Source organism: Monodelphis domestica, chromosome 1 (genome assembly GCF_027887165.1).
Source record: "Monodelphis domestica isolate mMonDom1 chromosome 1, mMonDom1.pri, whole genome shotgun sequence".
Lineage (NCBI taxonomy): Eukaryota > Metazoa > Chordata > Mammalia > Didelphimorphia > Didelphidae > Monodelphis > Monodelphis domestica.
The window spans coordinates 175026668-175098756 of NC_077227.1; the positions used below are offsets into that span (position 1 = coordinate 175026668).

Below are 72089 nucleotides of genomic sequence, written 5' to 3' on the forward strand. Positions count from 1 at the left end.
TTGTTACATACATGCTGATTTTTAAACAATGAAATTGACTATCTTAATAGATAAGAATTTATAGACACAAATCTTAAAAAAAGTTTTATTGCTTCCTTTTGTTTTCAAAGTATAGTCATTTCCAGATTTGAAACTTTCCTTATAAGAAAAGACAAATGGGGGGCAGGGGAGGGAGGGAAGGAATATGATTGTTGTAACCAAGGAATAATGTTCTAAATTGACTAAGTAAAATTTTCAAAAAAAGAAAAGATAAATGGAAAAAGAACAGATACATTAATTGTATATGAAAGCATTTTGCATACTCTGCTCACATAGAAACCTGCCTTTTTGTGTAAAAGGGGAAGGTCTGCTTCATCAACTATTCTACGTCTGTTAAAAAATTCTTGTCTTCAGTCTTAGAATCAATATGGTGTATTGGTTCCAAGGCAGAAGAGTGGTAAGTGTTAGGCCAAAGGGAGTTAAATGACTTGCTGGGGGTGACATAGCTAGGAAGTGTCTCTGAGGCCATATTTGAATCAAGGACCTCCCATCGCTAGAACTGATTCTTGATCCATTGAGCCACTATCAACATCTGTTCTTTTGAACCAAGGTTGGTCATGATAATTTCTCAGAACTTGATTTTCTCCCTCTTTTAAAAAAATCCTTACCTTCTATCTTACTATCAATTCCAAGACAGGAGAGCAGCAAAAGTTAGGCAATTGGGGTTAAGTGACTTGCCCAGAGTCACACAGGTAGGTAGTGTCTGAAGTTAGATTTGAACTTAGGTCTTCTAAACTTCAGGCCTGGAGTTCTATCTACTGTGTCACCCCTTTTCATGAGTTCTTAAGGCACAAGAATATTCTATTAATTAATTCATATACCTCAGTTTGTTCAGTCATTCCCTAAATGACAGAAATTCACATTCCTTACATCCTTTCCTATTACAAAAAGAACTTCTATAAAGAGTGACCTTTTCTTCTGTCTTGATTTCTTATTGAGTATTTACCTAATCATGGCAACACAATTTCAAAGGGTATGTAGAGTTTGGTGAATTTTTTAGTATAATTCCAAATTGTTTCCTAGAATAGTTGGATTTACAGTTTTTATAGTTTATACTTTGCAGTTCAATTTGTGATTCCACCAATAATACATTAGTATATCTGCCTTTTCCTAGCTCATCCAACAGAGGCAGCTTATAATACAATAGAAAGATTGCTATGTCCTGAGAAAGGAAGATCTGAGTTTAAACCTAGCTTCAGACACTGGTTTGCTACGTTTATTGCTTTATTGGCTGGGCAAATCACTTAACCTCTCTTTGCCCAAGTTTCTTCAAGCACAAAATGGCAATAATAATAGTACCTAATTTATGGGCTGAGGAACAAATTGGATAATGTTTGCAAAACTCTTAGCACAGTACCCAGCACATAGTAACTGCTACATAAATGCTTATTCTCTTTTACCTTTAAAAAATGTAAAAAACATCTTTGAGTGCCTTACATCATTTATGATGAAAACATAAAATTGTAATGCAGTTGACATTAATGAGGAGGCTAAAATGGCCCAGAAATCACCCCATATGGAAGGCATGATTCTCTAGCCAAGTGGAAGGATATATCAAAGGTAACATTGGTTTAGAATATAAACTCATTTATGAAACTCATGAAAACTTAGAGAGAAAGACAATGGGAGATCCTTAGCAAAAATCAAATGGAAGGAAAATCAAGGTTGTAAAAAAAATTCAGCATGATATATAAATAAACTAATCAGTCAAAAGTTAGAACAGTCAGTCAGGCAATAAGTATCTCATAAATATCTACTATGTATTAGGCACTCTGCTAAGTATTGGATCAGGCAAAAGTTATTTAAAAATGAAAATGAAAGGAGGACAGCAAGAGGTAAAAAATGAAGAAAAATTTTTTCTTTCCCAATATTTTTTTATTTTGTCAGTTACATGTAGAAGTCATTTTTGGCAATTGTTTTTTGACATTTAATTCAGATTTTCACCTTGTGTTTCCTCTCATTCCTCCTCAAGGTGGTGAATAGTCTGATATAATATAGGTTATATCTATACTTTCATGTAATACACATTTCCATATTGCTCATGTCACTATAGAAGTCACATATCATACATCTAATTGAAACCTCAAATAGGAAAATATAGTGGAAGATGGCATACTTTTATTTGTTCACAGACTTCAACAGTCCCTTCTTTGGCTGTAGATAACATTTTCATCATCAGTCCTTTGTGGTTATCTTGGAGACTTGCTTTGCTGATAATGGCTTAGTCCTCCATAGTTGGTCATTATATAATATTTCTGCTACTGTATACATTATGCTCCTGGTATTGTGGAGCAAATTTTTCCACAGACCTTTAATTCATGAGACATAAAGAAATAATAAAACAAAATAAAAAGAACAAAAAAAAAGAAAATGTGAAATATCTCACTGAAAAAACAACTGACTTGGAAAATGGATCCAGAAGAGACAATTTAAGAATTCTTGAACTACCTGAAAGCTATGATTTAAAAAAAACCTGGACCTCAGAATGCAAGAAATTGTCAAAGAAAGCTTTCTTGACATTCTTATACAAGAGGGTAAAATAGAAATGGAAAGAATTCATATATCACCTTTGGAAATAAATCACCACATTAGAATTCTCAGGAATATTATAGCTAAATTCAAGAGCCCCAGTGCCAATGAGAAAATATTGCAAACAGTTAGAAAGAAACAATTAAAATACCATGTAGCTTGTAAAACCCAGTGGAATTGCTCATTGGCTATAGGAGGGAGGAAGGCAGGGAAAGAACATGAATCATGTAACTAAGGAAAATCTTCTAAATTAAGTAAAGAAATAAAACATGTAGCTATAGTCAGGATTACACAGAACTTAGCAGTTTCAACCTTAAAGGATCAGAAAAGGCTTTGAATGTGATATTCCTGAAGGCAAACTATCTAGGTTTTCAACTCAGAATCACCTAACTAGCAAAACTGAATGTATTCTTTCAGAGGGGAGGGGGAATAATCATTTAATAGAAGGAAGGTTTTCAAGCATTCCTGATGAAAAGACCAGACCTAAACAGAAAATTCAATATCCAAACATAAGACCCAAGAGAAACCAAAAAAAGGTAAATAAAAAAGAGAAACTTTAAGAGATTCAATAAGCTCAAAATATATATGTACTTTCATAAAAAGGTGATATTTGTAATTCTTAAAAATTTTTTTGGGTCAGTATTAGAGCATTTAGAAGGAATATACATAGAGAGGGCATAGGAGTAAGTTGATTAGGATGATATAATATGCAAAAAAATCAAAGGGTTAAAAAGAGGATTGCACAGAGAAAAAAGGGAACAGAGAAGTGGAATGGGGTGAATTATCTGACATAAAGAGGTGTGAACATTCAGAAGAAAAACTGTGGGAGTGGAAACACTGAAGAAAAACAACTGCTTGACTATATTGGTCGAGGGGGCTATGATTGGGGATATAGACTCTAAATGAACATCACAGTGCAAACATCAACAACATGGAAATAGATTCTGATCAAGGACACATGTAATACCAAATGGAATTGCATGTGGGCTATGGGAAGGGTAGGGTTAGGGGAGGGAGGGATAGAATATGGTTCTTGTAACCAAGGAATAATGTTCTAAATTGACTAAATAAAAAAAAATAAAGATGTGTGAAAAACTATTATGGTGGAGGGGAAGATGAAGGTGGTGATGAACAATGATTAAACCTTACTCTCATCATAATTGGATCAGAGAGGGAATAACAACCATACTCATTCTAGTATAGAATCCTAGCTTATCCTATAGAGAAATAGGAGGGGAATAAGACTAGGGGTGTATTAGAAGGGAGGGGAAAGTAGGAGGTGGTAATTAAAAACAAAACACTCCTGAGGAGGGATGGAGTGAAAGGAGAAAGAGCAGGGTCAAAAGGGGAAAACAAGATAGAGGGGAATACACAGTTGGTAATCATAACTGTGAATATGAATGGAATGAATCCACACATAAAATGCAAGTAGATAACAGAGTAGATTAAAAATTAGAATGATACTATGTGCTGTTTACTAGAAACACATTTGAGGCAGGGAGACAGGAAAGTAAAGGTAAGGGGTTGGAACAGAATTTATTGTACATCATCAGAAGTAAAAAAAAGCAGGGGTAGTAATTATGGTCTCAGACAAACTAAAACAAAAATAGATATAATTAAAAGAGATAAGGAAGGAAATTCCATCTTGCTTAAAGGTATTTTAGTCAATGAAATAATATCAATACTAAACATATATGCATCAAATGGTATAGCCTCTACATTTTTAAGGAGAAATTAAATGAATGTCAGAAGGAAATAGACAGTAAAACTATACTAGTGGGGGACCTCAACTTCCCCCTTTCAGATCTAAATAAATTGAACCAAAAATAAAGAAGTAAAGGAAGTGAATTAAATTTTAGAAAAGTTAAAATTAATAGATCTCTGGACAAAATTGAATGGGAAAAGAAAGGAATGTACCTTTTTTTTTTAGCAGTACATGGCACCTATACAAAAATTGACCATGCATTAGGGCATAAAAATCTAACACCCAAATGCAGAAAAGCAGAAATAATACATTTATTCTTTTTAGATTGTAACACAATAAATTTATAATCAATAAGGGTCCATGGAAAGACAAATAAGAAATTAATTGGAAACTAAATAATCTAATGCTAAAAAAAGGGATGGGTCAAAGAACAAATTATAGAAACAACCAATAATTTCATTAAGGAGAATTACAATGGGGAGACAACATATCAAAATTTATGGGGTATGGCCAAAGCAATGCTTTGATTTTCCTAAAGTGGAGGTTATAACACTTCATCTCCCTACTCAATAAACTCAAATATGACTGTATACTGCCTCTAGGATAAAATATAAACTCTTTAGTTTGGCATCTAAATCCCCTCACACTCTGGCTTTTCAACTTTATTATATATCATTCTTCATTTCTCTCTTGGCCTTCTTACTGTTCTTTACACCTGGTACTCCATGTTAGGACTTTTAAAAAAATTGTTTTTTCTCTATGCCTAAAATATATTTCCACCTTATCTGCATCTGTGAAGACATTTTGTTTTCCTTATTATTTATTTCAAGCACCATCTTATGATTTTCTAGGATTCTTTAAGTATACCATCATATATCATCTTCAAAGAGTGATAGTTTAATTTCCTCATTCCCTACTTTAATCCCTTCAATTTCTTTTTCTTCTTTACTTGCTACTGATAGTGTTTCTAGTAAAATTTAAATAATAGAGGTGATAATGGGCATCCTTGCTTTACTCCCTTATTGGGAAGGCTTCTAATTTGTCCCCATTGCAGATGATATTTGCTGATGGTTTTAAATATATACTGCTTATTATTTTGAGGAAAGTCTCTTCTATTCTTATACTTTCTAGTGTTTTCAATAGGAATGGGTAGAGGGCAGAGTCAAGATGGCAGCTTAGAGGAAGCAAAAGTCCAGACCTCCACAAAACCCTTCCTCACCAATCAAAAACACAATGCTTCAAGGGGACTGAAAACCAAATCTAATAACAGGAAAGAGTTAGGGAACCCTCCTTTTGGACTCAACTTAAAAGGTACACTCCCCCAAAAGCCTGAATTCTTGAACATTTAGGTTTAAGGGGAAGGAAGAAAGAAAGTCCCAGGACTCCTTCCCCACCTACAGTGCTGAGCCTCCAGCATTGTCTGGAATCTCTGGGTGGGCAAGGGCACTAGTCCAGAGGGAGAACCTTGCTGGCACAGCTGTTCCAGGCTCATGGCATTGAACACAGGCGGCAGGGAGGCAGTTGGAGGATAAGCGCAAAGAAGGCAGCCTATTCCCAGCCAAGACACTCCATCTTGCCCCCCACCCAGGTTTTAGCCTCTGGGCACTTACAGCTCTGCAGATCAACTCTGTTCTGGCTTAATCTTATTAATAGGGCAGATAATAAGCCTTCAGAGGGCAGGGAAGCTCAAGCTCCAACACCCCTCCTCCTAGACTGCTCTGAGAGCCTTGCTGACTAAGCTCTAAGGGTGAAGGCTGCAACCACTACAGACTACAAACTTGATAACAGCATGGGAAGCCCACTTCCTTTTCAGTTTCTGCTGCCAGCTGGGGAAGATCTGACCTCAGGGCTCATCAGTACCATCAGCCTAACCTAGTCAATCAGCAGAGCAGAGAAGAAGCCCCTTCATGACAGAACAGTCCAAACCCACAGATCCAGCAAATAATGAGAGGAGCAAGACTACAGGCAATTACAGGGAGGAAAGAAGGGGAAAAATATGAATAAACAACATAAAAAGAAGAAAGAAATTACAATTGACAGCTTCTATCCAGGTAATGAACAAAGAGTGAATGGAACAGAGGAGGACCAAGGATCAACCAAGCAAAAACACAGAAACTCCAATGAATTGGACACAGGCTTTGGAAGAACTCAAAATATAATTTAAAAAGTAATTAAGAGAGGCTGAAGACAACTGGGAAAAGAACTTGAAAAGCAAAATAAGTCATCTGGAAACAGAAAATAGTGTCTTGAAAGTTAAAATTAACAACTTGAAAATTAGGCAAAGAAGATGAAAGATCAGAAGAAGGATGACCAAAAAGCCAGGGATGAAATTCAGTCTTTAAAAACTAGAATCCAACAATTAAAAGCAAATGACTTCACAAGGCAGCAAGAATCTATAAAACAAAATCAAAAGAATGAAAAAATTGAGGAATATATGAAAAACCTCATTCACAAAACATCAGACAAAGATCATTCACAAAACAAAACAGAGCCAGGAGAGATAACTTAAGAATTATTGGACTACTGGAAGATCATGACAAAAGGAAAAGCCTGGACATCATTCTACAGGAAATTATCCAAGAAAACTTCCCCAACCTACTCAAGCAAGAGGGAAAAGTGGAGATTGAAAGAAACCACAGATCACATCCTGTATTTAATTCTGAACTGACAACACCCAGGAATGTTATAGCCAAATTTAAGAACTACCAGACCAAAGAAAAAATATTACAAGCTGCTAAGAAGAAGTCATTCAGATACCATGTTAGGATAACACAGGATTTGGCTGCATCTATACTGAAGGATTAGAAGGCATGGAATATGATATTCCAGAAAGCAAGGGAACTGGGTCTACAACCAAGAATCACCTACCCAGCAAAACTGACTATATTCTTGCAGGGGAAAGTATGGTCATTTAATAAAATAAAAGACTTCCAAGCATTCATAAAGAAAATACCAAATTTAAACAGAAAATTTGATGCCCAAACACAGAACTCAAGAAAATCACCAAAAGGTAATTAAGAAAGGGGGAAAAAGTAGGAATGGGCATTGTATTTTGTCAAAGGCTTTTTCTGCATCTATTGAGATAATCATGTGATTTCTTTTGGTTTGATTATTGAAATGGTCAATTATGTGGATGGTTTTCCTCATATTAAACCATTCTTACATTCCTGGTATAAATCCTACCTGGTTATAGTGAATAATTCTTGTGATAACTTGCTGTAGTCTTTTAAGCACCATCTTATGCATTTTTCCTTATCTTCACAGTTGCTAGAGATCTTCCTTCCTAAATTACCTTGTACTTATTTTTGTATATTATATACATAGTTATTTATGTACCCTTTCCTTTCCCTGATATACTCTAAGGTCTTTGAAGGAAAGAACAACTTTACTTTTGTCACAATGTTTGGCAAATAGAAGGTGCTAGAACATACTTATTGATTCACTAAAAGCCTTCTCCAAAATGAGCAATTTCACAGAGGGTATCCTGGCAGAATTTAAATGGAAGAATGCAAGCCCAACTAGTAATGATTTTGGAGTATTTTTTCATATTTTGTAGACTTTTCTAAACTGATGAAGAATGAAATGAGCAAAACTAGAAAAATTTATGCAATCACAACACTGTAAAGACATCTTAGTTTTAAGAACTATGATCTATATACAATGGCTATTCATGATTCTAGTGGATTAATAATGAAATATACTAACTGCTTCCTGACAAAGAGGTGATACATTTAAGGTGCCAAATGAGACATTAATTTCTTTTTGCATGTAGCTAGTGAGTGTGTAAATATAATATAAATCGTACTTCTTATTCCATTTGAAAACCGATTTTGTTCAGTCTTAGTCCCAGCCTTTGACTGAGCACACATACTACTTTGGGAAGACACCAGAGACTTTGTGCCTTGGCTCTTGGAAGAGGCCTGTCCCTAGTTCTGCATAACATTTGGAAGGCTGGGCTCTGACCTGGACTGAGGTCAAGTTTGTCCAACCAGAGAGATGCAGGAATGACTTCAATGGCTTTATAAAAGAAAGGACTGAGGAAGGAAGAGCTCTTTTTTGGGGGGAGCTTTTAGGCTCTTAGAACTCTGTGGCTGGAGACTACTCTAGCTGGTGTGGCTGCTTTTGACTAACAAATGGAAACAAGTGTGGCAAACTCTGATTAATTAGGTGTGGCCATTCTCTCTCTCATTTTTACTAATAAATAATTATAAATTAATATACAATCTCCAAAGAATTTTAATCTTAACATGAGGGAATTCATTTTGTTTCACTTTGCATATGAGTTATAAGGAATTTCTTTTTCTCTTTTCTTCCTCCCCCCTCCCCAAGGGATAGGAGGGAGATAAAATAGATTTCTGATAGTTAGGGAAAAAAAAACTCCATAGAGATGAGGGTGCTACAAGTGTTGCAATGCTGCATGCACTTTCAAAAGAGATCACTACATTATTAGTCTTCCTTAATTGTGTTGAGAATGAAATTTGGAGAGACTAAATTCCATGTATAATTAATCAATTCATTAGTAAGGCTGGTAGTTACCAATAAATCAACATCAGTGGTCTCTCTCGGTGACTAGAGACATAGGGTAAGATTCATAGGATCTTTTAAATCCAGCTATTTTCTTTCTGGCAGCACATCATTGGAACCTCCCCATATAAGTGAAAGGCAAATTTGTTTGATGGACATTTAGAAAGGAGGTGGACTAAGAGTTTTCAACTTCTCTCCATTAATTCATGTCTTGGGAAGGAGAGTGAACTGGGAAACATGGTCTGATCATAAGATTCAACTACTTTTAGGAATCCTGGCAAGGAAAACCACTCCAATCAGGATATCCCTAGCATAGTTTCCTTTTATAGACCATGTCAACCTCTACTTTGATTAGAAAACAAGAGTCACTTCTTGGTAGTGTGAATGAGCTCATACTCGTTCCTTTGCTCACAAAGTAAACAGAGAGAGACTCAGCCCAAGTCTTCAGAGAGGTTGAAATTTGATAATATTTCTTAGTCAATACCTGGCTGTGGCTTTTCCAATTGAGCTAAATTGAAAGGTAGGAGTTTTGAGAAAAAGGAAATATTGCATATTAATATTAACAATCAAATGACATGGCATTAAAATTAATTTCCCTCAATTATTTTGCTTTGTTATAAGAGACCTCTCATGGAATGCAGATGTTTATAATACAAAACCAAGGTGCACCATTAAAACTGAAAAACAATGGTACTCTGTAAGAAGTCAGATCCATCGGTTACTCCAGTTTGCAGATGATTTTCTGTAGATGATATTAAACCTTGTGATAATACAGACTTTTCCAAAATGATGCCATAATCACTTACTAAAGTTTAGATCAATAATTCAAACAGAAAAAAACCAAATGAATGAAGATTATTTATTTTCCAGTCTATAAAATGCATTTAACTGGGAATCTCATTTAGCTGATCCATCATATATATATATGTACACACACACACACACACACACACACACACATATATATATATACACCTTAGATAAGTACTGCATATGGACAATGAAATAGACTTAAAAGCAAATAAGAAGAGTGTAGGATTATATTTGAGTTCTATAGCATTTTTATCAATTGCATGTTTCTTTTTGAAAAATCTATATTTAAAATACCAATTTTTTATGTTATATGGCTGTAAACCATGTAATACCATAGTGTCTGAAGAATAAAAAGGGGATAGAGATTACCAAAATAGGATAGATTTAAATAGACTGTAGCATATTACCAGTGATTACTTGCACATGAAAAGATAGATCACTTGGGCTAATGATTTCTCAAAAGCAAAGGATAACAAATAGATAGCTGAAGTAATATAATAATAATACTCAGTGTAGTTTGAAAAACATGTATGAAGGCTTCCTGCATGTTCTATGAATCCCCTAGGTCTATGTTGGTGAGCCTATGGCATGCATGCCAGAGAGGCTTTTCCTCTCTCCCTCTCCACTGTTCCTGAGGACATTTTTCACTTCTGACCCTCTGCCCAGCAGCCCAATGGGAGTCCTCCCTCCCTCCCCCATCTAGGGTAAGAGGGCAGCTCACAAACAGTGTGAGGGTTGCAGTTTGGGTACTTGGTCTCTCAAAGGTTTGTCATTGCTGACCTAGGATAAGAAGGAATGGCTGGATTATAATTTGTACCACTGGAGGGAATAACCAATGAATAAGGGGTTTGGGGTGCTTCCTAAATTGGTAACTTTTGTGATAAGTCAACAATCATACATTGAAAATGAAAGACAACCCATGTACTATGCTAAATTTTATTAATCAGTAATGGTATTTGTTCTGTTATTTGTTAAGGAGATCACTGCATTTCTGTTAGAATCAAGTGTGTCAGCACATTAGAATGACATTGTGGGAGTATAGTTGGTTGACTCTTGGTTTTAAGGAAAGATAAAGGATCAACTGCTAACTGCTTCAATAGGTCTTAGAAGAAAGCATTAGTCTGAGTGTGGAACATATAGCTCATTCATATATACAGAAATGGGTCTTGCTTCCTATTGTGGACTTTAAAAAAATATAATTTTTCCATTTATAAAATCTATGCCGCATAGAATGTAGGAAGTCATAAGCCAAATAAAATTTAGCTTCATAAAAATGATTTGCTTTTATAAACTTTTGACCTTGATCTATGAAGTGACATTTTATCTCTTCAAAGTCTAGGCTAGCAGGGAATAATCTTCATATTGGTTCCTTCTTTGTGAGCTCATAATTTTCATCAACAGTCAAGAATTTCCCCTTCTCCCCACCCTCAAGTCTGAGGTAAATGATGAATAAGAAATCATTTAGATTTTAACAAAAATCTATTGGTTCCAAGGCTATTTGGTACTTAATTAGAGAAAACAATCTTCAAATTTCTAAGCAAACTGTTTCTTATCCATGTAGTGACAGGGATTGAAGAGCTTCTCCTTCAAATAATCATATTAGAGGAAAGAAAAAAGGAAAAACTGAGAATTTAATATGTGAATGAGAAAAAAAAGGCTTGGAAATATTTACTCATTTCCCCAAATGTCTCAAATGTTAGGTTAATGGCAGGGAGCAATACACATAAATAAATGTCTCTGCAACATGTGCTTTTTGCTGCTGCTTTTAAGAATAGAGATGCTTATAACAGGGATACTTCCTTTATTTGCAGTTACCTGAAAAGGCACAGGACTGAGTCATTTTGGATTTTGAGATTTGGGATGTGGGATTTTAAAAGGAAGTAGTAAGATCTGTAACCCAAGGTTGGAAAAATGTCAGATGAGCTCAGAGAAAAAAGAGGGAAGTCTTTTAAAAATTATGACTTTAGATCTAACCTTGTGACATTGAATACAGGTTTTACCTTTTTTCCTACAGATCCCAAACCTTAAAATTATATAGAACAATCTACACAGGGCTTGATTTAATGCTTCATCTATCAGGTCTATCTTGCATTTATGAGATGGATCAGCAGGCAGCTATAGAGAACCAAATAAGTCTATCAACTCAAACTTATTGACGAGGTCACAAACCCATTGAAGTATGTACACATTTGCATATGTCAAGTTGTTTCCAGTAAATGCTTTACTTTCCCAACTATTTTTTAGTCCTGCACTGTCAGAGTTTTTACAAACTGTTTTTGTAAAAGTTTTATATTTGCATTTTGCATTTTTGGATTTTTTATTGCATTTTTTTATATTTTGTATTTTTAGTTGGACTTTTTTTTGCTTGTTTTGTTTTTGCAAATGTTTGCATTTTGCTTGATCTTTGTAACTGTTTATTGTAAATCCCTTTCCTTTCCTTTCCCTAGTTCAATTACTTAGCAGAAGGTAGTATTAGGAGTAGGATAAGGTGAGTGTAGGCTGTTTGTTATTTTGTGTAAGAATATTAGAATAGGAGTACGATAAGGGGAATTCTAGTTTATTGGTGCACAAATACCAAAACATTTTTTCAAAATGCACAAAACTTTTGGTTTTGTGCAAAGGGTGGATTATTAGAAGGGAAGAAGAGAAATGGGTTGCAAACAAGCAAAAGAGAGAGGTTTTGTAAAGACAGAGAGAGGTTTGCTAGACCTGACCTCATGCTGTAGAACGGATGAGGCTGTTCTGGAATGTGGGGAAGGGATAAAAGTGAACACTGGCAGGAGTTCTTAGACTTCCTGTTGCTGGGGAGAGCTGGAGCTGGAACTTCCTCTCTATTTCTGTAAACTGAGGAGGTGTTGGTTTCCTATCCCCTGAAGCTGAAGATACCAAATCTAGTGTTCCTGTCTGGAGAAACCCATTATTTGTGATTCAACAGTGTTTCCTGCATACCGAAAAGAGTTCCCAACTGCTCTGCTCTGAAGATCAGTGACTGGCTAGCCTGTACAAACTATCTGTGGTGGGAAGGCCAGAAGTCAATTTAGGCCTTTCCCTACTAGGACTGAACCCTAACATAAAGGGTTCACCCTGAAGCCACCCAGAAGACCTGTTTATCCTACTAAAGTAATCTGGGAGGATTAAGTAGTGTCAGGTAGCCAGTTAGCAGGAAGAATTTAGATAGACAGAGTAGGGATTAGGGAGTGTGGAAGTAAAGGAAGAAATCTCCATGTGGAGATTTTAGAAGGGGAGTGATTAGCTAGAACCCTTAGAGCTAGGGAATCCTAATTCCTTATTCCTCCCCTTCAATATACCTTGTTTCCTAAAATAAATCCCTGTCCTATTTTTTTTTTTTTTTAAATCTGGCCACTGGGAAGCAGGCTCACAGGCCTCCTTCACTGTGGGGTACCAAGGAACCAACTAAACCTTGGTATCTCAACAATATCAACATTATCCCATCAAGGATCTACATTATTTCAGTCTACACATCATGTTTGGTCTGAGTGGGAGGTAATGGAGAAAAGAGAACAGAGAGACAGAGATAGAGACAGATTTAGAGGAGGAGGAGGAGGAGGAAAAGAAAGAGAAGGAGGAGAAGGAGAAGAAGGAAAAGGAAGAAAAGGAGAAGAGGAAGAGAAGGAGAAGAAAGAAGAAGAAAAAGAAGAGAATTAAAATGTACATTTAATTGATTTCCACTGTCCTTTGAAATTTTAATTATCCCTGCAACTAGGTGGCACAGTGATTAGAGTACTCAATTTAAGATTCAGGAAGATCTGAATTTGCATTCAGCTTCAGACACTTAAGTAGCTGTGTAATCACAGACAAGTTATTTAACTGTGCCTTAATTTCCTCACCAAGAAAATGAGGAAAATAATAACACTTACCTCAAAGGGCTGTTGTGAGATCAAAAGAGAGAATATACATAAAACAAATTTTAAATCATAAAGCACTATATGAAGATTAGGTATTCACTATTATTCATGTAAAAAGCTTTCAATAACATATGCTTAAATATTTTTTTCTGATTAATAATTTTATATGTCCTGCAATGGATTTTTAAACATTTAAACATCTATTTCATTCATTCATATGTACTTAAAAAGTAATATTTGCATTTAGTAGTATTTGTATTTAGTATTTGTAAAAGTAAAATTTGATTTGTGGTTTAGTTGTGCTTAGTGGGGATAGCATGATTAGTGGAACAATAAAAATTTTAAGGCACAAATGGTTCAAGGACAGATGAATTTCATATTCTACAAGAAGCCTTTTCCAGTTCATCTTAATACCTTCCCTCTGTTGATTATTTCCAATTTATTCTGTATATAGCTGGTTATTATATAATTGTTAATTATGTTGTTATGTATGTTGTCTACCCATTAGATTATGAAACTTTTGAGGGCAGGGACTGTCTTTTACTTTTCTTTGTATTTCTAGCACTTAGCACAGTCCCTGGTACAAAGTAGGTGCTTAATAAATGTTTATTGACTATTACCCTTATTCTACAGATCAGTTCCACAGGCTCAGAAAGATATTCACCATGCATTATTTCACAGCTGATAATACATATCAAAGGTGGGGTTTAAACTCAGGTTTTTTCTGAATCCAAATCCAACCCATCTCTCCACTCCAACACATTGACCATCCCAAGTATAGGGAGGACATTCTCTGCTCTTAATCTATAGCCAGGCTACCTTGTAGTCTAAAGAGTTTGGGCACATTGGGGAGGCACATTGTTTTGGTGCCCAAGTGAGTCTTGGGTTGCCAATTTGGCACCTATAGAAGGGTTGTTCTTAGCAATCTTTTGAAGAGACATGAATGAGACCTCTCTCTTGAATGTCCTTGGAGACTCTGGTGGAGAGATGATGCTTGGTGGCCATGGTGATGCTATGCCAATCCTGGTACCCAAGGTTCTTGGACCTTTTCCATACAACCTCTTGATTGCAATTTGTTCTCCTGTTATTGAACAGTCAGACACGCGATTGCCATAGATTGTGAACTGTAATAATGCTTAAAAGGGAAAACTTTAATAACCACTCCAGGGATTCAAAGATAGCCAGTTCAATTATAGTGGTGTAGTTATCACTTTAAAACCTGTATATTATGCAGAGAAAAGCTTTTAAACTTAAGATTTACCTGTAGGAAGACTGGTGTCATAGAAATTATGTGTATTACTCACCTAGGCTTCTGGAACAGTTGAAAAAAGGAAGAATTTGCATCATCAGAGGGACGGTGGGGCTGGATGGTAAGTATTTGATGTTAGCCCAGCAATTATTTTAATCAGAGAAGATAAATCTTTCTTACCCCTCAAACCAAATACTCAATTAAGGAATAATGATTTTTTAAAAGAAGATAACCATGGCTTAGTAGAATTGCTAGGTTGATTGGTTTGGTGACATTGGGCACCTTTCCTACATTATTTTGCTGCCTCTAACTTTAAAATCAGATAATAATTATTGCAAGTCACTTTTAGTGGGGGTATTGAGGGGGAAAGAAAGTAATCAGCTCTAAGGGATGTTAGGCTCTTCTGAAGGAAATGCTTTTCTTCCTAGAATCTCAAACTTGGCTTTATCTTTGCGTTTTTCATTGGGGCACTTAAATTAGATAGATGAATAGGATTATTTCTTGTTCTCTAATGAAAGAAATTCAAGCTAAGCAAATTGCCTAATATTACCTGGAGATTTAAAGGGATTTTATGTTTTAGGTAGGAAAGGATAAGCTTTAAGGTCCTACCTGATGCCAAATTTTTATGAAATTTGAAAGTATTTTGGGAGAAAAATTTTTATTTATTTATTTATTTATTTTTTAAAATATATTTTATTTGATCATTTCCAAGCATTATTCGTTAAAGACATAGATAATTTTCTTTTCCTCCCCCCCCAACCCCCCATAGCCAACGCGTAAGTCCACTGGGCATTAGATGTTTTCTTGATTTGAACCCATTGCTTTGTTGATAGTATTTGCATTAGAGTGTTCATTTAGAGTCCATCCTCTGTCATGTTTGGGAGAAAAATTAAAAGAGCTTAATCCTTAGTTATAGGCTGGTTAGTTATCAGAACAAATTTTCATTGCCTAGAAGGTATTTGTTGCTGTTGTTCAGCCATTTTCAGATGTCCCTGACTCTTTTTGACCCCATTTGGGGTTTTCTTGGCAAAGCTTCTGGAGGGGTTTGTCATTTCCTTCCCTGGCTTGTTTTACAGATGTGGAAGTTTAGGCAAATAGGGTTAAGTGACTTGCTTAGGGATGCAAATAGTAATTATCTGAGACCAGTTCATTCAGTCTCCAGGCCCCCTAGTTTATCTACTGCACCACCTAACTGCCCTAGAGGATAACATGCTTATAAAAGAGAGAAAAGTAGTGTTAGCCTTTGAACATTTGAATAGTAATCTAGGTATAGACATAGAACAGATCTTGTAAACTTTTACTTATTTACATTTATCTTACCTTATTTTATTATTATTTAATATAAAAATAATATAAAGCATTTATATTATTTCTCTTGTTTGTGAATAAAAGTCATTATCACGTTTTACTACAAATATCTCCAAGTTCATTGACCATGTGCAAATCTCTTGAATTCTTTCTGTGTTTTATGTAAATATGTGCACATCAACTGGGAGAACTTGGACAAATTATATGAATTTTTCCTCTTTGATTCTTTTCAGTGACTTTGCTTCCTTTCAGTCAGTATCCCTTTGAAGAAGCCCATCCTTGTCATTTCTGAATGCCAACTAGGGGACATCCTATATAACTTAGATCTATAGCAGGATCCGTATGCCTCCCTATTCTATTCCTTCTCTTTCCCCTGCCCTGGGCCATTCCTCTAAATTGGGCTGTACCATCCAAGACACATGGGAAGGAGAGAGAATGAGTGCTCCCTCTGTGCTTAGGGAAGGGTGTGAGGTTTAACAATAGCTAACATTCATGTAGTATTTCAAAGTTTGCAAAGCACTTTATGCGTGTTATCGAGTTTATGGATGTGAGGTAAGCAGTGTTTGAAATGAGGTGAGTCACTCATTTATTTTGTTCCATAATGTGACCCTCTTTTGTCCCCCTCCTCATCAAATTGTAGCATATTAAAAAGAGTTCTTACTTTGGAGTCAGAAAACCAGAGTTTGAGTCCAGCTTCACTTCCTACCTATGGGATCCTGGGGAAATTGCTTAATGTTCTGGACTTCAGTTTCCTCATCTGTAAAATAGGAGGAAAAAATTCTTCCATTATTTACCTTACAAGGTTGCTGTGAGAAGTGTGCTTTGTAAGCTGTAAAATATTTTCTAAATATGTCTTATTATTACTATTTTTTATCACAGCTGATAATCTATAACTCATACCTACTATGATGACTCCAGTTATTTAAGCCCTTTTTCTTGCAGAAAGAAAAAATTAGAAAAACTTAAAAATTTTATTTTTAACATGAAAAACACAGTTTTATCACTGTTATGAGAACACATTCCTTTCTAACCAAACCCACAAAAAACCCCATACAAACACTGATGTGAAATATGACTCTAACAGTTTTTTTCTCTGGATGTGGATAGCATTCCCTGTCATGTCTTTCAAGATGGTCCTAGATCATTGCATTGCTGAGAGCAGCCAAATACAAAGAAAACTATAAGGAATCACAATGCATTTATGTGCATTCTTGCCTTTGTTCTTCATTGTGTAAACTCCTTCATATTTCTGGACAATCATATGATATGAACAGAATATCCCCCAAATTGAAGAATTTATAGAAGGTTGCTGAAGTGTATGGTTTAACTCACAATCTTTTGTTGTTGTTGTTGTTTAATTGTTTTTCAGGCATGTCTGACTTTTTATGACCTCATTTAGGGTTTCTTTGGCAAATCTACTAGAGGGATTGGATATTTTCTTTTCCAGTTCATTTGACAGATGAGGAAACTGAGGCAAAGAAAAAAGACTTACTCAGGGTCACACAGCTGGTAAATAACTGAGGCCAAATTTGAACTCATGAAGATGAGTCTTCCTGACTCCAGGCCTGGCACACTGTCTACTGTGCCATCTAACTGCCCCTAATCACTGTCTTTAGCTTTTCTCCTTTCATTGTAGCCAGAGGGCTCAATTCTGATGTAGTCTTGGGTTCTCACCCAAGAGGTCTATTTCTGGAAAGTGCTGAGTTCCTTTAGAAAAACAGGATAGTTAGTGGTCAAGAGAAGAGCTTTCCTTCCCAGAGGTATTGTGAAAATCAAAGCAAGGAACTTTCTAAATGACAAAATTCTAGAGAAATATAAGCTAGGAATAAAGATAAAACAATTGACTGAGTGACTTCTGGGATTAGGTGGAGTTTTTGAGCTTGTTCTATTTCCCTCCAGAGCCCAAAGCTTCGAGCCTCTGACACCCTAGTCCCTTTTTGGCTCTAACTCTCTATATCTCTGAAACCTATTTCTCTCTACCCTCGTGTTCCGATGGGTATCCTGAGCCACCAATTCTATTTTCCCTCTTTTCTAAAGCCATTGTCCAAATTTCATTTTATTTCACAAAGTTGCTTCCTTCAAATAATTTTGCATGGGTTGATCCAGTCTATTTTAAGCATAATTCTGATCTTTTCTTGGAATCTGTATTTTAAGAAGTGGATGAAACTTCAGAAGTCATCTATTTTAACTTCCTACTTGATCAATGAATTCCCCTTAATAACAAAAAATAACAATAGCTCACATTTATATAGTACTTTAAGGTTAACAAGATGCTCTCTTCACAACCACCAAGTGTTAGTGCAATTAATATTATTTCTATTTTCACAGCTGAGGAAACTGAGACCTTGAGAAGTCAAGTGACTGGAACATATTTATGTTGTTAGCAAATATTGGACTCAGGACTGGGTTCAGATGTTCTGACTCTTAATCCAGGGTGCACAAGTGGTCCTGTACCCCTTTCTTAAAAATCTCCAAGGAGAGCAAATTTAGAGAGGACTCATTGTTAAGAAAGTCTTCCTTTTTTACTGAATTGAAATTGGTATTCCATAATGTCCACCCATGGATCTAATTCTGCCCCTTGGAGTCATGCAGAATAAATGTAGTCTCTTTTTTATGTGACAACTCTTCCTGTATTTGAAGTTATAGTGCCACAGACTCATCCATCTAGACTTGGAAGGAATATCAAAGACCACCTTATCCACTACCTCATTTTACAGTTGAGGAAATTGTGGCCAAGGGGGTTAAGTGACTTTCCCATGGTCATACAGAGGGAGGCAGAAGTATGATTTGAATCCAGGTCCTCTGACTCTTGAGCTAGAGCTCTTTTCATGTTTACCAACTCACTGCAGGTCTTCTTTTATTCTCACTAAATTCTTTCAACTAATTCTTAGAGAATAGTGTCAAGTCCCTTTAACATTCTGATCACTCACTTCTGGACATACTTCATTTTGCTAATCTTCCTCTTAAAGTGTGGCTGAATCTAGAACTGAATAAAATAAAATGATAAGTGAATTAGAGAAATATGAACACTGAGTTTTTAAGCAGAAAAGGTACAATAACCTTTTTAAAAATGGAATTTCCTTTTAAATTTATTTATTTAAATATTTATTTGTTGATAATTATTTTGAGAATAAAAATAATTTTACATGAAATGGTAAATTAGATTTATAGTCTTTCAAACTATGTCTGTGCTTACTTAATAAAACAGAAAAAAGGAGCAACTAGGTGGCTCAGTAATCTGAGAGTCAAGCCTAGAGACTGGAGGTCCTGGGTTCAAATCTGGCCTCAGACACTACCTAGCTATGTGAACCTGGGCAAGTCACTTAACTCCCATTACCTAGCCCTTACTGCTCTGCTGCCTTGGAACCAATATACAGTATTGATTCTAAGGCATGAGGTAATTGGTTAAAAAAATAGTGAGAAATCATTTTGTGCTGAATGCCTACTTTTATACATTTTTTTCCAGCTTTCTTCTCCAACAGTCTATTGGATTTACCTCTCTGCCAAGAATGATTTTATATCAAGTCTTTCAAGAAACATTGTTGAAGAAATGACAACATTATCAATATACTCACTGTGAGCCCAAGGTATGGGACGTGAGGTCTGATGGAATATTAGAGAGTAATTTGGGTAAAATCAGGAGTGTGCTAGGGCAGCCTCCAACTGGCTTGCATTGGCAATTGCTACAAATAATTTTTTGATTTCTTACTTTGATAATTATCTAGACTTAGGATAATCCTAATAATGCAGATTAAATTTATGGGTGCATATGCATACATATTTTCCTGGAAGCTTAGTCATTTATATGCCTTTATTGCAAATAAATATTGCTTGAACTTAGCAAGAGTATAGGAGGAGGTTCAGGGGATGAAGTCATCATCAGGCTGGAGGCTAAAAACAATAGTAATAACTGACATTTACATACCACTTTAAGGTTTGCAAAATACTTTACATCCATTCTCTCATTTGTGTCTCACAATATCCGCAGATAAAATCTTGGTAATTCTTTTACTGAGTTACTGATACTCGGATAAAGGAAAAGTGAAAACTGATCTAATTAAAAGAGATAAGAAAGGAAATTACATCTTGTTAAAAGTCACTGATATTAGGAATAAGAGTTGAGAGAACAAGTCACCAAAGAAAAAGGACTCCTATCCTCTTTGACTTTGCCTAGAGTGGTGTGGATGAGGACATAGAAAGAAAAGGAATATTTATCATCCAAACTCACCCAAACTCTGCTGACTGACTACTTTAGCACCTATTCTCTAGTATAATAAATGCTGGCCCATTCATGTAGAGGATGACCCACCCTCAAATTGGCAGCTAGGACTTGCTTATATGTGGTGGAAAGCTTGTGTCAAAAATTTAAGTTAAAAATGCTTTAATGCATTCAAAACCAGTAAGAAACCATTAATAATGAATCTATGTAGTGTGTTTTAGGAGATGGAAATGGCAAAGCACTCCAGTGTCTGCCATGAAAACTGCCTGGACAGTACTGGTGAGATATGGTTGGTGGATCATCAAGAATTGGATTCAACTGAGTGACTAAACAGCATCAAAGTATGCTTTAAAATTGTGAGAGCCTTCCTCATGATTGCCATCAGCAGTGTAAGTATTCTTCCATTACAGAAAAAGAAATGGAAACTTAATGGGGTTAAATGAATCACCTTTGGCAAAGTAGCTAGTAAGTGTTGAAGCCAATGGTTTTAATCCATATTTCCTTTTAAAAATTATTTAAACCCTTACCTTCCATCTTGGAATCAATACTGTGTATTGGTTCTAAGGCAGAAGAATGGTAAGAGATAGGCAATGACCTGCCCAGGATCACACAGCTAGGAAGTGTCTAAGGCCAGATTTGAACCTAGGACCTCCTGTCTCTAGGTCTGGCTCTCAATCCACTGAGCCACCCCGCTATCCTTAACCCATATTTCCTAATTGTAAGTCAAGTACTTAAGAATTCTAAAACAACTTAATAAGAACATAATAATCCTTTAAATTCATTGAGTACTGTTTCATTCATTTCTCCCTCAATAGCTATGTAACCATAGTCTAGACCCATCATTTAACCTCCTTGAGTCTCAGTATCTTCCTTTGCAAAATGAGGATGACTATACTACTGCGAAGAAGTCACTAAGTGACTAGATGGCTGGCCATGGAGTCAGGAGTGCCAGGGTTCAAGCCTGTACCTCTGATACATACTAGCTTTGTGACTCTGGGTAAGTCCTCAGGCCACCCTCTAAGACTATATAAGTGGCAGAACTTTGGCTGATCTTTATGGGTGGAATCTTTTTTCCCAAAGCAACTTGTATTATTTAACCCACCACATTATTTTGAGACAAGGACTTTGTAAATCTCAAAGGGCTCTATGCCCCTCACTTAGAATATATGATTTTCTAGGGTGAGAACTGCTTATCATCTTATTGTAGGTGCTCAGTAGAGAGCTCTGCACATAGTGGGCATTTAGGAAATATGGTCAGACTAACTTAATCTTTGTCCTTCCATGGCCACTTTGGTTTCATTCTTCCCAAGAGTGACTTTACTTCTTTTGTGCTGGTACCTATTCTTTCTAGGGCAACTGGTGGCACAACATGTAGACCACCAGGCCAGGAGTCAGGAAGATTCATCTTCTTGAGTTCACCTCTAGGCTCAGACATTTACTGGCTGCGGGCAAGTCACTTCACCCTATTTGTCCCCATTTCTTCATCTGTAAATTAAACTGGAGAAGGGAATGGCAAACTACTCTAGTATCTCTGCCAAGAAAACTCCAAATGGGTTCATGAAGAACAAAACTGAAAGACAAACAACTCAAATGATTATTCTTTGCCCCTCCAGTGCTATTCCTTGGAAAGATTTCTGGTGATACTTGCTAACAGAAACCCCTCTTTTCTCAGACAAGAGGAAACAATGAAAGAGTGGCATGGTAGAATGAGTACTGGACTGGTGTTATAGAATCTGCACTCAAATCCTAGATCTTCTGGATTTATATCCTGGTTGATTAATCTCAATCGAGTCAACTCATCTCTCTGACCTTCATTTTCTTCATCTGCAAAATGGGGATAACAACCCACTACATTTGCAAATCTTAAAAGAGGTTTGAAAATGTGAACTATTATTATCATTATAAACAAGGAAAGAAGAAGGCAGGTAATGTAAGCAAAAGAGAGTTGGAAGATGACTGTCAAGATCCCTAAAGCAGAATAATTAATATCTGAAGTTTACTTACAATAAAATAGATACTTGAATTAGGGACAATGGGAAAGCACTATCAGAAGGTAGCTGGAGGGACAGCTAGGCATGTTAAGGTTAAAAATCTCTGGAGACTGTATCTTAATTTATAATTATTTATTAAATAATAAAAAGTGGGCCAGAGAAAAAAAAGGCATGAGCCATGCGAGGCCCACCATCTTGCCTTCCCAGCTGAGAGCCTAAGAACCAGGAGTTGGAGCCTACATACACCATCTCACTTTGGATTCCTGAAGGAAAAAAAAATCCATTTCCTCCCAGTATTCCAATTTATGCTTTTCATGATGTCCCTTTCCAATGCCCCTCTGATTGGAATTCTCTGACCTCACTCTGGGAAAGAGACAAGAATTTTCAGGATGCCAGAAGCTAGGGGACCTTTAGAATGGCCCATGCCCACTTTTCTCTACCCCACCATCTTTCCTCTACCCCACACTCTTTAAAGAGATTTGTTTACAGACAGACATAATACTTTGTCTTATGAGTTTTAAAATATGTTGGGGGGGGGGACTGCATCCCCCAGCATGACTCAGGGGTCCCTCCTATTTTCCTGGCATGGAATTGGTCTTGAATGGACCAATCCCATGCTGGGAGAGGAACCACGCCCCCCACTTCCTGGTGTGGGATTGGTCTTGAATTGGACTGTACTTCTAGCATGAGATTTGTCTATATAAGGACCAATCCTGCCCCTAGGACTGGGCTGGGGCTTGCTCTTTTATGAATGAGGTTGGTGAATGGGGTTAGGAGAAGTGAAAGTAGTGAGTTAATTGGGGGAGACTCGGGTTGCTTTTGTTTCAATAAAGCTTTAGAAGGATAAAAGTAGGATAGGAGTTTTCTCTTTCGCTTTTTACACAGTCTCAATTCTTATTCAGAAGCCATGTTGTATCTTCAATCTTAAGATTAAGCCTTTCCCCCCTTAAAATCCAAAGGTTGACTTGAGTACCAAAGAAAGGGATATAGGCTAGTGTTAAATTATCTTTAAAAATTATATAATGCATGATATGTGACAACATATAATATAAATTATATATATAAATTAAAGAATAAAACAAATTGTTAAAAAGTAAAATAAAACAAAACAAAACAGGCAGCACAATGGATAGAGAGCCAGGCCTGGATTTGGGAGGCCCTGGGTTCAAATGTGACCTCAGACACTTCCTAGCTTTGTGACCAGGGCAAGTCACTTAACCCTGATTACCCAATACTTGTTATTCTTCTGTCTTAGAACCGATACTAAGGCAGGAGGTAGGAATTTTTTGAGAAAAGAGGACAGCTTGGTTAGGGTGGACTGGGTGGATTGGGGGTGGAGATTGCTTTTTATTAGGTAAAGCTATAATTTGGCAGCTCTTAGAACTGAACCTTTTGATACTCTAGGAATTTTCTGGCTTGCTTCATGGAGTTCACTCAGATCCCCATGATTCTACTCTGTTCTGGGTAAGAAATCACATGCACTAGAAGTTTAATTTAAAATGATAATCAGATAGATTTTACTATTTGGGCCCCTGGAGATAGAAAAAACTACTTCCCACCCCAGAGCTTCACATCTTGCCTTCTATCCCTATAATAATAAAAAAGGATTTATATTTATACAGCATTTTATAAAACATTTCCTTCCTCTACGACATTGTCATAAGGCAGGTAGTGCAAATAGGATTACATCACTGAGGTAGCTGGAGTTTAGATAGTCTAAGTGAATTGTTCATCGTCATAGAACTATTAAAAGTTTATGCTGATATTTGAATCCAGTTCTCCTGACTCTACCTAAGTGTTATTTCTTTCACTTTGTGCTATACCAAGCTACGACTTCGTAATTAAAGGACCAGCTAGCCAGCCACTACTTGAAGCCACATATATCTTCACATATAATATCACACATAAAACAATTAGTCTCATTTCTTTTTTGTTTTTTAACTTAAAATTTTTTTAACTTAAAATTTTTTAATTTAATTTTTTAATTTTAATTTTTAACTTTTTAACTTTAATTTTTAAAATCACTCTCATTTCTATAGAAATTTAGAATAGAATGTTCATGTTGGAAGAGATGTTAAAAACAATATGGTCCAACACCTTCAGTTTTCAGATGAAGAAACTTAAGAGAGAAATCGACTTGCCCAAGGTCACATAGCAAGTTAGGAACAGAGGTCTTTTGATTTCTATGCCAGTGCTCTTTCTATTATGGTCATTGCCATAGATAGATGATGGGAACAAAATAGTCTCTAAATCCCTGAACATCCTCCCACATTGTATGCAATAGGAAAGTCTTCCAGTATCCCCCAAAGTAGGGTCTATTTGTCTTCCCATCTCTGATCACAATCTCTTCCATGACAGGGTACGAGGAAAGGAAGAATAGTGTATATAATAATGTCTCTAAGTATTTTGTAGATCTTTAATATAACAGACGTCCAGCGGCTGTTATAAAAAGAATTTTCCTCAGTGGGTTTGGGCTCAAGAAGGAGCAAGGAGTCCAAGAAAATGGGTGATAAATAAAGAGACACAGACAAGTCAATTTTAGTATGGGATGGCGTGAATCCCTGATGACATTCTCCTTAGAAAAATAATTAAAGGAAAATGTGAGGAATAATGGAACACTTGGAAGCAAGAGTCCCTAGATAGAAAAGGGGAAAAGAGTATCAAGTGTGAGAATGAAAAATCCAAGAGGAGGATCAGCAGACTGCTTCCCATATTTATTTTAGTGTGGATTGGGAGGTGCTCAAGGAATATGTAACATCGCATAGTTAATTCACATTGGATGGGATGGCAATGACGACACCTTCTGGGCGTGTTGACTTCAACCTGTGCTCTTGTAAATGAATTTGACTCCATGCTAAATGTTAATGAGTTTGCCCTGAACAAAGGCAGCATGGCTAGGTCAAGAGTCTGCCCACCAATATCAGAGTTTAACCATGTGTCTGATGACACAATATCCATACATCATTTGTATTTCTTAGATGTGAATATGCTTGGAATGCTACATTTAATATTTGAATTCCTTTTCATGGGTTTCTGAGTAATTTACTACCTCCACTGTAGCTGTGATAATGTTAAATTCTGACCATTACAAGAGTTAAAAACAAAATTTCTATTAAGAGAAATACTTTCTAGATGATCAGATCACATTTTGACATAATGATTAGAGAGCTGACTTTGGAGACAATAAGATTTAGTTTCCAGTCCTACAGGATGCTAACATGAACTTCATTCCAAGATGCTGTAAAAGCCACAAGAACTCAACCCACCCCCAAACTCTTACTTTCTGTTTTAGTTGCAACTCTCAAGACAGGAGCCAATTTGACCTGTTGGTGCGCCAGGCAATTCTCTAAGACTATAATTTATAGAACTTTTAGCAATATGTATTGATGGAAGGAATCCAGTGACATTTAACAATACCATTGAAATCCTAGGGCCAGTTTTATTTGTAAAGTTAGCCCCAGTGGGCAAATGTCATTAATTAATTCTTTTTGTCTTCCAAGGACTCTTGAAAGGCTCACTGAATGGAAGGTTTCAACCAAACCAGAGTGACTGAATTTGTTTTCAGGGGACTCACTGATAACTCGATGTTAGAGATGTTATTCTTGGTGACATTCTCCGCCACCTATATGCTGACTTTGTTTGGGAACCTTCTCATAGTGGTCACCATCATGTTTACCCCCCGTCTCCACACCCCGATGTACTTCTTCCTCAGCAACTTGTCCTTCATTGACATTTGCCTCTCATCTGTTACAGTCCCCAAGATGCTAGAGGGCTTCCTATTGGAAAGAAAGGTCACCTCTTTTGATGCATGCATTGCACAACTCTTCTTTCTACACCTCTTTGCCTGTGCAGAGATCTTTCTGCTCACCATCATGGCCTATGACCGTTATGTGGCCATCTGTACCCCTTTACACTATTCCACTGTGATGAACATGAAGGTGTGTGCACAGCTTGTTTTTGCTCTCTGGCTGGGAGGCACTATTCACTCCCTGGTGCAAACAGTTCTGACTACCCGCTTGCCCTACTGTGGTCCCAACATCATTGATAGCTACTTTTGTGATGTGCCGTCTGTCATAAAGCTGGCGTGCACAGACACATACCTCACAGGAGTGCTTATTGTTTCAAACAGTGGAACCATCTCCACCGTTTCCTTCCTGGCACTGGTGACTTCCTACACAGTCATCCTGGTCTCTCTCCGGAAGCAGTCGGCTGAAGGACGCCGGAAGGCACTCTCCACCTGCACAGCTCACTTCACTGTGGTGGTTCTCTTATTTGGACCCTGTATTTTCATCTACACCCGGCCAGATACTAGTTTCTCCATTGACAAGGTAGTGGCTGTGTTCTACACGGTCATCACCCCTTTGCTGAATCCCCTCATCTACACTTTGAGAAATGAGGAGGTGAAGAACTCCATGAAACAGCTCAGACAGCACCAAGTCTTCACAAAAGTATTTACATGAAGGGACTGGAGAGGTCGAGAAATGGAAGGAGTAATGAGAAATGAGAAAGGCCATTTCCTTAATGACATAATAAAATTCAAGGAAAAGGAAGTTTGGAGTTAGGGGTGGAGGAAGGCTCCATGCATAAAGGAGGAGGACATTTTTTGTTAATTACTAAGAATGGGTGGCAAGAAGGAGACTTTAGAAAAACTTAAAAGTGTAGCGTGGTAGAAAAAGCATTAGATTAGAAGGGAAAGGTTCGAATCTCACCTTTTTTTGGCTAACCTTTTACTTCTCTGGACCTCAGTTTCCTCAATTGTAAAATAAAGAGGTTGGATTAAGTAACCCCCAAGTTTCCTTCTAGCTTTCAGTCCTTTGAGTCTGGCCATTGGAAAGAATAATTATAGTAACTGGTATTATTTGGAAATAGGACTTAAATTTACTACCAACTTCCCAAAACAGGTACAAATGCTGAGATCATTCTTTTGAATGATCATAGATCTAAATCTGGAGAGATGCTCAGGAAGTATTTAGTACAATTCCCCTCATTTTATAGCTGAAAAACTGAGGCCCAGAATGGTTAAGTGATTTATTTGAGATCACACAAGTAGTAAGAGCAAGGCCAGTTCCCTTGACCCCAAATCCAACACATTTTCCACTGGTTAATGTTTTTTTCCCTTTTAAACACTTACTTTCTGGCTTAGAATTTATACTGTATTTTGGTTTCAAGGCAGAAGAAAGTTAAGGGCTTGGCAATTGGAGTTGAGTGACTTACTCAGGGTCACACAGTTAGTGAGTATCTGAGGCCAGATTTGAACTCAGGACTTCCCATCTCTAGGTGTGGCTTTCTGTCCACTGAGCCACTTAGATGTCCCTCCCCCCACACCCTGCCACTGGCCAATGTTTAATCATTAACAAGTTAATAAATGTTTGTTGAATGATTGAATGGACTTAACATTGTGTTAAGTTCTAGAGATACAAAGCAAAAGCAATATATAGTTTCTTCCCTCAAAGAGCTTATATTCCAAGGTGGGAAATAACATGTACATATACACATACATACATACATATAGCTGGGGGAAATGAGAAAGGCTTCCTGCAAAAGAATCACTTGAAATCTTGAATAAAGCCAGGGGGTTCTAAGAGACAGAGGTGAAAGAGACCTCTTCTAGGCATGAGGTCCAGTTAATGCAAAGGCATGATTATGGGAAGTGTTGTGTGTGAGGAATAAAAAGCAGGTCAATATTACTGGATAATCTAATTCATGGAGGAGGATAATATATAAGAAAATTATAAAGGTAGGAAGGTGTCAGGTTGCCAAGTGCCAAACAGAACATTTTGTATTTGACCCTAATGTAATAAGGAATTAGTTGATTTTTTTGGGTAGAAAGTGGGGACAAAATTGTTCAGATTTGTACTTTAGGAACATCACTCTGATAGCTGGGTGGAGGACGGATTGGGGTAGGAAGAAACTTGATGCAGTTAAAATGGTTTTGCTAAATAATCCAGGCAAGAGAAGATGAAGAGGGCTTGAACTTTGGTGATGGTTGTATAAGTAAGTGTGTGTTTGGGGAGGGGATATAAAATATGCTGTGAAGAAATAGATGACAAAGTTTCTTAACTGAATAGGTATGTGGGGTGTGTGAGGAAGAAGAGTTGAAAATGACATCAAGGTTATGAGTCTGGATGATTGGAAAGATGGGTGGTTCCCTTGACAGTAGGAGAGAAGTTTGTGAGTGGTGTGGTTGTTGGGAGGGAGCAAAGATAAAGAATTTTATTTGGGATTCATTGTAGTAGAGATGCCTGTGGGGCATCCACTTTGCTATGTTCAATAGGTAATTCTTTAAAAAATTTTTTTATTTAATTAGTCAAGTTAGAATACTATTCCTTGGTTACAAGGATCATGTTCTTTCTCTCCCCTTCCCCCACCATTCCCATAGCCGATGGTCAATTCCACTGGGTCTTACATGTGTCCTTGATCAGAAGCTATTTCCATGTTGTTGATGTTTGTACTAGGATGTTTATTTAGTCTACAACCCCAATCTCAATAGGTAATTCCTGATGTGCAACTGTAACACAGGAGAGAGATTAGAACTGGCATATTGGATCCCCAAATCATCTGAATAGTGATAAATATTGAACTCACTGATTGCTAATTTGGCTATCAAGTGAGAGCTTATTGAGAAAGAAAAGAGGATCCATAATAGAACGATTGTAAGTGGGCATGAAGATTAAGACAAAGCAATCCCAGAAGTAGGAGAGAAACCAAGATAAGAACAGTTAAATTGAAATTCCTAGGAGATTAAATCACCAGAGTCAAATGCTGTGGCAGGTCAAGAAGGACAAGGATCACAAAGAGCTGATTAGATCTGGCAATTAAGAGAGACCAACATCAGTTGAATGATACTCAAAGATACATTGCATAGGGTTTTTTAGAAGAGACTGAGAAGAGGGAAAGTGGAGTTACAAATACAATAGATTTTTCAAAGAGTTTATCTGAAAAGGACAGAAGAGACATTGGACAAGACTAGTGGGGAAAGTAAGATATGAGTTTTTTTTTTCTCAAGATCAAGAGCATGTCCATCCCTAGGTATAATCGAGGAACTGGGAGGTTAGGTTATTCAACATTTATGTTGAAGTTTTAGGGCATGAAAGCAGGAGTTAGGGTAGAAAGGGGGACTGGAATGGTATTAAACTCCATGAGAAAGGAGGAAGAATGTCCTAAGGACAATACACAAAAGCCATTAGGTTCAGCATTGGGTGAAAAATTTACATGGGATGAATCTTGAAAGGGAGAAGTTGCTGAGTAATAGTGGTAGTAGGAGAATCTGGAAGTGGCAGTAGGGAGTAAGGAGTATTTTAATTCTTCCACAAGGACTAGTAAGTAGAGAAATATAAGGTAAAGAAAGTTCAGTTCTGGAAACGATGTCTATAAATGGGTTATTATCTCCATGCAGCCAGTTCTCAAGATGTGCCAGAGGAGGAAAGTAAATAGACATTTTAATTAAAATCCTTTTATAGCTCATTTTAAAGTGTGCTTTCAATATTTATTTATAACATTAATTCATGATTTGATGGAAAATAGTCTCTTATCTGTTGGTCATTGTCTTCACAGCATAAAACACCTTATGGATTAGCTGCATCCCTGATAACATGGAATGAATTTTGAATGTTTTTTGAATTTTTTTTATTCTGAACTTAGAAAACACCAAATAAAAAGAGTAGTAGAGCATATGAATAAATGAAACTGTAAATTTCTATTTCTTACAAGTGCTTTTAAGTATAAAATAAATTTAACATGAAACTTTCAAAGTTGTTTTAATTGTGGTTTTCCCCCTAGTTGTTCCTTTGTTCTCTTTTAAGTATTCTTTTTGTCAAATGATGTCTTCTCTAATGGGGAGAGATGAGCAGAGGGAGAGAATTTACTTGGGTATTTTAATGTAACAAATAAATATAGAAATTTAAGTAAAAAAAGTGTGCCTTAATGATTTATTTTTATTTTTCCCTTCCTACTCTATCCTTGTTCTCTCTTTTCCTCTCTTCCTTTTCCTTTTCCCCTTCTCTCTTCTCTTTACTCTATCCCTCTTCTCTTTCCCTTCCTCCAGCCTTTCTTCCTTTCTCCTTCCTTTCCATCTCTATATGTCTGTCTGTCTGCCCTCTTAGGAAAACAAAAAGCAAAACAAAGCCCTTGTAATACATACTGTATATGTCTTTAGAAGAATTCTATTGATGCATGTCTCCCAAGTTATTATTGGAATGAAAGCCATTTCTCACTTAATGGAGACCTCCACTGGTAATTTAGGTTAATTTCCTAGAATTATAGGTTCATATTTCTTTAAATAAAAATACAATCATTTTAGAGGTAGAAAGGGACTTAGAAATTATCTGGTACAATACCGTGTTCTATCTTATTCAGCTTTATATCATATCCAGAACTCAACAGAAGGCCTTGCACATAGTAGGACCCCATTATATATTTGCTGAAAGAATGAATACATTGTACCTCAGGAGGAACCATTTATCCAAAGCAACCCTCATGCAAACTCCCTCCTGCTATGCCTATACAAATCTTGCCTCTCCTTTAAATTTTATTAAAACCTATCTTCTCAATGAAGCCATTTCTTTCTTTTTTTAACCTTCCATTCTATTTATTTATTAATTAATTTATTTTTGAAGGCTTTATTTAATTAATTAATTTAGAATATTTTTCCATGGTTACATGAGTCATGTTCTTTCCCTCCCCTCCCTACACACCCTTTCCATAGTGGACGTGCAATCCCACTGGATTTTACAGGTGCCATTGATTAAGACCTATTTCCATATTATAGATATCTGCATTAGAGTGATCATTTAGAGTCTACATCCCCAATCATATTGCCATTGACTCACGTGATCAAGCAGTCTTTTTTATTCTCTGTTTCTACTCCCACAGTTCTTTCTCTGCATGTGGATAATGTTCTTTCTCTTAAGTCTCTCAGAATTATTCTGGATCATTACATTACTGCTAGTAGAGAAGTCCATTACATTCGAATGTACCACAGTGTAACAGTCTCTGTGTACAATGTTCTCCTGGTTTTGCTCCTCCCCCTCTACATCAATTCCTGGGGGTCAATAGTATTCCATCACCAACATATACCACAATTTGTTCAGCCATTCCTCAATTGATGGGCATCCCCTCATTTTCCAATTTTTGGCCACCACCAAGAGCACAGCTATGAATATTCTTGTATAAGTCTTTTTCCTTATTATCTCTTTGGGGTACAAACCCAGCAGTGCTATGGCTGGATCAAAGGGCAGACAGTCTTTTAGCGCCCTTTGGGCATAGTTCCAAATTGCCCTCCAGAACGGCTGGATCAATTCACAACTCCACCAGCAATGCATTAATGTCCCCACTTTGGCACATCCCCTCCAGCATTCATTACTTTCCTTTGCTGTTGTGTTAGCTCAATGAAGCCATTTATGACTATTCAGTTGTAAAAGCATTAGAAATCATTTAGGAGGTGTGGTAGATAGAATTCTGGACCTCCAGTCAGGAAGACATGAGTTTAAGTCTGATCTCAGACACTACTAGTTGTGTGACCCTGGGCAAGCCGATTAACCACTCTCTATCTTAGTTCCTTCATTCATAAATGAAGATAAAAATATCAACTACCCTACCCTACCCCCAGGATTGCTATTAAAATAAAAGCTACCAAAAATTGAGATCATATACGTTAAGTGATTTAGCAAAACTCAAACTTCTATATAAATGCTAACTAGTATTCAGCATCCTCACTTTTCAGGAAAGAAAACAGGCATACGAATCAGTTAAACATGCTTGTCCAAGGTCATACAGTCACCCAGTAGCAGGCACAGGGGCAGAAATGAAGTAGAAATGTAAGCATCTTTTCATGAACTTACAACAGTCTGTTCTTTTTAAACTCTCAACTTCTGTCTTAGAATCAATGCTATGTGTTGATTCTAAGGCAGAAGAACAGTAAGGGCTAGTCAATGGGGGTTAAATGACTTGCCCATGGTCAAATAGCTAGGAGGTGTCTAAGGCTAAATCTGAACCCAGGACCTCCTATCTCTCAGCCTGTTTCTTTAAAGAATTCAAGGATTATTTACAGAAACTTGGTAGGGATTCTGCCCTACCAAGGAATATTAGAGGGTCTTCAATAATAGCAATTTGGCGTAAAGGGTTACTTTAATAGAAATAAACTCTGGATTCTGTGCTGCTTTGGGAAGTAGTGGAATCTCATTAGAATTCTTCACACAAAGGCTGGTTGACTCCTTGCTGGAGATATTGTTGAAAGGATTGTCATTTATTTGATAAGTCAGGGTTAGATTATATACTATTAAGGTGACTCCTGTCTTTTAGATCTGAGAATTAGAGGAACTGGACTTGAGCCTCAGCTCTGCTGTTGGCTACATGACCTTAAATTTACTTTACCTTTCCAACCACTGCTTCCTTATCTATAAAAAAAGTGTTGGACTAGTTGATGTCTGTGTCTTTTTCATCTCTAAGGAGAGGCCAAGAAGGATGGAGGAGAACTAATAGAAAACAGAATTCTATCATTAATCAATTAATTAATCAACATTTATTAAGCACCTATTATGTGCTAGATACTAAGTGGTGGAAACATAAAAATAGGCAATAGACAATCTCTGCTCTCAAGGAACTTATAATCCAATGGAGGAGACAACATGCAAACAAATATATACAGCACAATCTATATATAGCATAAATAGGAAATAACTAAGGGAAGGTACCAGAATTAAGAGGGGATGGAGAAGGCTTCCAGTAAAATATGAGATTTCAGTTGGGATGTGCAGGATGCCAGGGAGGTAAGTAGTTGGAGTGGAAGAGGGAAATCATTCCAGACATGGGGGATAGCTAGAAAAAATGCCCCTGGAGCTGAGATGGCATGTTTTGTTTTTGGAACTGTCAGGATGACAATGTCACTGGATAAATATGTGTCAGGGAATAAGGTTGGAGTGAAGTAGGTTATTATGGGCCTCACTAACTTCATGATCCAGACTTCTGAAACTCTTCTGTCTGTCCCAAACCTTTTATTCTTTTTTCATGTCCTCTTTCTCAAATCTTTTATTTATTACTCCTTTCCTTTCTGCTTTCCCAGGTCATTTTTAATGCTATAATTAACTAGTTCAACTTTACAATGGTTTCTGTCATTGAATCTTTTCCCCACGTGTCCTATCATAGCTTATCCTTTTCTATAACATCCTGGATTATCTTCATCATTATCCTTCTCTGCCACTATTCAAAAGCTGCTGAAAAATGCCAGAGAAAGGCACAAAATGTGCTGACTGGGCTCAATATGAATTTATCTTATCTAACCTTAATTGAACTCTTATTGCTAGGTGCCAGTCCTTTTACACTTCCCTGAATGATTACCCTTCCCACAGTGATTATCCCAAACTTCCCTTTTTTCCCTCTTTGAAGAGGACCTTGCCTCATACTTAACAAGAAAATCTAGGGCACACATCACAAGGTACCTATTCCACTTCTACACCTCAGTTCTCAAAATTATTCCCCATTCTCTTTTTTATTCCAGTCTCAGAGAAAATGATTGTCCTTATTGCCAAGGTTGAACATTCTACTTATCCCCCACTGTCTCCTCCAGGAACTTGGTCCTTCTGTCTTCTTCCTCAATATAATTTTCAATCTGTTTTTACCCATTGGTTATATCCCAACTCCCTATAAACATGCTCAAATGTCTCCTATCTTAAAAAATCTTTCTCTTGACCCTGTTGTCCTCTCTATCGATTGCCCTATAGTCCTCCTTTATTCCTCTGACAAATTTACATACTTTCCTACTATGTAAATTAAAAAAGAAACAAAGCCATAAAACAAATCCCTCAATACACATCTAATGTAGTCCAGTTAAATGAATTTCCACATTAGTTGTAATTGAGAATTTTCTTCTTTCTGTATTATGTGCTTTGTTTCAGGAGGTGAGTAGTGTGTATCACATTTATTCTTTTTGAAATGTGATTTAACATTTTTTTTCAGAGTTCTAAAGGTTTTCAGTGATATTTTCTCTATGATGTTATTGTGTAAATTGTTCTAAATATGCTCACTTTTCTCTGATCATAAATGGCTTCCCAGTTTCCTCTTAAATAGTCTACTTGACAATTTCTTATAGCATGATAATATTTCATTTTATTCATATATCACAATATATTTAACCATTCCTCAATAGGAATATACTCCCTAGCATCCAATAATTGACTATTATTAAAAGAACTGTTTTTTTTTGTACATATAGATTCTTTTCTTCTTTTTTGAATTTTTATGGGGGGGTGTTATAGGTCTAGAAATGGTATAGCTAGAGTAGCTAGATGACTTCTCAGTAGATAGAGTGCCAGGCCTGGAGTCAGGAAGACTCATCTTCCTGAGTTCAAATTTCTCCCCAGACATTTACTAGCTGTGTGACCCTGGACAAGTCTTTTAACCTTGTTTATCTCAGTTTCTTCACCTGTAAAATGAACTGGAGAAGGAAATGGCAAACCACTCTAGTATCTCTGCCAAAAAACCAAACAAACCCAAATGAGACCATGAAGAATTGGACACAGCTGAAAGACAACAACAGTGGTAGAGTTGGATCAAAAGGTATGTGTAGTTTGGTAACTTTTGGCATAGTTTCAAATTTTTTTCTAGAATGGTTGGACCAATTTATTGTTCAGTCAAAAGTACCCTTGTTTTTCCATAGTCCTTCCAATAGTTTTTATTTTCCTCATTGTCATCTTTTCCATTTTTTGACCACAACTGATAAATGGGTATTATTATTAGCAATTTTGAATCAGCTTCTTATAAATCTTGGAAATAAGACCTTTATTAGGGAAATTTGTTGAAAATCTCACCCACTCAGTTACTTATTTCCTTTCTAATTCTCACTACATTGAATTTGTTTGCACAAAACCTTTCAAATTTCACATAATTAAAATTATCTTTTTGATTTTATTGAATTATTGAATTCCTCTTACTTTGTACCTCAGACAATTTTCCACGACTTTCCTTGGCCCTTTTCTGGGAATTTTTCCAGCTACTGGCCTTAGTTCCAATATCAGGGTCTGTCTGAATCCCAGTGTCAAGCACAGTTCCCCTCTTGGGGGTCTTTTTGGCTCCTAGTCTCAGGCATAGTTCTTCTCATGGAGATTTTCTGGCTGTTTTATTGAAGCTTCCAAGTCCTTCAGACTGGATTGTATCGGTCCCCCTTAAACATTATAGAATAGAGGTTGGATGAACAAACACTTTCAAGTATTTTTTACAGCAAATACTAGCTTGTCTAAGCAAGAGCTACATTTCTCATGAGGTCTCAGGCTTGATTTTAGTGGATCTAAGACATAATTTCTATAAAACTATTTGGAAGTGCTTAGGATGTCATCACAGAAAGGTGACAAGGTGTAGATAAAGAACAATAATCATGTGGTGAGTACAGTTACAAATCTTGAGTTGTGGTACTTTCTAGGAGAGGAGTCCTACACAGGCTAGATGAACAGATTGCTGGACAAGCTCTGAGTTGGATGTGTGCCAGGAGAGTTTTCAGGGTCTGTTAATGACATTTAGGGGCTGCAGAGAACTGCAGCAGGGAGGTGGAGTAATGGCCCTGGAATTTTAATAATGAGTGGCTAAGAGCCCGTGGGAGCAAATAATCAAATAGGTCTTTACTCATGAACTTTGTAGCTGATTTTCATACAGTAGTATACTAGATTTCCTCATTTTGCACATGGGAACCTGAAGGTAAGGAAAGCTTCCTTTCAAGACTATGTTAGAAAAATGGAAAATGGAAGGGTAATTTTTAAATTAATTGGGGCTGATGACATTTTTATCATTTTCTCCCTATTTCTGTTGTGGTTAAATACTTTTACTGATTCTATAGAAATATCTTCCTAGGCTTCTGCTGACTTGGTGATAATGGAATATGTAGATCTGAATTTAGGAGTTAGAAATTCCTTCAATATTTGAAGGACTGGTAACTTAATCATTATGGAGGGCAGCTAGGGGGCTCAGTGAATTGAGAAGCAGACCCAGAGATGAGAGGTCCTAGGATCAAATATGGCCTCAGATACTTCCTACATGTGTAACCCGGGCAAGTCATTCAATTCCCATTGCCTAGCCCTTACTGCTCTTTTACCATGGAATCACAGTATTGATTCTAAGATAGAAAGTAAGAATTAAAAAAAGTAATAATTACAATTATGATAGTCATTTCTCCACTGACACAAATTAGATTCTCTATTTTTAGAGGCAGCTAGGTGGTTCAGTGGATAGAGTGCCAAGTCTGGATTCAGGAAGACCTGAGTTCAAATCTGACCTTAGATATTTACTAACTATGAGGTTCTGAACAAGTCACTTAACTCTCTTGACCTCTATTTTCTCATCCTCAAAGGAGCTGGAGAAGGAAATGACAAACTACTTCAGTATCTCTGACAAGAAAACTTCAAATGGAGTCACAGAGTCAGACAGGAGTGAAACAATTCAACAACAACATTAATTATTCTTAGGTAATAGATGATCCTTAAAACGTTTTGTGGGTCAATAAGTTGTTACCCTATGCATGACCAATGATCATTTTAATTTACTTAAGTTGGTCCTAGGATGATAGGTACATAGTTCATCATTAGGCCTATACTCAAATTCTTTATAAATTTGTAAGAGTTGACAGAATTTGTCCTTCAGTGGTAAAGATAAAGCCTTTGAGAACCCAACATTACTTCCATGGCAGAATGAGACATCAGAAGATTTTAGGTCTTCCTGCTACATTCCCACTTAAGTCTTGAGTTCTGGGTCTTGGACTGTCTTCAATGGGTTCAAAGGGAAAGCAGTAGTTGAGTTGGTGGTGAAACATGCTACCTCCTGCCTTTAGAAGTGCATTTTACATATTATATATGTGTAGAACAGAATTCTTCCAGAAAGATTTGCAAATTAATTCCATGCTGTTAACATCTTGCCACATTTGTAATATATACACATATTTTAAAAATAGTATTTATTTACTTCCCTGCTCAAATATGTTTTCACATTTCACAATATTTCAAGAAAAATTGTTTATCTTATAGAATTAGTCTTTCCTCTAGCTTTTTCTTCTTTCATCTTCCTTCTAGATATATCAGTCTGGAAACACATCTCCTCAGTGTCCCATTCCTCTTGGTTTCCTTCCTTTCTCCCTCTGATTGGGAGGTGTAGATGATGGACATTAGTGAGCTCCTCTCAAATCCTTTATTTCAAGAGGAGCCTAAAGAAAGGACTTTATCATTTTCCATGTGGCTGCAGGACTTCACTATGCCTCCCTCCCTGGGAATCCTCTGTTCCTCTCCTCCACCAGCTGTTTGATTTCTTTTTATTTATTATCTTTCCCTATGAGATGGTGAGCTCCTCTTGAACACGCTTTTGTGTGCACTGACTTTTGTCTTTCTCTGCCCCTCCAGTGCTTGGTCCAGTGCCTGAAACTTAGTAGTTCACCATTGGTGAATTATTAGCATGTGTGCAGAGCCAACACTTGGGGAGCTGTTCCATGCCCCTTCTTCCCAACTGTCCAAAGCAAGCACTTCCTGCCTCCTCTCTTTGAGGTAATGAAGGGTACTCACAGGCAGCTTGAAATTGCAGTCTGGGCACATGAACTTGAAAGCCTTCACCAATGTAGTAAGTGGTTAATAAATGTTTATTGACTGAATGACTTTTTAAAAATTTGTTTATTTATTTATTTTAAAAACATTTCCCATGGTTCCATGTTCATGTTCTTTCCCTTCCCTTTTCTCTCCTCCTTCCCAGAGCTGACAAGCAATTACACTGGGTTACACATTTTATTATCACTTGATACCTATTTCCATATTATTAGTTTTAATAACCAAAACCCCAAATCATATACCCATATAAACAAGTGATAAATCATATGTTTTCCTTCTGCATTTCTACTCCCACTGTTCTTTATTTCGATGTGGATAGCATGCTTTCTCATAAGTTCCTTGAGACTGTCCTGCATCATTGCATTGCTATTAGTAGCAAAGTCTATTACATTTGATCATCCCACAATGTTTCAGTTACTGGGTACAATATTCTCCCGTTTCTGCTCAATTAGCTCCGCATCAGTCCATGGAGGTCTTTCTAGCTCATATGGAAATCAAACAGTTTGTCCTTCCTTATTGCACAATAGTATTCCATCATCATCACATACCACAATTGATTCAGCCATTCTCTGATTGAGGACACCACCTCATTTTCCAATTTTTTGCCACCACAAAGAGCATGGCTATGAACATTTTTGTACAAACGTTTTTCATTATTATCTCTTTGGAGTACAAAACCAGTAGTAGTATTGCTGGATAAAAGGGTATGCATTCTTTTAAATAATTCCAAATTGCCTTCTAGAATTGCTGGATCAGTTCTCAACTCTACCAGCTACATATTAATGTCCTAATTTTGCCACATCCCCTCCAACATTTATTATTTTCCTATACTATCATATTGGTCAATCTGCTAGGTGTGAGGTGGTATCCACAGTTGTTTTAATTTGCATTTCTCTAACCAGAAGGGATTTAGAATACTTTTTCATGTAATTATTCATAGTTTTGATTTCTTCATCTGAAAATTGCCCAGTTATATCCTTTGACCATTTGTCAATTGGGGAATAGCTTAATTTCTTATAATTTGACTTAGTTCCCTACATAATTGGAAAATTAGACCTATGTCAGAGATTTTTGTTATAAAAATATTCCCCAGTTTGTTGCTTACCTTCTTATTTTGGTTGCATTGGTTTTGATTGTACAAACCCTTTTAAATTTAATATGATCAAAATCATTCATTTAACACCTTGTAATGTTCTCTTTCTCTTGCTTGGTCTTAAATTCTTTCCTTTCCCATAGATCTGCTAGGCACACTATTCTATGTTCACTTAATTTATTTGTGATTTTGTTCTTTACATTTAAGTCATTTACCTATTTTGAATTTATTTTGGTTTAGGGTGTGAGATGTTGATCTAAACCTAATTTTTCCCCATATTATTTTCCAGTTTTCTCAGAAGCCTTTATCAAATAGTGAGTTTTGTTCCAAAAGCTGGGATCTTTGGGTTTATTGAACATTAGCTTGCTGAGGTCATTTGCCCCAAGTCTATTCCATTGATCCACCATTCCATCTTTTAGTTAATACCATATTGTTTTGATGATCCCTGCTTTTTAGTACATTTTAAGATCTGGTATTATAAGCAACCATCCTTTTCTTTTCTTTTTTTAATTATTTCCCTTGATATTCTTGATCTTTTTGTTCTTCCAGATGAACTTTGCTATAATTTTTTTAATTCTATGAAAACATTTTTTGGTAATTTGATGGGTATGGCACTGAATAAATCAATTTAGGTAGGGATGCCCTTTTAAATCATATTAGCTCATCCTACTACTGAACAATTAATATTTTTCCAATTGTTTAGATCTAGTTTTATTTGTATGAAAAGTGTTTTGTGCTTGTGTCCATATAATTCCTGAGTTTTTTTTGACAGATAGATTCCCAAATATTTTGTATTGTCTAGAGTGATTTTAACTGGAATTTCTCTTTCTAACTCTTGTAGCTGATTTTTCTTGGAAATATATAGAAATGTTGGTGATTTATGTGGGTTTAACTTGTACCCTTCAACTTTGCTGGAATTATTAATTATTTGTACAAGCTTTTTAGTTGATTTTCTAGGTTCTCTAAGTATACCATCATATCAGCTGCAAAGGGTGATAATTTAGTTTCCTCATTGCCTACTTTAATCCCTTCAATTTATTTTTCTTTTCTTATTGCTACTGATAGCATTTCTAATACAATATTAAATAATAGTGGTGATAATGGGCATCCTTGTTTCACTCCTGATCTTATTGGGAAGGCTTCAAAATTATTCCCATTGCAGATGACACTTAATGATGGTTTTAAACAAATACTATTTATTATTTTGAAAAAGGCCCTTTTATTCCTATACTTACTTGTGTTTTCAATAGGAATGGGTGCTGTAGTTGGGCAAAGGCTTTTTCTGCAGCTATTGAGATATTCATGTGATTTCTGCTAGCTTGGTTATTGATATGGTCAATTATGTGAACAGTTTTCCTAATATCAAACCATCCATACATTTCTGGTATAAATCTTACCTGGTCATAGTGAATAATTCTTGTGATAACTTTCTGTAGTCTCTTTGCTAGTATTTTATTTAATATTTTTGCATCTATGTCCCTTAAGGATATTGATCTGTAGTTTTTCTTCCTATGTTTTTGGTATTTCTGGCTTAGGAATCAGTATCATATTTGTGTCATAAAAAGAATTTGGTAAGACTCCTTCTTTGCTTATTTTGTTAGATAGTTTGTATAGTATTGGGAGTAGTTGTTCTTTAAATGTTTGATAAAATTCACTTGTGAGTCCATTTGGCCCTGGGTTGTTTTTCTTAGGGAGTTCCTTGATGGCTTGTTCAATTTCTTTTTCTGAGATGGGATTATTTAATATTCTATTTCTTCTTTTGTTAATCTAGGCAATTTATATTTTTTAAATATTCACCAATTTTACCTAGATTGTCATATTTATTACCATAGAGTTGGACAAAATAGCTCCTAATAACTGCTTTAATTTCTTCATTGGAGATGAGATTACCAGTTTTCATTTTTGATACTTTTAATTTGATTCTCTTCTTTCTTTCTTTTTTTTTTTTGAGTAGTTTAACTTGTACTTTATCTATTTTATTTGTTTTTTCAAAGTACCAACTCCTGGTCTTATTGATTAATTCAATAGTTCTTTTACTTTCAATTTTATTAATTTCTCCTTTAATTTTTGGGATTTCCAATTTAGTTTTTATTCTGGGATTTTAAATTTGTTCTCTTTCTAATTTTGTAATGCAAGCCCAATTCATTGATCTCCTCCCTCTCTATTTTGTTCAGACAGGCACTCAGGGATATAAATCCCCCTTGACCCCCCCCCCCCCACATACTGCTTTGGTTGTATCCCATAGATTTTGATATGTTGTCTCCTCATTGTCATTCTCTTCAATGAAATCAGTAATTATTTCCTATGATTTGTCTTTTTACCCACCAGTTTTGAAGAATTAGATTATTTAGTTTCCAATTCATTTTAAGTTTCCCTCTCCATGAACCCTTATTAATTATAATTTTTATCACATGATCTGAAAAAGTTGCATTTATTATTTCTACTTTTCTGTCTTTGTTTGCAATGTTTTTATGTCCTATGACTGAAGAACTTTTGAAAAACACAGTTAATTCTCCTTCCCTTCTATCTGTTAAAATAGAACCTTTTGTTTTTGCCAAGTTAGATGAAGGGATGGAATAAAACAAACATTTTAAAAACACATATAATGTAGCAAACATTTTAGAAGTATCAATTCATCTGATCCTCAAAATGATTCTGGGAGATAAGTGCTATTATTATTCTTCTCATTTTACAGTTGACAAAACTGAGGCACAGAAGTTGTGACTTATTCAAGCAGTAAGAGTCTGATATTAGATTTGAACTTAACCCTTTCTGGATCTAGTTCCAGAAATCTATCCACAATGCTATCTAGCTGCATCTCTCTGGCACAGAATAAAAACTAGTTCATCGATTTTTCTACATTCTCCTGTTCTAATATCAGCATACCTCCCAGAATCAGTCATTCAGTAAACAAACATTTGTTTTTCTCTATTATGATGCTCTACCCCATAGGATTGATGCCAAGATAGAACTTTCTAAATTGCTAATTAATTAATCTGTCCTTAGATTAGGACTGTTCAACATTGTCATCAAAGACATGAATGAAAGCATAGCTGATTGACATGCAGACTTATTAAAGCCATTTGAAACTATACCAAGACTTTTGGAAAATCCTATAAAGTATTTATTGATGTACAAAGCAATTTCATAGCCATTATTTGATTTGACCCTCAAACAATCCTGTGAAATAGGCAAAACATGTTTTACTTTTGCTAATTTGTTTTATTTTTTATTTTATACTTTTGCTATTTTAAAAACAGGGAAATTGAGAAAGAATGATGATGTTTTAGAGGTTCTATAGTAATGAACATTTATAAAGTACTTACTATGTTCCAGGCACTGTGCTAAGTGCTTTTCAATTATTATCTTATCTGTTCCTCAGAGTAACCCTGGGAGGGAGGTGCTATTATTATCTCTATTTTACAGATGAGGAAACTGAGGAAAACAGAAGATAAGTGACTTGTCCAGGATCACACAACTAGTAAGTGTCCAAGGTTGGATTTGAACTCAGATCTTTCTCTCTCAAAGCTTGGCATTCTATCCACTGGTTCAGCTTGCTGCTCAAATTCTGTTCCCATTACATATCTTCAGGTAAATTTCACCTGAAGGTTATTATGTGAGACATATGGCAGATTAAAGAAGCATATAGTTTCTATTAAGAGGATGCTTTTTCAACATGGAAAGAAAAAAAGGGGGGGGAAGCAGAAAGGAGATGATCTTAACTGTTCATAATGTCATGGAATGAATTGCTTTTTTAGATTGGATCTGTAATTTCATTGGCATTGGGAACTTTTGGGTCATAGTTGAGTGTTTTCAGTTGTGTCCTAATTTTGGGATTCCATTTGGGTTTTTCTTGGTAAAGACATTGGAGTGGTTTGCCATTTCCTTCTCTAGCTCATTTGACAGATGAGGAAACTCAGGTCAATAGGGTTATGCGACTTACCCAGGGTCAAATAGCTAACTAGTAGATATCTGAGGCCAGATTTGAATTCAGGTCTTCCTGGCTCCAAGCCTGACATTCTATCTACTGCGTCACCCACTTCCTGATGCAAATCACAACCTGCTCTAAAATGTAGGGTCTTAGGACCTTACCAAGGATTACATAGCCAGTATGTCTGAGAGGCAGAATTTAAACTTAAAACTTCTGGACTCTAAGACCAAAGAAATAGTTCATATTTACATAATGCTTTTATTTATCAAATACTGTATTTACTATGTCTCATTACCATGTTATTTTATTCTTATATGCCACAACTTTGATATGTAGGAAGAATATTATTTTTCCCATTTTATAGATGAAATATTCAAGCCCATGAGACATTAAATAACTTCCAATGGTTATACAATTTGAGAGATGTACTTGGAGCAAGATTTGGGGTCTTCAGATCCCTATCACATTGTTCTTTTCCATTAAATGATTCTATTTCCCTCTTTATTTTTAATTTTAAAATTTTAGTTTAAATAAAAAATCCTTACCTTCTGTCTTAGGATCAAAGCTATGTAGTACTTCCAAAGCAGAAGAGCAGCAAGGTTTAGGCAATTGGAGTTAAGTGACTTGCCCAGGGTCACACAGTTAGTAAGTGTGTAATGTCAGATTTGAGCCCTGGACTTGCCATCTCTATACCTGACTCAATCCACTGAGCTACCTCACCGTCCTCTTTTTTTTCTCTTAATCTGACTTGGAGTGAGAGCTTCTATCACTGTTTGGCAACTATGAAGTGGATTAAAATATGAGTAATTTTTCTCTGTTCCTTTTGTTCAAATGAGTGTTAAAATTCAAATTTGTTGAATGATTCTGTTCTGGCCTACCATTCTCCCAGGCACTAAGTACCAAAGAGTCTCATCTTAGAGTATATTCTGCTTTTATCCTTTTCTTTCCATTCCAACAGCTACCACCATAGTTCAGATTCTCATTACTTCCTGGTTTGACTATTTCAATAACTTTGTAATCAGTTTCATTGCCATGATTCTCCTCCTTTAATTCACTGTTTCCAATTTTCCTTCATTTCAGCATTTGTTCATACCATTATTCCTACCCTTTAACTGCCTCCTGAAATACTGCCCATTATTTCAGGCTCTCTTCTCTGATTCCCCAAACAGAAAATAAATTCTTCCTTCAAATTCTCATAGTACTTTGTACTTTTCCCAAGCACCTATTACATTCTAACACGATTTTTTGTGTGTCTGTATCAGAGTTATTTGAAGGCAGAAAATAGATCTCATTCCTTTTTTTTATTTCCCTCAGTGTCCAGGACATAATAATCTCAGTAAATGTTGTTGAATAAATAATTGGTTATAAAGCAAATAACATCGAGAAAGGTTGAGAATTATTTTTACTTTTCTTCTTTCCCTTCCTTCCTCCCTGTTAGCTTGCTCAAGGCATTTTTCATGTCTTCATTCCTAAGGGTATAGATGATAGGATTCAGAAGCGGGGTGACAGCTGTGAAAAACACAGACACGACTTTGTCCTCGGGGAGGCTGGTGGATGGGCGGGAGTAGATGAAGATGCAGTGCCCTAAGAAAAGGGTGACCACTGTGAGGTGGGCTGCACAGGTCGACAGGGCCTTGCGCCTGCCTGCTGAGATCCGCTTCCGCAGAGACACCAAGATGACAGCATAGGAGACCACCAGGACTACGAAACAGACCACAGAGATCAGCCCACTATTAGAGACAATGAGAATCTCAATGATTCGGGTGTCTGTGCAGGCCAGTTTGATAACTTGGGGTACATCGCAGAAGAAGTTGTCAATCTCATCAGGACCACAGTAGGGCAGCTTGATGGTGAGGGAGGTCAAGGCCACCGAGTGAATGGTCCCTCCAGTCCAAAGGGCTGCAGCCAGGAGCACGCACACCTTCCAATTCATCACTGTCATGTAGTGCAGAGGGTTACAAATGGCCACATAGCGATCATAGGCCATCACTGTGAGGAGAAAGATTTCTGTGCAGGCAAAGAGGTGCAAGAAGAACATCTGAACCACACAAGCATCAAAGGAGATGAGCTTCTTCTCGGACCAAGTGTCCACTAGCATCTTGGGAACTGTGACAGTAGAGTGACAGATGTCAATGAAAGACAAATTGCTAAGGAAGAAATACATGGGGGTGTGGAGTCGGCGATCGTAGATGATGGTGATGACAATGAGGATGTTACCCATCAGAGTCAGGATATAGAAAATGAGAAAAATTGCAAATACAGTCATCTGCACCTTCTGGTTGGTGGACAGACCTCGCAGCCGGAAATAAGATACTGAAGTCTGGTTGGGCAGTATAGCCTCTTCCATTCTGTTTTTCAGGATAATCTGTCAGAATTAAGAACATATGAGATTTATTGTCTGTTTTATTCATTTGGACAATTAGTCATACACTGCTTATATACCTAAGATATAAGTAGATGCCTAATAAATGCTTGTAGATTATTCAATTAACGAATTGATACCATTTGTATTGTTGCTTTGTTATTTCAATTGTATAGGTTTTTTTTTCCTGTTTAATTAGGTTGTAAGACCTTTGAGAGAAGGAAATAAAAGAGTTCTATATTTCTTCTGCATCTCCCTGCTTCTAAATCTTACTTCTTGTCTTCCGTCCTTTAATTCATCTTTCTCAGTGTTTGTAAAATAATCTTCTTAAGGCACAAGTCTGATCATATCATTTCTCTATTCAAAAATCTTCAGTGGTTCTCTATTGCTTACTAATGAGACCTAAATATTCTGTTTAGCAGGACATTCAAGTCTTATGATCTTTCTGCCTCATATTTCTAGCCTTAATTCATACAAATCGCCTTCATATAACCTCTGTTCTCACCAAGTTGATCTATTAGCTATTCCCCCAAATCAACATGTTTCCTGCTTTTGTGTACTTGTGAAGGTTGTTCCCCATGCCAGGCATGCATTCCTCTCTGCCTCTTAGAATTCTTCCCTTTCTTCAAGGTTTAGCTCAGGTGCCATTTCTTCTGTCTTCTGGGACTTTCATGTGGTCTTTCCTCCTCCCTTTCCCTCGTAGCTGAAATAATTTCTTCTTCCTCTAATATTCCTAGAACACTTTGCATTATTTCTCTGGCCTTCATCACATTCTACTTTGTGTTAATACTTACTTGTTTACATATCACATGATCCTCAATTGACTCTAAATTTCTTTGAGGAAAGAGAATGCTATTTTCCCTTTGTATGGCTAATGGATTACTATGCTTTGTACATATTTCATTTCTTCAAGAATTTGTGAATTTGTTGGTATGCATATTTAATTTACTGACAAAACTTGGGAAAGTCACTTAAGGTTTTTGGGCCTCAGTTTCTTAATTTGTAAAATGAAGGATTTGAACTAGATGGTCTTTGAAGTTCATTTAAGTTCTAGATCTATAACCCTATAATCATATGCGATCATATCCTTTCTACAAATTAATAGATGGTCTTATTGTCTCATGGCTAATATGATACTGAGTCTTTCAGACTTTAGCGAGGCTGGTCTTTGGAGAATGGTTATAATCTGTCATCAAGGTTCATATATTAAGCCCTCTCCAATTTGGTAGGACATCCCAGAGAGGGAAGTGTGGTGTGCTGTATGAAGAAGCCAAAATTGCATCAATTCTATCATGAGCTAGCAGGAGTTTTAGAAGAAGGTAGTCATGTAAGAAATGTTTGTTTGAACTGAACTGAGATAATGCTAACCCAATGCTAGCTTCTTTGAGGATAGGATTAATCTTGAGAAGTCAGTAAAGATGGAAATCAAAAGAAGCTCCATAGAGAGCGATGCTGAAAAGTACACTTACAATAATAGAGCATTAAAACCAGTAGGAACCTTAGAGGTAATTTAATCTAACCTTCTATTTTTACAGATGGGGAAATTGAGACGTAGAGAGAAGTTATTTGCTTGCTAGTTAGTGCAAAAACTATGATTGGAATGTAATTTAAAAAGAAATACATGTAAATATAAAAGAGATTGGAGAATCATGTATAATATCATCCATCAGACAGGCCAGAAGTGAATTTGTGATGTAGGGGATTTGTGTTTGGGATCTTCCCATTTCTCCCTTTTCCAGGCAGTTCCTAGATCTCCATATCTGTTTTTCCTATTCCCTCTTTGATTATCCCTCTTTCTTTGGGGTATCTAGTCTCAATGAACTATATCACAATGGGAAGCAAAAATACCCATATACTTAAAGACTTATCACTAATAAAGGCTTAACAGGAATATGTAAGTACTGGGGATGGATGCTTTGATTTCAATAGAGGTCATCAGATAACAAGATTCTGTAATTAAATGGAATGGATCTCTTCCTTGCCTGGTCCTTCAGGTGGTGTGTCAGTTCCAAGTAGGGATGTTTGGGAGCAGGATATTATTTCTGGTGCCCCTCAGGTCATACAGGTAGGTAGCCACTGCCTTGGCCAATGAGTATGATTGGTCCCAGGCATATAACAAGCCAAAGATGATTCTCTGATATGGTAATAACTTGAATAATTCTCACATATCTCTTTTTGTATCCCTAGCATGTTGCATACTGCCAGGCTTGTAGCTGGCACTTAATAAATATGAATTAAATTACATTCACCCACTGCTCATTGTACTCAAAATCCATAAGCAAAAGTTTAAGGTATGAATATGTATTAGTTACTTTCAATCAATTAACAAATAGTTATTAATTACCTACTATGTTAAAAGTATTGTGCAAGGGCTGAGGATAAAAGAAAAAAAATTGGATTAGTTCCTATACTCAAGGGACGATATTCTTTTGAGAAGGAAACGAGATGTACAAAAATATAAAGTATGCTGTGATGAGATTGATGGAGAGGTCCAGACAATGTAGTCTAGGAATATTTAAGGAAGGAGTGAACATTTTCAGCTTGCTGGGAGAGAATAGGTGGGATTCACACATTACATATCCATTTCTATCCTTTATGCCCTACTCACACTGCTTTGCCCCTCATTTCTACCTCTGAGATGCTCTGACTTCCTTTGGATCTCAGCTCAGAGCCCACCTTCTTCCAGGAGGCTATCCCTGGGTCTTCAGGCTGCTTGAAGGAAGAAACAAAATTTTAAAGGCAGAGAAGAGAGAATATATTCCAAGCATGGGGAAGAGCTGGTACAAATGCACAGACGTGGGAGATAGCATGTTGAGTTTAGGGAGAAATTACTAATTGTCTGTTTTGACTGGAATGTAGAATATATGAAAGTCAGTAATGTGAAATAAGACTGGAGACATAGATCAGATCCTGATTGTGGAGGCACTGGGGCAAGAAATGTCATCCTGTAATGAAAAGAGAACTAGGGTAGTTAGGTGGCTGAGCGGATAGATAGCCAGGTTTGGAGATGAGGAGTCTTAGGTTCTAATCTGACCTAAGATACTTTCTAGTTGGGTGACCTTGGGCAAGTAACTTACTGCACCTCTGCCTTGGAATCAGTACTTGGTAGCAACCCCCCCCCCCTTTTTAAAGCCCCTACCTTCTGTCTTAGAATCAATATTAGATTCTGGCTTAGACCTGATTCTAAGAGGGAGCTACTAGGTTGCAGCCAGGCTCTAGTATTAGGGAGACTTAAGTTCAAATCTGGCCTCAGACATTTATTAGCTGTATGACCTTAGGCAAGTCATTTAAATTCTATTTGCCTACTGGAGAAAGAAATGGCAAACCATTCCAGTATCTTTGCCAAGAAAGTCCATGGACAGTATAGTCCACAAAGTCACAAAGAGTTGGACTTGACTGAATGACTGAACAATAATAAATTCAATCCAACCCAGCTCAGCCCTATTTTACCTAACTCAATTCAATTCAATCTAGTCTAATCCAATCCAATAGACACCAAGTATTTACAATCTGGAAGACATTGCGCTAAGCAGTGGAGATAGGAAGATAAAATGAAAACTAATCATTGACCTTAAGGAGTATGCATCCTACAAGTGAGAAGCAACATGCAATTAGATAAATTCAATTCATGATAATTTGAAGAGCATATAAAGAATGCTAACAACTAAGTGTACCAGGAAAAGTTTCACTGAGATATGGCATATTAACTGGGTCTTGAAGGAAGCTAATGATTGCCGGAGGCAGAACAGAGGAGGGATTATACTGTAAAGTTCAGATAGCTTGTGCAAAAGGTACAGGGTTTGGGACTGCAGTGCCAAGTTCAGGGAACAGCAAGTAGGTCAGTTTGACTAGGATGTAGAATGTGTGAAAAGGAATAATATGTAACCACATTTTATTGGAAAACAATATGTGGGAAAAAAGGTATAAAGAAGAAAAAAGTCTAAAAAGTAGACTGGAAACTGAGGAAATTTGTATTTTTTTGGCAATAGGTAGCAACTTAAAGTTCTTGGGCAAGGGAGGGGAGCAATTAAACTTGTGCTTTAGGAAATTCATTTTGGTAGCTCTTGGGAGGATGGATCAGAAAGGGGAGAGACTTGGAACTGGGAGTCCATTTAGGAGGTTTTTGAAATATTACTGAAAGCAAGGGACTTGGTTATTGATGTTCCTAAAGATCTCTTCCAAGCCTGGCACTCCAGGATACTGATGTGCTCATGTCTAAAAGTATGAAGGGAAGGCGCCATGTGTTTGGGGAGGTATTCCATATGTAGCCTCATTTCTTCCCAACTTGAGAGCTGAAATATTCCCCAAGTTTTCAAGGGGAGGAACCAAGGAGTTGACTCTTTCCAGAACATTTGCAGTCATACTAGTTTAGGCACTGTTAACCAGACAACTGGGGAATAGAAAACTTGCTTTGCCTTCTCTCAGGGCCAAACATCTGTGTCATCAAGTAACATGGAATTATCAGAGATGAGGAGATCTAGTCAACTTAAAGTAACCCTTCAGGAATGCAGTTTATTCATCAGAACCACTGTAGATATGTTGAGGTCAGCCCCACTCCTGTTCTATTCTCACATTTGGCCTCAGAAAAGATAGTAAAAGGACTCTGCACCTATGCACAGGTCTCTGTGTATATGTGTCTACATACTAGGAACAATTTTCCCATATTGGGTAAGTTATATCATATTCTCTGGTTCCTTTTTCCTTCTTGATCACGGATAAAGCCTTTACCAAAAAACTGAGAAAGAGGTTGTGAGAGCAACCAAATAATTCTCTTAAAATGCCTTGTTAATACAATACAATACAATACAATACAATATTTCTTTCCAAGCAGTCTATGGTCTAGCCAAACTTTACCTCAGGAACGACCCAAGTTTCTCATGAAAAACATGCCCTCTCCCATCTCCAATCTCTTCTTAGAATCCCTTGTCTCCTTGAAAACACTACTTGAGTGACACTTTCTACAAGAAGCTTTCCCTTATTCCTCCTAACTGTGAATGCCCTCTCTTTCCAATTTACCTTTTATTTATTTTGTATATGCCTTGTATATACTTATCCATGTTGTCTATTTCATTTATATTATGTATCTACTAATTTATATAATTATTATCTCACTAAGTAGAATGTGAGCTAAAATAGGGGATGTTTAAGTTTTTACTTTGTGTTCCCAGGATCTAGCACATAGTAGGCACTTAATACAAGTAGGAGAAGTCAGAAGGGAGAATCAATCCCAATAATGTTATTCATTTTAATATATCAGTCCATTATTCTCCTTTATAACACCTGCAATGTCTGACTTGTTGGCCCTCTAGGGATGGAAATAATTATTCATTTCTTCTTTTTTTTTCTTTTAATCAGTTTATTATTCTCCCAATTAATTGAAATGTAGATTTTGAAAGCTGAAAAGAACCTCAAGGATTTCTTAATTTAATGCCCTAATTTTATATAATTATATATAAAATATATATATATATAATATAATTTTATACATGAAGGGAACTGAGAGCTAGAAAAATGACTTGCCCAAGGTCACACCATTAGTGGAATATTTGGGAAAGAATTCATTCAGCTATCCCTCCATTCTGTAATGAAAAAATAAAGGTACTATACTAGAGAAATGAATTTGTAGAGGAGATAAAGCTTGTTTTTGGCAGTTTCCCTCTTGCCTATGATTGCTATATCAACCTTTAGTGCCCAGACACTTATGTGGGAATTTTCCTTTTTGACTCACCTCTCTTATGGTGAGAATATATACCCTTTGTGATATCCTATCTAGGGCAATACATCCCTATTGATGTACCATGGTCCTGTACCACCCACTTGTACATCTCTGCCACTGAAACTTCCTTATTCTATATTCTATGCCTTCAGGACTAGGGTCTCTAAATAATTTAATAAATGAATCTGTGCAATTAAATGAGTAGATAAGTAACAGAGAGGATCTCTCCTCCACCCTTGTTGGTTCTCACACTCCTCTTAAGTAACACATGGACATTTATATAGTGGAGATCTAGAAATGATCCTGTTAATGTTGTCTAAATCGGTAGTGATTCTGTCTTTGGGCATTTCAGGCAAGTTGGGATGGAAAGATTGATGCATATCATATGATGACCAAAGGAACTGATACTACTTCATCTGGGGAAACAAGACTAAGGAACTGGGGGCATGAGTAGGGCAGTGATAGTGGTCTTCAAGCATTTGAAGAATTCTCATATAGAAGAGAAATTATTTTTATTTAGTATGGCTTCAAGTGACAGAATGAGAACTATTGGATAGAAGTTCCTGGAAGATATTTAGTTTCCATAAAGAAGTCTATTCTAACAATTAGGATTGTTTAAACAAATGGAATGAGCTGCTTTGAAAAATTAGTGAGTACCACAACACCAGCAGCATTTTAACAGAGGCTGGAGGAGATTTGTGCTTCTAACAGGGGTTGGTTTATATGAACATTGTGAACCCTTATGAGATTAAGAAATTTGAATTTCACTCAGATTTTACCCTCCTACTCTGGCCCTCTGTAGGTCTGACCTTGGTCTATATTCTCAGTTTTCAGTCATAGGAGCTGAGTTCAGATCTTTGCTCTGGCACTTACTACCTGTGTGACTTTGGGTAAGTTGTTTAGGCTCTCTGTGCCTCAATTTCCTCATTTGTAAAATGACAGGTTAGGACAAGATAATTTCTAAGGTTCCATCCAGTTCTGAATCTATATTAAAGCAGTACTAGATATTTTAGTTTACAAACTGTTCTCAGAGAGTTCATTTAAAATTTTTTATCCAACAAAGAAATAGTCATTTGTACCTGCTTTCTTTAAAATCTTTCAAACTCTGATGGGGTGGATGCAAAGCCAAAAACCTAAAGAGATAACCATCTAATTCCAGGAGTGGATTCTGGGGCTTATTTTTATTCAATCTTGCCTTGCCAGGGCTCAAGCAGGATCAATCAACTGACAAGTTAGATAGAAATTCAGCTTATAGTTCTTCTGTAATAAAATCATAGGATTTTGGAATTGAAGGTAGCTTCGAGATCCTCTGGTCCAATTTCCTAATTTTATAGGTGGGGAAACAAGCTTTGAAAAGGATTCTAATTAACCCAATGTCCTACAGTAAATGAGTGGTATTGCTGAGATTCAATCCTGGGTCCCCTAACTTCTAGTCCAGTATGACATACAATTTAAACAGTCCTATCTGTCACTTCTCCTTCCTCCCCCAATGTTCTGGTAAATGTTTATTTATCTAATTATAATAGAAATTTAGTATTGTGTATTGAGGATATTGAGGATATATTGAAGAGGTTTTATATATAAGAAGAAAAGGCTGGTTAAGAACAAAAAAAGAATAAATCCAACTGTGTGGTGAAACTTACCTTCTATGGTTTCTGGTATTTCAAATGATCCCCTTTTGGGTAGCTGGCTGGTTTGGCTGGTCAATCCTATAGCCTTAGAATGAGGAAGATTGTCTTGTAATAAGTTGTTATAAGTTATCTTAAATAAGTGACTGTTCCTCCCTGTACTTTGATTTCCTCATCTGTAAAATAAGAGAGTAAGAGTAGAAAATTTCTAAGGTTCCTTCCTCTCCTAACATTTTATGGTTCTATGTTTAACTTATTTTTTCTTTAGGAAAGATGAAAACATCATCATTTCCTTGGGCCTGTTTCCAAGTGGATTTTTATCATTAATACATTAAAATAGAGAACATTTGCCAATATCCTCTAATGAAAAGCGCTCTTAAAAATTTTACAGAAGTTCATTCGGATTTCCATAAAATTTCTGTATTTCTATATAGATTCCAACAATATTTCTAAGCTGTATTTAATACCCTTTTATACAAAAATGATGAAGAGAATAAACTAAAGTAGAAATTTACTGGATATTTATCTAAATATCACATTCATGCTTTGAACACAAAGCATTTTCTTAACTTTCTAAGGATCAGATAGAAAGAAGAACCTCAGTTTACTTCACAGTTTCCTAGACATTGATTATGTACTGCTAGTTTTAGAATGGATTTCCCTCATATCTTTGAATAGAAAAGGAAATTTGGAGAAGGGAGAAGGAAGAATAGATAGAGAGGTAGAAAGAGGGGAGTCGTGGTCTGTACTCTCCAGGAGTATTTCCAAACTTCTCTGCCAGGTTCTATTCTCTCATTGCTCTCCTACTCTATTTATGGCCTTTTTGTTCTTGGGAAATCCTTGGAGATGACATCATCTAGCACTGGCTACTGATTTAAATAAAGTGGGTGCAATAGGGATTTAGGCTGCACCATTGGTTGTTAAGAAAATTACTATGAAAATGTTTAAAGATTTAAGACAGTTAAATGGTCTCCCAATTTGAATGTGAATTCCTCAAGGGCAAAGACTATATTTTCACCTTTTCTTTATATCTCCCTTCTGGCATATTGAAAGTCTTTAATTAATGATTATTGACCATGATTATATTTAAGGTCAGCTAAGTGGGTCAGTTGAAACTTCCTAGCTATGTGACCCTGAGTGAGTCACTTAACTCCATTTGCCTAGACCTTTCTATTCTTTTGCCATGGAACTGATACTTAGTATCGATTCTAAGACAAAAGGTAAGGTTTTTATTTTCTTAAATAAAAAAGACTATATCTGCATGGTTAAAGAAGTTGAAAATTAGTTGAAAATTATCTGGCTAATAGAAAAAATAGAAGCTGCTTTGGCCTAATGTTATTTAGTTGTTTTATTTGTGTTTGACTTTTAGTGACTCTATTTGGGGTTTTCTTGGCAAAGATACTGGAGAAGTTTTTCATTTCCTTCAGAAACTGAAGCCAACAGGGTGAAGTGACTTAGCCATAGTCACACAGCTAGTAAGTGCCTGAGTCTGGATTTGAACTTAGGTTTTACTGATTCCAGGCCTTTTGCTCTATCCATTGAATCACTTAGTTGCCTAAACCATTTAGCTATTTTAGACAAAAATACATATTGGGTGCCTGAATTATACAGAAAATTTCTTTAAGACTCCAGAATCCTTTTCTGACTTAAATATAGTCTTTTCTCCCTCAACAGCTAAACCCTAGAGGAAGGGTCAAATGATAAGAGACATGAACTACAAATTTAAAAACTAAAGTTTGAACTCTTCCATATTGGGACAATGTATTCTAATGACCAAGGCCATGAAAATGAGGAGAACCAATTCAATTTAATTCAATAAACCTTTATTAAGAACCTACTATGTGCACAGTATGGTATTAGGTACTCATGATGATAAAGTTCATATCACATGCAGTCTCTGTCCTTTTTGAGCTTTTTAGTATGGGGCAGAAGGGAATAAACAGTTATAGAGCACCTATTATGTGCTCAGTACTGTGCTAAGGGCTTTTATGATTTTTTTTTTTTAGTTCTTAAAAAATCCTCACCTTCTGTCTTAGGATCAATATTAAGTATAAGTTCCAAGGCAGAAGAGCAGTAAGGGCTAGGCAGTGGGGGTTACGTGACTTAGAGATGCCAGGAGGCAGATAGGAGGAAGGAGAAAACTGGTGAAAATGGCCAGAGTGGGGAAATGGATTGTTTTATATGAGGAACAGCAAGGAAGCCAGTGTCAACTTTGGAATATCATACACAGCTCTAGCTACTACATTATAGAAGGGACAGTGACACACTGGAAGACATTTTAAGAAAAGCAAGAGAGATGACACATCCAGAAATCATACTATAAGAAGGATTGAGGAAACCGGGGCTATTTAGTCTAATAAATAGGGTGATCTAGGAAAGATATTATACTCACCAAATTTATAGTAGACACAAAGCTATAAAGAATGGCTGTCATGTGGAAGAAGGATAAGTATTATTCCGTATAGCTTCTGAAGACAGACAAAGGGGCAAGTGGAAGTTATACAGAGATATTTTAATCAAATAATTTCTAACATAATGAGCTGTCCAACAACTTAATGGCATGTTTTCTGATGTTGCATTGTGAGATGAATTTAATCAAAGGGTGATGTTACAGAGACATTCCTTCATTCAGGGGAAACTCTGGGAATCCATGATTCTTTAGTTCTAACCTGGACTATCACAAAGACAATATTAGAACTCTCTTTATTTGGGGGAGTGATGACATAGAAATCCTAGGGCCACTGTTCATTCCAAATCTTCTCTTCATTCATTTTTCATTTTTCATTTATGGCACCAAACCCCAAATAGGAACCTGTCACTTCATTAGGGATATCAAGATTAATGTGACCTGGGGGGAAGTGGAAATTGCTTAACCTTGTCAGGGGAATTTCTTATTTCCTTTTTTTTTATTTGGACCTTGGGGCCATTTTCCTGTAAATTTTGGTTAATTTATTTATTTAAAAAATATTTTTCCATGTTTAAATGATACATTTTCTTTCCTTCCCCTTTTCCCTCCCTGCTCTTAGAGCCAACAAGCAATTCCACTGAGTTATATAAATGTTATAACTTGATACCTATTTCCATATTATTCATTTTGCAAAAGAATAATCTTTTGAAACCAAAACCCCAAATCATGTACCCATATAAACAAGTGATAAGTCATATGTTTTCCTTTTGCATTTCTACTCCAACAGTTCTTTCTCTCGGTGTGGATAGCATTCTTTCTCATAAGTCCCTTGGTATTGCCCTGGATGATTGCATTGCTATTAGGAGCAAAGTCCATTACATTTGATTATTACACAATGTTTTACTTTCTGTGTACAGCGTTCTTCTGGTTCTGCTCATTTCACTCTGCATCAGTTCATGGTGGTTCTTACAGTTTATATAGAAATCCTCTAGTTCATCTTTCCTTTCAGCATAATAATATTCCTTCACCAACACATACCACAATTTCTTCAGTCATTCCCTAATTAAGAGACACCTACTCATTTTCCAATTTTTTTTGCTAGCACAAAGAGTGTGGCTATGAATATTTTTGTACAACCCTTTTTATTATCTCTTTTGGGTTAAAAACTTAGCAGTGATATTGCTGGATCAACAAGCATACATTCTTTTAAAGTCCTTAAAACATAATTCCAAGTTGCCTTCCAGAATGGTTGGATCAATTCACAACTCCACCAGCAGTGTGTTTGTGTCATGATTTTGCCACATCCCCTCCAATTTACTGTTATATTGGCTAATCTGCTAGGTGTGAGGTAGTACCCCAGAGTTGCTTTGATTTGCATTTCTCTAATCAGGAGGGATTTAGAAAACTTTTTTTGGTGTGATTATTGATAATTTTTATTTCTTCATCTGAAAACTGCCTATTCACATCCTTTGACCATTTGTCAATTGGAGAATGGCTTGATTTCTTGTAAATTTGACTTAGTTCCTTATATATTGGGGAAATTAAACCCTTTGTCAGAGAATTTTGTTATATAATTTTTCCTAGTTTGTTGCTTCCCTTCTAATTTTGGTTGCATTGGTTTTGTTTCTCCAAATCCTTTTTTAATTTAATATAATCAAAACTTTTCATTTTACATTTTGTAATGTTCTCTATTTCTTGTTTGGTCTTAAATTCCTTCTTTTCCCACAGATCTGTCAGGTATACTCTTCTATGTTCACCTAATTGATTTGTGATTTTGTTTTTAATATTTAAGTAATTTACCCATTTTGGTCTTAAATTCCTTCTTTTCTCACAGATCTGACAGGTATACTCTTCTATGTTCACCTAATTGATTTATGATTTTGTTCTTAATATTTAAGTAATTTACCCATTTTGAATTTATCTTGGTATGAGGTGTAAGATGTTGGTCTAAACCTAAACTTAGCATCCAAAATGAAAAGGGCAAACTCGCTTAGGAAATTAAGATAATTATTAAGAGCTACTTTGCCCAATTATATGGCAATAAATATGACAATCTAGGTGAAATGGATGAATATTTGCAAAATACAAAATGCCTAGATTAACAAAAGAAGAAATAGAATACTTAAATAATCCCATCTCAGAAAAAGAAATTGAACAAGCCATCAAGGAATTCTCTAAGAAAAAATCCCCAGGGCCAGATGGATTCATAAAAGAATTCTATCAAACATTTAAAGAAAAACTAATCCCAATACCATGCAAACTTTTTGACAAGATAAGCAAAGAAGGAGTCTTACCAAATTCTTCTTATGACCCAAATATGGTATTGATTCCCAAGTCAGGAAGACCAAAAACAGAGAAAGAAAACTACAGACCAATCTCCTTAATGAGCACGGATGCAAAAATCTTTTTTTTTTTTTTTTAAATATATTTTATTTGATCATTTCCAAGCATTATTCGTTAAAGACATAGATCATTTTCTTTTCCTCCCCCCACCCCCCATAGCCGACGCGTAAGTCCACTGGGCATTAGATGTTTTCTTGATTTGAACCCATTGCTTTGTTGTTAGTATTTGCATTAGAGTGTTCATTTAAAGTCTATCCTCTGTCATGTCCCCTCAACCTCTGTATTCAGGCAGTTGCTTTTTCTCGGTGTTTCCACTCCCATAGTTTATCCTTTGCTTATGAATGGTGTTTTTTTTTTTTCTCCTGGATCCCTGAAAGTTGTTCAGGGACATTACACCGCCCCTAATGTAGAAGTCCATTACGTTCGATTATACCACAGTGTATTAGTCTCTGTATACAATGTTCTCCTGGTTCTGCTCCTCTCGCTCTGCATCACTTCCTGGAGGTTGTTCCAGTCTCCATGGAACTTCTCCACTTTATTATTCCTTTGAGCACAATAGTATTCCATCACCAACATATACCACAGTTTGTTCAGCCATTCCCCAATTGATGGGCATCCCCTCGTTTTCCAGTTTTGGGCCACCACAAAGAGCGCAGCTATGAATATTTTTGTACAAGTCTTTGTGTCCATTATCTCTTTGGGGTACAGACCCAGCAGTGCTATGGCTGGGTCAAAGGGTAGATATTCTTTTGTTGCCCTTTGGGCATAGTTCCAAATTGCCCTCCAGAATGGTTGGATCAGTTCACAGCTCCACCAGCAATGAATTAATGTCCCTACTTTGCCACATCCCCTCCAGCATTCATTACTTTCCTTTGCTGTTATGTTAGCCAATCTGCTAGGTGTGAGGTGATACCTCAGAGTTGTTTTGATTTGCATCTCTCTGATTATAAGAGATGTAGAACACTTCTTCATGTGCTTGTTAATAGTTTTGATTTCTTTATCTGAGAACTGCCTATCCATTTCCCTTGCCCATTTGTCAATTGGAGAATGGCTTGATTTTTTGTACAATTGATTTAGCTCATTATAAATATGAGTAATTAAACCTTTGTCAGAGGTTTCTATGAAGATTTTTTCCCAATTTGTTGTTTCCCTTCTGATTTTAGTTATATTGGTTTTGTTTGTACAAAAGCTTTTTAGTTTGATGTAGTCAAAATTATTTATTTTACATTTTGTGATTCTTTCTATATCTTGCTTGGTTTTAAAGCCTTTCCCCTCCCAAAGGTCTGACATGTATACTATTCTGTGTTTACCCAATTTACTTATGGTTTCCTTCTTTATGTTTAAGTCACTCACCCATTTTGAATTTATCTTGGTGTAGGGTGTGAAGTGTTGATCTATTCCTAGTCTCTCCCACACTGTCTTCCAATTTTCCCAGCAGTTTTTATCGAATAGTGGATTTTTGTCCCAAAAGCTGGGATGTTTGGGTTTATCGTATACTGTCTTGCTGAGGTCGTTTTCCCCCAGTCTATTCCACTGATCTTCCTTTCTGTTTCTTAGCCAGTACCAAATTGTTTTGATGACTGCTGCTTTGTAATATAGTTTGAGGTCTGGGACTGCAAGGCCCCCATCATATGTGTTTTTTTTCATTATTTCCCTGGATATCCTTGATCTTTTGTTCTTCCAAATGAACTTTGTTATGGTTTTTTCTAAATCAGTGAAGAAGTATTTTGGTAGTTCAATGGGTATGGCACTAAATAGATAAATAAGTTTGGGTAGGATGGTCATTTTTATTATATTGGCTCGTCCTATCCATGAGCAGTTAACGTTTTTCCAGTTGTTCAAGTCTAGTTTTAGTTGTGTGGCGAGTGTTTTGTAGTTGTGTTCATATAGTTCCTGTGTTTGTCTTGGGAGATAGATTCCTAGGTATTTTATTTTGTCTAAGGTGATTTTGAATGGGATTTCTCTTTCTAGTTCTTGCTGCTGAGCTGTGTTGGAGATATATAGAAAAGCTGATGATTTATGTGGGTTTATTTTGTATCCTGCAACTTTGCTAAAGTTGTTGATTATTTCAATTAGCTTTTTGGTTGAATCTCTAGGATTCTTTAAGTAGACCATCATGTCATCCGCAAAGAGTGATAACTTGGTCTCCTCCTTGCCTATTCTGATGCCTTCAATTTCTTTTTCTTCTCTAATTGCTACTGCTAGTGTTTCTAGTACAATGTCAAATAGTAGAGGTGATAATGGGCATCCTTGTTTCACTCCTGATCTTATTGGGAATGCATCTAGTTTATCCCCATTGCAGATGATATTAGCTGTTGGTTTTAGATATATACTGTTTATTATTTTTAGGAATGACCCTTCTATTCCTATGCTTTCTAGTGTTTTTAATAGGAATGGGTGTTGTATTTTATCAAAGGCTTTTTCTGCATCTATTGAGATAATCATGTGGTTCTTGCTAGTTTGCTTGTTGATGTGGTCAATTATGTGGATGGTTTTCCTAATGTTGAACCAGCCCTGCATCCCTGGTATGAATCCTACTTGATCATGGTGAATGATCCTTCTGATCACTTGCTGGAGTCTTTTTGCTAGTATCCTATTTAAAATTTTTGCATCTATATTCATTAGGGAGATTGGTCTATAGTTTTCTTTCTCTGTTTTTGACCTGCCTGGTTTTGGAATCAGTACCATGTTTGTGTCGTAAAAGGAGTTTGGTAGAACTCCCTCTTTGCTTATTATGTCAAATAGTTTGTATAGTATTGGGGTTAACTGTTCTCTGAATGTTTGATAGAATTCACAGGTGAATCCATCAGGCCCTGGGGATTTTTTCTTAGGAAGTTCTTTGATGGCTTGATGGATTTCAATTTCTGATATGGGATTATTTAAGAATTCTATTTCCTCTTCTGTTAGTCTAGGCAGTTTGTATTTTTGTATATATTCATCCATTTCTCCTAAATTGGTGTATTTATTGCCATATAATTGGGCAAAGTAATTTCTAATGATTGCCTTAATTTCCTCCTCATTGGAGGTGCTGTCCCCCTTTTCATCTTTAATGCTGTGAATTTGCTTTTCTTCCTTCCTTTTTTTAATTAGATTGACCAGTACTTTGTCTATTTTGTTTGTTTTTTCAAAGTACCAGCTTCTTGTCTTATTTATTAAATCAATAGTTCTATCACTTTCGATTTTATTAATTTCTCCCTTAATTTTTAGGATTTCTAATTTGGTTTTCTGCTGGGGGTTTTTAATTTGATCGCTTTCGAGTTTTTTCAATTGCATTTCCAATTGATTGATCTCTGCTCTCCCTTGTTTGTTAATATGAGCTTTCAGGGATATGAATTTGCCTCTGATTACCGCTTTGGCTGCATCCCAAAAGGTTTGAAAGGATGTTTCGCCATTGTCATTTTCCTTGATGAAATTATTAATTGTTTCTATGATTTCTTCTTTAGCTAAACGGTTTTGGAGTATCATATTGTTTAATTTCCAATTGGTTTTAGATTTGGTTTTCCATGTACCATTACTAATCATTATTTTTATTGCCTTGTGATCTGAGAAGGCTGCATTCATTATTTCTGCTTTTTTGCATTTGTGTGCTATGTTTCTGTGACCTAATGTATGGTCAATTTTTGTGAATGTGCCATGTGGTGCTGAGAAGAAGGTGTATTCCTTTTTATCCCTATTTATTTTTCTCCATATGTCTATTAATTCTAATTTTTCTAAGATTTCATTCACTTCTTTTACCTCTTTCTTATTTATTTTTTGATTTGATTTATCTAAATTTGATAATGGTTGGTTTAAGTCTCCCACTAGTATGGTTTTATTGTCTATTTCTTCCTTCAATTCTCCTAGTTTCTCCATTAGAAATTTGGGTGCTATATTATTTGGTGCATACATGTTGATTAATGATATTTCCTCATTGTCTAGAGTCCCTTTTAACAAAATATAATTACCTTCCCTATCCCTTTTGATCAGGTCTATTTTTGCATTGGCTTTATCAGATATCATGATTACCACTCCTGCCTTCTTTCTATCAGTTGAGGCCCAAAAGGTCTTACTCCATCCTTTAATTCTGACCTTGTGGGTGTCAACCCGCCTCATGTGTGTTTCTTGAAGACAACATATGGTAGGGTTTTGGATTCTAATCCATTCTGCTATTCGTCTACGTTTTATGGGTGAGTTCATCCCATTCACGTTCAAAGTTATGACTGTCATTTGTGGACTCCCTGGCATTTTGATTGCCTTCCCTAATTCTAACCTTTTCTTCTTCGGCTCTACCTTTTAGTCCAGTGATTTACTTTGAATCAGTTCCCCTTGTCCCCTCCCTTTTTGTTCCCTCCCCCTCCCCCCTCTCTTTCCCTCCCTTTTTGTTCTCCCTCTCCCCCTCCCCCCCCTTGGTTTTCCCTTCTCCTTACCCTTGTTGGGTAAGATAGAATTCAAGATCCCAATGGATCTGGATGTTTTTCCCTCTCAGAGTTGATTTCCCTGAGATTGAGGTTTAAGTAACCCCCCCCCCCTCTCTTCCTCTCCTTCTTATAGGAGTTTTCTTCCCCTCCCCTTCCCCTGTGAATCTTTGTGTGAGAACCATTATTCTATTTGGTCTTTCTTTACCCCCTATTTATACATTACATTTTCCCCACATATTAGTATACATAGGTTGATATAAATGTAGTCCTTATAGAAGAGAGTTTGAGTAAAAGAAGATAACATTTTTCCCCTTTCCTTAATATTTACCTTTTCAGGTATTCCTTGCTCTTTGATTTTCGGTATCAAACTTTCCACAGAGCTCTGGTCTTTTCTTTGCAAAAAGTTGGAAGTCTTCTATTTTGTTGAATGCCCATACTTTCCCTTGGAAGTATATAGTCAGTTTTGCTGGGTAGCTGATTCTTGGTTGGAGACCCAGCTCTCTTGCCTTTCTGAAGATCATGTTCCATGCCTTACGATCATTCAGCGTAGAACTTGCAAGGTCTTGTGGCATTCCTTTATATCTAAATTGTCTTTTTCTGGCTTCCTGTAGGATTTTTTCTTTTGTTTGATAGCTTTGGAATTTGGCAATTACATTCCTGGGAGTTGTCTTTTGGGGGTTTAGTGTAGAAGGTGTTCTGTGAGCTCTGTCAGTGGCTGTATTGCCCCCTTGTTCTAGAATCTCTGGGCAATTTTCTTTGATTATATCTTGTATCACCATGTCCAGTTTGGTGTTTATTTCTGGCTTTTCTGGGAGTCCAATTATTCTTAAATTTTCTCTTCTCCCCCTGTTTTCCAGATCTATCACCTTGTCGGTGAGATATTTTATGTTCTCTTCTAATTTCTTGGTGTTTTGGCTTTGCTTTATTAGTTCTTGCTTTAAAGCCTGGTTTTCTTTTACAGTTTGGTCAAACTGGTTTTGTAGATGCGTGAATTTCTTTTGCATCATTTCCCACTTTTCCTCCCAGAGGGCTTCCATCTTTTTGGTCCTTTCTGATTCAAATTCTTCATGGGTTTGTGGAGAGTTTCTATTTCCTTTGGAAGATTTTGGAGAATTTTCTTGTATATCTTCTTCTATCTGCTCTGTATTTTGTATTTTGGCTCCATAGAATGTGTCCAGAGTCGCCCCTTTCTTCTTATTTTTCTTGGTATTTTGGGGCTTCTGTGCTTCTGTGGAGTTTGTCATCTCTGAACGTGGAGGATTGGCTTTTCTTGTCTTTGTCTGGTGATCAGAGGCTTTAGTCCTGGGCAGATGTTGGTTCTATGACTTTCCCTGGGTTAAACTGAATATGCCTCACTGGAACTGGAATGGAAGGGTCGGACCACGAGGCCACACTCTCCCCCTGGCTCGATTTCCGGAAGTTGCCTTCAGAATCCCTGGCCGTGAGGCTGTTTCGTCGGCCTGCGGGGGGATGGGCTGCTGCTTCCCCAAGCTCCGAGAGCACAGACTTTCACTGAGACTTGGATAGCAGGATCCAGCCCGTGAGGCTGTCTTGCCCGCCCTGAGGGTTGCTGTTGTTTAGACCAGCTCTCTGCAGCGGAGGCCCCAGGCAGTAACTTTCACCCGGACTGGGACTTGGGTAGAAGACCCTGAGGGTTGTTGTTCCTCAGACCCTGCTCTCTGAGCCCGGCGCGGCTGCCGCTTCCGGGAGCCTTGGACTCTGCGCTCCTACCCCTGAGGTCCGAGGGATCTCGGGTTCTGGCTTTTAAGGGGAGCCGTACCTTTTGAACCGGGTCCAGGTCCAGGAGGAGGGTTCCCAGGGTCTGTGCTGTTGATCGTTTTGAATTTCGGCGCCTTAGGAGCTTCTAGTTTGAGATCGGTCGGGAAGGGTTTTCCGGAGATCTGAACTTCAGCTCTCTCTAAGCCGCCATCTTAACCGGAAGTCGCAAAAATCTTAAATAAAATACTAGCAAAGAGACCACAGCAAGTTATCACAAGGATTATTCACTATGACTAGGTAGGATTTATACTAGAAATTCAATGTTGGTTTAATATTAGGAAAACCACACACATAATTGACCATATCAATAACCAAACAGAAATCACATGATTATCTCAGTTGCAGAAAAAGTCTTTGACAAAATACAGCACCCATTCCTATTGAAAATACCAGAAAGTATAGGAATAGAAGGGCCTTTCTTCAAAATAATAAACAGCATTTATTTTAAACCATCAGGAAGTATTCTCTTCAGTGGAGGTAAGCTAGAAGCCTTCCCAATAAAATCAGGAGTGAATCAAAGTTGCCCATTATTACCACTATTATTTAATATTGTATTAGAAATGCTAATGGTAATTAAGAAAAAGGAATTGAAGGAATTAAAATAGGCAACAAGGACACTAAACTATCACTCCTTGCAGATTAATTGATGGTGTATTTAGAGAATCTTAGAAAATCAACTAAAAAGGTAGTAGAAATAATTAATAATTTTAGCAAAGTTGCAGGACACAATAAATCATCAGCATTTTTATATAAGAAAACCCAGCAGCAAGAGTTAGAAAGAGATACTCCATTTAAAATAACTAGACAATTTGAAATATTTGGGAATCTATCTGTCAAGACAAACTCAGGAATTAAAAGAACACAAGTACAAAAAACTTTTCACACAAATAAAACTAGATCTAAACAATTAGAAAAATATTAATTGCTCATGGATAGAATGAGCTATAATATAATATAATAAAAATGACAATCCTACCTACACTGATTTACTTATTCAGTGCCATACCTATCAAACTACCAAAAGGTTTTTTATAGAATTAGAAAAAGATATAACAAAGTTCTTCTGGAAGAACAAAAGATCAAGAATATCAAGGGAACTAATGAAAAAAAAATGTGAAGGATGGTGGTCTAGCAGTACTGTATTATAAATCAGTGATCATCAAAGAAATATAGTACTTACTGGCTAAGAAATATAAGGGTGGTTCAATGGAATCAACTAAGGGTAAATGACCTCAGCAAGCTAATATTCAATAAACCCAAAGATCCTCACTTTTGGGACATGATAAAAGCTGCTGGGAAAATTGGAAAACAGTATAGGGAAAATTAGGTTTAGATCAACATCTCACACCCCATGCCAAGAAAAATTCAAAATGGGTAAATGACTTAAGGGTGAAACCATTAACAAATTAAATGAACATGGAATAGTATACCTGTCAGATCTATAGGAAAGGAATTTAAGACCAAGCAAAAGATAGAGAGCATTATAAATGTAAAATGAATAATTTTGGTTCAATGGAATAGAGTAGGTGTAAATGACCTCAGCAAGCTAGTGTTGGAAAAACCCAAAGATCCCAGCTTTTGGAACCACAACTCACTATTTGACACAAACTGCTGGGAAAATTGGAAAAAAGTCTGTCTTAATATTAACCTTACCTGACCAAAATCTGCCTAAGGGATGTGGAAATTTGCTTAGATAAGAAGCCAGAGAAGAATCTTAACTGTCCCTGACTACTTGATAATGTGTAACCCTTCCCAATCAGTCTATTTGTGAATCCTCTAAATGAAGTTCAATCTGCAATCTGATTTGGCCCTATAGAGTATGTTTGATAAAGTTTCTTTCCGTCCAGTGATGTATCAGATTATGACTGTTTAGCTAAGTTTGTTCAACTTTTGTGACATTGAAGGAAACATTGGGATTATGGATCACTCTCTTTAACTTTTATGTCCTAGGAGGAATGTACAAGATTGCAATATGCAGAAGAATTATTTCTCTCACTTGGACATAATTTTGACTATAAAAAGCCTGCTTAGAATCCTAATTAAAGTTCATGTATTCTCTGAAGCCTGAACTTATGCTTTAGCATAATAATAAAATTTATGTTTTTACCTCTATAATTTCTATGATCTGTGGTAAATATATATTTGGCAGCAGTTACCTGCCAGATGAACTCAGAGAAGAAATATTTCTCCCATGACAATCTCTCTGGGCTGCATTTCCTCATCTATAAAATTAGGGGGCAGACAATGACCCTTGAGGATTCTTCCAATCAATTAACCAACAAGCATTTATCAAGCATCTGTATCTTGCCAGGTTGTTGTTCTCCTTCATTTTGAAGAGGACCAATGACATCATGAGGTGATGTCTTGACTATAGAGTGAATTGGATTCAATGAAGCAGAGTTGCACAAAGTCATTGGTCTCACTTTTTCTTCCATAGTCTTTGAAGTCCAGGGCCAAGAAAAAAGTCAGGATGCCTGGTGATGGCTTGGGAAACAATGGATGACCTTGGCTTCCACAATGTCTGACCAAGCTCTAAGCATTCCACGGTGCCTGCTATGCCTGTGAGAATGAATTGTTCTCAGTCCATCTCACTAGGGCAAGTCTTCATATGGTTGGAATAGACATCCCCCTAGCCCACTGATAGATTTGAGGCTTGTTGGATTCCCTAAACCAGATTTAGCCCATCTGCTCAGATGATTTTGCCAGAGTGTGGCTGCTATATAGGCTACAGCTTCTTAGAACTTCAAGAGAAAGATGGGTGAAAAATGGACACCAAAGTTTGATGAAAGGCTGCTAGTGATACAAAGAAAAAAATAGTCTATGCTGTTGAGTAACTTACATTCTATTGGATGAGACCTGAACATACATGTACATGCATAGACACATATATGTTATATGTAATACTTAGAAGGAAGGGGAAAGGAGGAAGCATGTTTATAATGTGCCAGGCATTGTGCTGAATACTTTCTTTAACCCTTTAAGAAAGAAAATACTTTCTGTCTTAAAATGAACATGAGTATTGATTCCAAGGTAGAAAAGCCAAAAGGCTAGGTAATTGAGGTTAAGTGATTTGCCCAGGGTTACACAAATAGGAAGTGTCCAAGGCCAGATTTGAACCTGGGATTTCCTGTCTCTGGGCCTGGCCTTTTAGCCACTGAGCCACCTAACTCTCCTTAATATTTTTAACAAAATATTTAACAAATATTTTAACAACGATTAACTTCTTTGATACAATAACCATGAGAGGTAGATGCTGTTATTATTCCCATGTTATAGTTGAGGAAACTGAGGCTAACAGAGGTTAAGTGACTTGCCTAGGGCCACACAAGCTAGTGCATGTCTGAGGTTGATTTTAAACTTAGTTCTTTTTATTTCCAGACCTATTACTTTACCTATTGTGCTACTTGTGTGCTATATAAAGCAAATACTATGTAGTTAGGGAAGGGAGGGCACTGGTTGTTGTCAGGATCAGGAAGGGCTTCATGTAGAAGATGGCACCTGAGTTGGATCTTGAAGAAAAAGAAAACTGATGAGGTGGAGATGAGAAGGGAGTGCATGGAGGGTCTGGGGGGCCCAGGATAAAGGCATAGGGGCAAGAGATGAAGTGGTATATGAGAAGCAGAGAAAGACCACTTTGGCTGGTTCAGAAAAGGGAGGAATGTATAATAGGCTTGGAAATAGTAATTGGAGCCCAGTTAAGGGGGTTTTAAAGAATATAACAGAAGAGTTTATATTTAATCCTAGAAGGAATCGGGAGGCACTAGAGTCCATTGAGTAGGGGAATGACATGGTCAAATGAGCACATAAAGAAAACTGCTTTGATAGCTGTTCTATTATTGTTCAGTCATTTTAGTTGTGTCAAGCTTTTTGTGACTCCATAAAGAGTTTTCTTGGCACAGATACTGAAGTGGTTTTCCATTTCCTTCTCCAAGTCATTTTACAGATGAAGATCTGAGGCAAATAGGGTGGACTGACTTACTCAAGGTCACCCAGCTATTATCTGAGGCCAGTTACAAAGGCTGGAGTGGAGTGAAGAGAGAAATGTAACAGGGAGAACAACTAGATCATTGCAAGAGTCTAGGTTAGAGGTGCCAAACTCCCAGCAGATGGGAACTTCTAAGAGAAAATTTCCAAGAGTTAGAAGAATAGTATTTAAATGTAATTGGGAGATATTTTGCAAAATAAATAAAAGTACAACAAAACACAGATGATGTTAATTTGTGGCTTTCTAAGCCAATGTGAAGCTCGCAGGGACCCATTTCTTTCTGAATTTTGTATGACTGATTTAGGTGAGAGGTGATAAGATAGTCTGAGAAGGGGAGAGATTCAAGGGATTTTTGGTTGGATAGAATGTGGTGAAGGAGTGTAAATCCTCAAGGATAACCCTGAGATTATAACACTTAGGTTTAACAGTTCTGGAAAAATGGTATTGCTCTCCTCAAGAATAAACAAATTTTATAGACAGCAGGGTTTTAGGAAATGATAATGAATTCTGTTTTGAACATGTTGGATTTGAGTTGTCTTAGGGATATTTAATTGGAATGTCCACTAGGCAGTGATGAGAGAACTTTGCTGCCTCTAGAGATCTGGAAAATAATCTTCTTACAGATGATAATTAAATCCAAGAAAGCTGATGAGCTATTCAATTTATAAATCAGTGAGCAAGTATTTATTAAGTGACTCATTTGTGAAAGGCAGGGCAGCTGGGTGGCACAATGGGTAGAGTGCTAGGCTTGGAGTCAGGAAGCCTCCTCTGCATGAGTTTATATCTGCCCCCAACACATTAGTTTTGTGATCCTGGGCAAATCACTTAACCCTGTTTACCTTAGTTTCCTCATTTGTAAAATGAGCTGGAGAAGGAAATACCTATGTATTCCAGTATCTTTGCCAAGAAAACCTGAATGGGTTAACAAAAAGTCAGGCACAAGTAAACAACAAAATGTGAAAGGTACTGTTCTGGGCACTGAAATGAAAATACAAAGAATTTCATAATCTCTGCTCCTAAGGAGGCAAGAGGATACAATGAAAAGAAAGGCAGCACCTGGAAGAGTCATATGTTATATTCATAGTTCGAGGGTGAGACTCAGAAAAGTAAGAAAATTGGAATAAGGAGAACCAAGAGTTTATAGTGGCATGAAAATACAGAGAAGAGAATATTAAAGACTTGAAAGTGTCTAATAGTGCCAAATGCAATAGAGAGGTCAAGAAGAGTGAAAACTTCAGAAAGACCATCAGATTTTACCAATTAAGAGACCCTGGGTACCTTCACAGAGAGAATTTCCATTGATTGATGAAGTTGGAAGCCAAACTGAAAAGAGTTGAAGAGTGAGAGGAGAGACAGTAGATGCAAGAGGATAGCTATCTTTCTCTAGGTATTTGATTGAGAAAGGGTAAAGAAATATAAAATGAGAGTTTGAGAGGATTATAGGGTCCAGTGAATGTTTATAGGGATGAAAATGGTTTGGGCACATTGGTAGGCAGTTAGGAAAGGAATCAGTAGTTAGGGAGAGATTGAAGATTAGAGAGGTGAGGCTGATAGTGGGAATAGTTTGTTGGGGAAGACAGGAGGAGATGGGATCAAGGGTACCTATAGAGGACATGGCTTTGGCGAAGAGATGGTGGACTGGAGGGAAGGAGAGGGAGAGGGGGAGATGATGTCAAAGAGTTTTGAGATGATGGGAGGAGGAAAAGCAAGAGTTATGGCAAATGTCTTCAGTTTTCTCTTAAATTAATATTGAGAATTGAGAAGGGAAGGAACTTAGGAGGTTTGAGAGGTTTGTGGAGAAAAGAAAAGATTTAGACCAGTTTCTGTGGAGAATAGAATAGGAAATTACTTATAGAAGAGGAAATGGAATGCCTTGTTGCTGGAAAGGCCCAGCTGAGATTCAATAGGCAATATCTGTAGGGTGTTCAGTCCACAAAGTCTGAAGCAAGCAGTAGCAAGAGTAAGATCAGAGGAAGTGGATGGTGGAAGTAATCCAGGGTTAGTGCTTGGTCAAGTGTGAGTGGTGACAAGTCAAGGAGGCAAGTGATTCAAGAGCAGAGTATAGAGTTCTAGATCTAGGATCTAATCCATTGGCAGAGTAAGTGTTTATTAATTTTTTATTTAGGTGGAATTTAAAGTTCTCTTGAAAAATAAGTCATTGTTTATTACTTGATTTAAAAAAATCTCCTATTTTCCATCTTAGAATCAATACTGTGTATTGGTTCCAAGGCACAGGAGTGGTAAGGGCTAGGCAATTGGGGTTAAGTGACTTGCTCAGGATCACACAGCTAAGAAGTACCTTCTGTCTCTGGGCTTTGGCTCTCAATCCACTGACCTATTGCCCCTTAGTTGATCTTGATGAGTGCCAGCAGATTTTAAAATTATAGCATATAATTCTGTAGGGAATGTTGACTCAAGAGGGATAAAAGGATGCTTCCAAAGACAGGTAACTGAGGGTATGTAAACAAAGAACAGCATAGTCTTGAAATAACAATGCCAGGAACACAAATGATTTCATAAGAATGATGTCACAAATACTAGTGCCAAGAATGTGCTTGAGATTTGTGAAGTATGCCAAGGAAGACAAGAAAAGATTTTTTTCCCTTTTATCAGTTAGAAGAGGAAGATCCAAGAAGATATGACAACTGCTTGAGGAAATATATCAATAATACTTGATCAGAATTTATTGATTTTTTGCTACATGCCAGATATTGTCCTGGTGCGAGTATTGCAAGAACAAAAGGGTTGAAGACACTCTTAGTCTTCAAGAAATTATATCTACAAGATGATAAAGGATTGAAGGCTGACCTACTCAGGTCTGATTTTACATGAAGAAAAATGATTTTCAGACTAGAAAAGGTAGAACAAATATGACTAATGTAGAGTAGAAATCTGAGATGAGTTGAGGAGATGACAAGATAGTGTAAGTTCCAATCACCAGCCTTGGAACTTAACTTATGGGCCTGAAAAAATTGGCAGATTATTGAGCTTTTTGTAGGCAATCTTTGAAAAATTATTGGCTGAAAGCTATTATGATTGTATTACTAACTTTTCATCTAACATACATATTTCTTAAAGCAGCAGAGGTTGGAGACTCTTGAACTGAAGGGGCCATTATATTGCACCTTGACTTAAATGAGTTATCATTATAATTGGATGTTATTCTACCTGCTCTACATCTCCCCATGATCTGCTATTGGTACTTACAATGTCTATATTGGGTAAAGGAATAAACAAAAGTGCTCCTAGATCTGAGAACAATGAGAGTATAACTAGGGCTTCTAGAGATTATTTTTATAATATCACATAGTAACTCATCATACTATAGAAATTAGCTATTTTCTTGTGAAGATATTTTTCTTCTTTCTGAAGTTTGACCATTCTCCAGACAATGTAATAAAATACAATAAAAATAACCAACTCTCTCTTTTATTTACTAGTATCAGATATATTTTTAGGACCTTCTCTTATAGTAACTACTAAAATAAAAACAATCAGAATTTTAGAGGAATTTCTACTGAATGTAAACTGTAAAATGAGAGAATTTTGCAAGATGACTTTTGAAGTTAATTTCAGTTCTGCAAAATTATATGATCTTTAAGTCTTGACTAGTTCTAAAGGTTCACACATTTTGAGTCCTTTCAAAGAATTTGGAACAAGGAAGAATTGGTAATGCTACTAAGATAGTATTTTGTGTACTGAGAGGGTTGAGAAGGAAGAAAGGATTCCCAGTAGTAGAGGTGATTTCTGTCTTCTCTTTTTCTAACCATAGCCTTCCAAGAGGAATGGCCTATAGGTTAGAGACATGGTTCATGTTTGGTACACTTCTGACAGTAGTAACACAAACCAAACTCTGACCTGAGCTCTCATAGAATCAGAGAATGTTAGGAAGATTTTAGAGATGATCAGACACAGACTCTTGATTTATAAGATGAGGAAACGAAAGTCAAGATTGGTAAAGATCATCCAACATGCCAGTGGAAGAGGAAAGCCTTGTCTCCTAATACCAAACTTCTCTAGGCTCTCTTCTGAAGCAGTCCTTTATCTTAGTAGGTATTTCATTTCCATGATGCTTAAGATTTTAGAAACTTATAACAGGGAGAAAGAGAAGTCTCTTTCTCAGCTTTCTCTCCTTAGGGCTGTGAGAATTCTGGAACTGTCTGGTCTGCCCTGAAATTCCTCCTGGAGTGAAAGAGGCTGGTGCTAACTTTACATTAAAAAAAAGGTAGAATGAGTCAGAATGAAATTGCTAAGAAAACAGCCTCAGATGGAGAATGAAGAGGGGGCTGAGCTTTCTTCTGCTGTAGGCTCTAAGTGAGGATAGATCTGAAATGTTCTCTTTTTCCCTAATGTGCCAATTACTCTAGTTCAAGAGTCAGAGCTGCACATAAAATGTAAATCAGGTATGGGAGCTTTAATGAAGAGGAAATTAAGGTAGTGCCCAAGCCCTAGCAAAATGTAATTTGTTGTAGGCTAACTAAGCTTTCTTCCCCATTAATGGAGCCCATAGATGCCATTAGTGGCAGCAAATGTGCGGAAAATTAATTTCTAAAGCTAAATAGGTCATATCTATCATTATCATTATCATCGTTGAAAATATTTACTGAGGACTCACCTGTTTATGGCATTCATGATG

The 72089-nt window shown here is 36.6% G+C and overlaps 2 protein-coding genes across 2 annotated transcripts; one reads left to right on the plus strand and one right to left on the minus strand.

The window, feature by feature from the left end:
* The first annotated feature begins 25764 nt into the window (after positions 1–25764).
* On the plus strand, positions 25765–26832 carry LOC100029982 (olfactory receptor 1509). The gene has a single exon (XM_001379566.5). It carries the CDS (start codon positions 25765–25767, stop codon positions 26701–26703), a length of 939 nt encoding a protein of 312 aa, XP_001379603.2. The 3' UTR covers positions 26704–26832.
* A 17406-nt stretch (positions 26833–44238) lies between these two features.
* LOC100029992 (olfactory receptor 4E1) lies at positions 44239–45183 on the minus strand. Its single transcript, XM_001379575.3, has one exon. It carries the CDS (start codon positions 45181–45183, stop codon positions 44239–44241), a length of 945 nt encoding a protein of 314 aa, XP_001379612.3.
* Positions 45184–72089: the final 26906 nt, after the last annotated feature.

Coding starts and splice junctions, on each gene's coding strand:
- LOC100029992 (XM_001379575.3), bottom strand. CDS start 45,183: ATGGAAGAGGCTATACTGCCCAACCAGACTTCAGTATCTTATTTCCGG.
- LOC100029982 (XM_001379566.5), top strand. CDS start 25,765: ATGGAAGGTTTCAACCAAACCAGAGTGACTGAATTTGTTTTCAGGGGA.